This window comes from Camelus dromedarius, unplaced genomic scaffold (genome assembly GCF_036321535.1).
Source record: "Camelus dromedarius isolate mCamDro1 unplaced genomic scaffold, mCamDro1.pat HAP1_SCAFFOLD_85, whole genome shotgun sequence".
Lineage (NCBI taxonomy): Eukaryota > Metazoa > Chordata > Mammalia > Artiodactyla > Camelidae > Camelus > Camelus dromedarius.
In genome coordinates, this window is record NW_026989850.1 from 124,494 (window position 1) to 196,582 (window position 72,089).

At 34.7% G+C, this 72,089-nt stretch overlaps 4 protein-coding genes and 4 pseudogenes across 5 annotated transcripts; 4 read left to right on the forward strand and 4 right to left on the reverse strand.

Moving 5' to 3' along the window:
• Window positions 1-11,312: 11,312 nt before the first annotated feature.
• Window positions 11,313-12,242, reverse strand: LOC135320937 (olfactory receptor 4A47-like; annotated as a pseudogene).
• Window positions 12,243-16,609: 4,367 nt separating this feature from the next.
• On the reverse strand, window positions 16,610-17,533 carry LOC135320941 (olfactory receptor 4A47-like; annotated as a pseudogene).
• Window positions 17,534-23,338: 5,805 nt separating this feature from the next.
• LOC135320944 (olfactory receptor 4A47-like) lies at window positions 23,339-24,256 on the forward strand. Its single transcript, XM_064484186.1, has one exon. The coding sequence runs from the start codon at window positions 23,339-23,341 to the stop codon at window positions 24,254-24,256; it is 918 nt and encodes a 305-aa protein (XP_064340256.1).
• Window positions 24,257-32,589: 8,333 nt separating this feature from the next.
• On the forward strand, window positions 32,590-33,599 carry LOC135320946 (olfactory receptor 4C13-like; annotated as a pseudogene).
• Window positions 33,600-41,205: 7,606 nt separating this feature from the next.
• LOC135320945 (olfactory receptor 4C46-like) lies at window positions 41,206-42,183 on the forward strand. The gene is given in 2 exon segments (XM_064484187.1): window positions 41,206-41,839; window positions 41,842-42,183. Coding segments are annotated over 2 exon segments (924 nt in total). The 3' UTR covers window positions 42,132-42,183.
• Window positions 42,184-51,806: 9,623 nt separating this feature from the next.
• On the forward strand, window positions 51,807-52,733 carry LOC105103483 (olfactory receptor 4C6). The gene is given in 3 exon segments (XM_010997080.2): window positions 51,807-51,910; window positions 51,912-52,120; window positions 52,123-52,733. Coding segments are annotated over 3 exon segments (924 nt in total).
• Window positions 52,734-57,808: 5,075 nt separating this feature from the next.
• On the reverse strand, window positions 57,809-63,144 carry LOC135320948 (olfactory receptor 4A47-like). 2 transcript variants are annotated; one of them, XM_064484189.1, is made up of 3 exons: window positions 62,235-63,144; window positions 59,875-59,887; window positions 57,809-57,848 (listed from the first exon to the last, which is right to left on the reverse strand). In XM_064484189.1, exons 1-3 carry the CDS (start codon window positions 63,142-63,144, stop codon window positions 57,809-57,811), a joined length of 963 nt encoding a protein of 320 aa, XP_064340259.1. The 2 variants fall into 2 exon arrangements, with proteins under 2 accessions (XP_064340259.1, XP_064340260.1); XM_064484190.1 differs by lacking the exons at window positions 57,809-57,848; window positions 59,875-59,887 and having other exon boundaries at window positions 62,218-63,144.
• A 2,554-nt stretch (window positions 63,145-65,698) lies between these two features.
• LOC135320936 (olfactory receptor 4A47-like) lies at window positions 65,699-66,629 on the reverse strand (annotated as a pseudogene).
• Between the last annotated feature and the right edge of the window lie 5,460 nt (window positions 66,630-72,089).

Sequence of the window (72,089 nt, forward strand, 5' to 3'; positions counted from 1 at the left end):
CCCCAACAAACACAAACTAAAATGACACTTATCACAATGTTATTAGAGAAAATTGGACAGTATAAACCGAAGTGATTGATACTACATTGACATTTTTCCTACTTTCCAAATTGTTCAGAATCAATTGTTGCTAAGCATAGCTTAATTAAAAATGCCAAAATAAAATTTGAGACATAGTTGTGGTATAGGAGAAAGAATTCTATACCAAAATCAAGAAATATATTATTTGATTTGGCTCAGTCATCTTGGAAAAATCATGTCCCAATTCATTCTTACTGAAAAGGTGATTATCTTCCCAGATGTGTTTCTGAATTCTTTTCATAGAAGCCTTTATCTCAAACTGGATTCTAACACTTCCACTGGTAGACTCTCTTTATATTAATCAGGGTGAATTAGTGTGCATTAAAGGTTATTTGATTATTAAAATAATGAGTAAACTAGATTAGTTATTTTGTTCATATTGTAAGTTCTTGGTTATCTGAGTCTGTGTGGAACTTAGGACACTCATATTCACTTGAGGAAACTCAGTCGTCTATTGGGCATTTCTGATATGATCCAGGTCCAGTTTTACATGTAATGTGGATAATTTCATTTTGGCAGGACTATCTCAAATGTGCTCCATTCCAGTGTCTACATTTATAGACTGCCATTTGTGAAGGGCAGGGTTTTTTTCTATTCTTTGTGCCTCTCATGAACCAATTTGTACTCAGACATCAGCATGAGAATAAAAGTATAGAGGAGAGAAGTTAAGAGATGACAGAAGAAAGGCAGCTAGAAAATGTCAAAGACTATCAGCTGAATAAAATATGCTTTGAAATTTGTATGTGGTTTTGTTTAGAGGCATTGAGTGAGTTATTTAGAAGTAAAGGAATTTTGAATTTCCTGAGCTGTCAATCTGGAGGTGGATTGGAGTGTTAACTCAGCATCAGCACCAGGACTTGCCTCTCAGAACCTTTAGACTTCCAGAGTAAAGGAAAATGAGAAAATCAAAACCTGAACTTTCAGATGCATGAGTAGACAAAACCAGCTGCCTAAAGGAATTCCATCTTCTGAACTCCAGCATTTCATTGCATAATACATAATTCAGTGTCCCCGAGCACAATGAGGATGCTACATCCACATTTGTAACGGAAAATAAATACACTTCACAGGAGTTGTCTGAGGATTCAAGAGGTAACTTCTAATAGGAGAGTCTAAGTCCTTGACCTATGGAGCACTTACAACTCATGTGTCTCTAACTGTTTTTCCACTGTCACCGGTTGGGTCTATTGGGTCAATAACCATACCTTATCAATAATTGTATCTCTAGGATCTATGAATGTGCCTTATGCATTTTAAGTGATCAATAAATATTTGACTGTTAAAATGTTCTTATGAACATGATTACTATTCTAAACTGTTCAAAACTAATTAATTTGACTTAGAGTAATAAAAATTTCTATACTTTATCAATATTGCACTTTATTAAGACTAAATAGACCTGTCTCAAACATTTATGAGACTCTTCAAATTTCTTAACATATTCAATGGGAACAAATAAAATCTTTAAAGAATGCTCAAAAATCTAAGTCTATGATAACTATCCCACCAAGATAAATAAAATAAGGTAAACTAAGTAGGTCTACACTGTGTCAAATTCAGCAACATAAGATGGAAAACAAATGGTATGAAAGATATAAAATACTGGGAAAAAACTCAATTAGAAGGACATTGAAAATTACAGACCCTGAAATATTGTTTCAGTCTAGATCCATTTGAAACATATGATCACAATTCATGCCTAGATGTGTTCCTATTTAACTTTCTATATAGTTATTTCCCATGGGACCAATAGCTTTTTCTTAATGATTGAGCACTGTCTAAAAAATGATGTAGCAAAAATTTTGAGGTCCTATTAAACACCTAACCAGCTCATCATACTTTTTAAAAAGAAAAAAAAAATTTAAATGTGGGAGCCCATGATTGGGTTAACAAATTGTAACAGATCCCAGCCACTTATCTCCTTAAAGAAAATGTGCTTAGCAACTGCCTTGAGGTTTTAGAAATGACCCAGACCCCTGGCTATAAACAATGGGTGTGCCTGCTGTTAGTCTTCTATCCCCAAAACAGCCTTGGGCTGGAATGGAAAACAAGTTATAAAAAGCTGCAGACTCAGATGTGAGAAGGCTGGGTAGCCAATGCCAGGTAAGATCCCCTGAGGGGGCAACCTAAGACAGGCACAGCCACCTGAGTCCAAGTTGTCAAGCAGCTGATGATTCTCATACGTTCCACCCTGATAAGCTGAAAGGCTCAACGTGAACATGATTCACCAAAAAGTGTCTTCTGACCTTGAGCCAAACACCAACAATAAACAAAGCCTTTGTACTCATTGTGATCCCACCCTGTCCTTCCCTAAATTCCTGCTTTCCTCCTTTGTACTCAATAAATATTGCCCTCTCACTCTCTTGACTTTTCCAGAGTCTTGAGTAATTCATTCAGTCTCAGTGGCCCTTCTGCCGGCCAGAACCCACAACTGGTGATGAACCCACATTTAAATACCACATTTTCCAAATCAATTTCTTCATAATAAAGGAAAAATACTCTTTCTAAAACCTGAATGTGGCTGAAGAGACTTTGGGGACAAATGGAGAATAACAATTATCAGAGACAGCTCACTGCCTGTCTTATACATAGTCTTTGTTGGTTTTGTTTGGTTTTGTTTTATCACTTTGCAGGGGGGCCCTGGGTGACTGCAGTGTGCTTTATGAGAACTTGGGCTCTAAATTATGGTTTGGAATTTGAGCCTCAGAATCCGTACTCACTAACTGTGAGAGCTGGATAAAGTGATCAACATCATCTGTATAATGAGACTTAAAAAAGCATCTAACAGAATGGTTTGAAGGGTTCAATAAGATAATGCAAATAAAACTCTCCAAAAATTATTGGACAAATAATAAATGTTAAGTAAATTAAAATATGACTTAACTAGTATTTGTTTCCCCACGTAATTTCAGTGTCTCATCTCTACATTAGTTTTATGTAAGTTTTCCCCCAAATCCACTCTTTTGTCTAGTTATCCAAAGGATCATTCCCCAAGTGATGGATGGATTGACTGTGTCATTACTGTATGCAATTCTGGAAACTGTCTTCTTTTCATTGTTTACATTAATGTGTGGAAATTGCCCTGTCTGTCTTTCTCCAAATCACATTCTCTTTGAAATGTATCATTAAAACTAATCTTAATCTGAGGGATCTTTCCATAAATTAAGAGGTCAACTGAGTGCATAATGTGATGTGTTCTTTTTCATTTACAGTATTTTTAAGGCCCTCAAAATGAGAAAATATCCATATCATATACCCACGGACAAATAGATATTGGCATTTTATTTGAGTCTGTAAATCTTGTATCTAAAAATATACATGAATTCTGTTTCCACAGATACTAAAATTCATTTTCCAATAATGGATAAGTATAGGTCATAGGTCAATGAATCTAAAAAGTAACTAAATGTTTCTGAACTCGAGTTTTCACATTGTAAGTTTTGAGTTTCCCTTTGTAATGAGACTGTTAGTTTACATATTAAAAAATGTTATTGAGAGTTTATACACAAAAGAATAGGAAGTAGAGACTCTAACTGATATTTTTATAACAATGTTCATAGCAGAATTATTCACAATAGCCAAAAGGTGGAAACAACCCAAATGTCCAACAACTAATGAATGTATAAACAAATTGTGGTAGATGTCAGCCTTAAATAGAAATGAAATTCTGAGATATGCTACAACATGGATGAAGCTTGAAGAGGTTATTATAAGTGCAATAAGCCAGACAGAAAAAGACAAATATTTTATGATCTCCCTTTTCTGAGGTACCTAGAAGGGTCATGTTCTAAGATACAGAGAGTACAGCAGTGGTTCCCGGCGACTGGAGGGATGAGGAGATGGACAGTTACTGTCTAATGGGTACAGAGTTTCAGTTTGAGATGATGGTAAAGTTCTGGAGATGGAGAATGTGATGGGTACACAAAAATGTGTTATGTATAGTTTACCACATTAAAAATTATCAATAAATAAAATCTCTACAGAGAACCAGAACATTTAAAGATATCATGCATAAGGTAACAATTTATAAAGAGCTATATTGTTTCCATTATTTTAAATATATTAAAATATAAAATAGTTGTTGAAGTCTCTACACTGTATAATGAAATCTAAAATAAATTATTGTGAAGACTATATAAGTGGCAGGTTATGTTGTTATGTTGTCTTTTGCTCTGTGAATTCTGAAATGCATAGCTCAGTATGCATGTAAAGAACTCTAATACAAAACATTGGAGAAAATTATTATCATTGTTCTTATTCCAATAATATTTTACAAAACGGAGAAAATGCATGCATTATATTATTCCTGGAGCTTCTGGTATAAAATGTTTGAGGTCATATGATAAAACTTACTTCTTAAGAAATATACATCATTAATTTCAAGTAAGTCTCTTTTCCCCATTCTTATAGCAGGAAAGAGTTTTTGTAAATATGTTACCTGGGTTTTCTATTTCCTCTTCAGTCCCTTGTTCCAAATACAGACTTCCCCACTTCTGTCTTTGGTCCTTGAAGATGAAAGTTTAGTTCTATGAAGATAAGTCAGAATTTCCACCACATCAAACCTGGTATGACTGCAGAGAGATCAGGATACACTTAATCATTTTGTCACATAAGCATACATCTCTTGACCATGACCATGTTCTTCAACTTTGATAAACATTTTGCAGTTTAGATTATAGAATTATTCAGAGTTGGCTTCAGGAATATGCAATTGATATGGATGGTAAGTCATTGAATTTGAAAGCTGTCACTGGAAATATATTTCCAGATCAAATTTAAAAATTTATAATGATGTTTAACTGACCAAATTAATTGAATAAAGCTTTGAAAATAGTGTTAGTCTATTCTACAATTTTGAAATAGCACAGGGAAATATACACAAAATGTTATGATAACTCACAGAGAAAAAAATGTGACAATGAGTGTGTATATGTCCATGAATGACTGAAAAATTGTGCTGAACACTGGAATTTGACACAACATTGTAAAATGATTATAAATCAATAAAAAATGTTAAAAAATATATGTATGAAACTTAAAAAAAGAAAAAAGAAAATAGTGTTAGTCAATAATACAGAAAGCTGGATAATTTTTTAAAATGGGCTTTATTTTGGATTTTTCAAAAGCATTTATATGAATATTTTAATATGATTCTCATCTACTAAGATTATCTCTTTATTATCTACTAAGCTTCTCTCTTACATCTTGACAGTGACATAAATACCCAAGGAGAAATCTTCCCCCAGTTAATTGAAGATGTGTTTGGGAACTTAATCAACAATGAACAATAAATTACTTCAGAGTTGTCAAAACAGTTTGTCCCCAGGGCTGCTCATTCAACATTAAACTCACCAAGGAATCATGCTCTAGAGAACTGAGATCTTCCATAAGTGCCTTCCAATGCGTTGTATATTTTCAGAGGCTTCTCCTGCCAATCACATTAGGGGAATTAACTAGAAAAATATCATTCTAACACCAAAGAGTGAGTCACTTATTAATAGCAAATACATAAGCTTGCTTGAACAAGAATCCTTTATTTTCAGTTACTCAGTGAAATCTTCAAATCCAAGGTGTTACTGGAGTGAATTAAAAAGATGGTCTTTGTGTATAGCAGATGTACTTAGTGAGATTATCCATAAGTGATTTATTAAATGTTTCAATTTAACTCAGATAACATCCACATACAAAATTCCAACTCAGAACTTCTGTCCAAGAGAAAAGAATCTCTCTTAAAAAGAAATGCAAAAATAGATAAAGACTCATAATTTGAAAGAGACAATTATAAATTAATATAAGGAATACATAAACTAAATCCAGAGGTCTTTAACATAGCTATTGCAGCTCCTTAAATCTGAATCTCTGTACACATAGTCTAATACAACTTACAACAGGCACATAAGATCGCACATAACTCACACATGCAGCATAACAAAGAATACACAAGATTCAAAATAATCCTAAAGAAGCAAGATTTAAATTCCATTAGAGAGATCTCTGGAGCTTATGATCCAAGCCTGAGAGGAGAGTGAAGGAAACTGAAAAAAACTATAGAGAAAAAAAGAGAGAAGTAACAATTCCAAGGAAGATAGAGTACAGCCATAATCACATGAAAAAGAGTAAATCACACTAATTTTATTTTATTTATTTTATTTTATTTTATTTTTATTGAAGTATACTCAGTTTATAATATTGTGTAAATTTCTGGTGTACAGCATAATGTCTCAGTCATACATATATGTACACATAGTTGTATTCACATATTTTCTCATTCTTGGTTACTATAAGATATTGAGTATAGTTCCCTGTACTATACAGAAGAAACCTGTTTTTCATCTATTTTTATGTTCAGTAGTTAGTATCTGCAAATCTCGAACCCTCAATTTATTCCTTCCCACCCTCATTTCCCCTTTGTAACTATTAGTTTCTTTTCTATGTTTGAGATTCTGTTTCTCTTGTAAGTAAGTTCATTTGTGTCATTTTTTCTTTTAGATGACACATATGAATAATATAATATGTTATTTTTCTTTCTCTTTTGGGCTTACTTCACTTAGAATGACAATCACCAGTTCAATCCTTGTTGCTGCAAAATGGCATTATTTTACTTTTTTTTTTTTAAATCACTGAGTACTATTTCATTGTACAAATACACCACAACTTCTTTATCTAGTTTTCTGTTGATGGGCTTTTAGATTATTTCCATTCTTGGCTATTGTAAATACTGCTGCTATGAATACTGGGGTGTGTGTATCTTTTTCAATTAGAGCTCCCTCTGGATCTATGCTCAAGAGTGGGATTGATAGATCATATGACAAGCTGGTTTTTATTTTTTTTAGCAGTCTCCATATTGTTTACCATAATGGCTGCACCAAACTACACTCACAACAGCAGTATAGGAGGGTTCCCTTCTCCCCACACCCTCTCCAGCATTTATTGTTTGTGGGCTCTTTAATGATGACCATTCTGACTGATGTGAGATGATAACTCATTGTTTTGATTTGCATTTCTCTGATAATTAGCAATATTGAGCATTTTTTATATGCCTATTGGCCATTTGTATGTCTTAATTGGTGAATTGCTTGTTTAGATCTTCTCATGGTAGGATAGGCTTGTTTGTTTGTCATTTAGTCATATTAACTGTAATATATCCTGGAAATTAAACCTTTGTCAGTTGCATCACTGTAAATATTTTCTCCCATTCCATAGGTTTTTATATTGTTTTGCCTATGGTTTCCCCTGCTCTGAAAGATTATGAGTTTAATTAATTAGGCCCCATTTGTTTATTTTTGCTGGTCCTGGAATTTTATTTGCAGGGAGGTTTTTTTACCGCTGGTTCTATTTCACTTTTAGTGATTAGTCTGTTCAAATGATCTATTTCTTCTAGATTCAGTTTTGGTGGACTGTATGTTTCTAGAAACTTGCCCATTTCTCCTAGGTTTTCCAACTTGTTTCCATATACATTTTCATAGTATTCCCTTATTTTTTTATTTTTTATATTTCTGTGGTGTTGATTGTGATTTTCCATTTTCATTTTTTATTTTGTTTATTTGCACCCTTTCTCTTTTCTTCTTGGTGAGACTGGCCAGAGGTTTGTTTATTTTGTTTGCACTTTCAAAAAACCAATTCTTGATTTGATTGATTTTTTCTTTTTTTTAATCTCTTTTTTTATTTATTTCCTCCCTGATTTTTATTATTTCTTTCCTTCTGCTGACTTTAGGTTTTGTTTGTTCTTCTTTCTTTATTCTTTTAGGTGGAACAATCTTTTGAGAAAGGCCTCTAGCTCTATGAACTTCCTTCTTAGGAGTGCTTTTGTTGCATCCTATAGATTCTGTGTGATTGTGTTTTCATTGTCATTTGTCCTAAGGTATTTTTAAATTTATTCTTTGATTTTATCATTGACTCATTGGTTTTGTAGAAGCATGTTGTTTAGTCTCCATGCAGTCATTTTTTTTTTCTTTCTGTGGTTGATTTCTAATTTTATGTCATTGAAGTCCTCATAAAAAGGGAATGTTGATAAAGATGCAGAAAATTTAGAATGCTTGTACATTGTTAACAGGACTATGAATTGATGCTACTATTATGGAAAATAATACAGACATCCCTAACATAAATTTTAAAAAGAACTAACATATGATCCATCAATCCCCCTTCTGGGTACATGTAGAAAGGAAATAATATCAATATCTTGAAGAAATACTTACACTCCCACATAAATTGAAGCATTTTTCACAATAGCCAAGTTATGAAAACAACCTAAGTGTCTTTCAACAACTAAATGGACAAAAAAAAAAATGGGATATATATACAAATGGAATATTATTCAGTCACAAAAGGAAAGAAATTCTGCCTTTGGAAATATGAATGAACATGGAGGACATTAAGTGCAATAAACCAGATACAGAAAGATGAAAATTGTATTACCTCACTTACTTGTGCAATCTAAAACAGTCAAGCTCATGGAAGCAGATAGTAAGCAGAATGTGGATTCCCAGGGGCTGGAGGGTGGGATAACTGGGGATAAATTGCTCAAAACATACCAACTTACAGTTATAAGATAAATAAGTTCTGGGGAATCTAATATACAGCAAGGTGGTTACAGTTAATAATACATTATTGCCCACTTGAAATCTACTAAGAGAGTAGATTTTAAGGGGGTCTTACCAAAAGAAAAACTAACCCAAATATCAAAATGATAATTATGTGAGGTGATGGATGTGTTATTTAGGGTGATTGTGATTATCATTTCATGATCTATAAGTATATTAAATCATCACACTGTACATCTTAAATATATACAGTTTTATTTTGTCACCTATACATCAACAAAGCTGGGAGAAAGAAAGAATACATACTATGTGATTCAATTTATATGACCATCTGGAAAAGACAAAGCTATAGGAATAGAAATGGATTAGTGTTTGCCAGGACCTGGAGGTGAAGGGAGGAAGTGATTACAAAGGAACATGAGGAAATATTTTTTGTGATGAAATATTTTGCATAATAATTGTGATAGTGGTACACAACCATCTGCATTTTGTCAAAACTTATAAAGCAGACTAAAAAGGAAGAATGTTGTACTGTAAAGATTAAATATTATGTAAAAATGGAAAGCACAAGTACTTCCTACATTGAAACAGACACTTGGAAAGTATAAGACAAGATTCTATTTATAATAGCAGCAAAAAAAAAATCAAAATGACTAAAATTACAAAGAAACATACTAGATATACATGAACATAAAAGAAGACTTGTTAAGTGGAAAGACCTACCGAGTTTGTGAATAAAATTTCTGAATTCTCTAAAGATACAAGTTCTTTCTAAATAAAAACTTATTGCAAATACCAACTAACTAATTTTTTACAAGACTAGCTTATTTTGAAATATAATTATGCAAGAATAGACATAGTTCTGATAAGTAATTGTAATGAAGAAGTCCTTGGCTCATAAGGTATCAAAGTGTATTTTAAATCAAATACAGTTACATCCTGTGTTGAATGACACATGAATATAGAGATCAATGGAAGATAATAGAGGTCTGAATTGGATCCAGTCACATGTCATTTTTAGAATGAATACTTGGAATATCAAAATTATGGGGAAAGTATGCATCTATATAAATGACCATCTCAAAAAATAATTGAAATATGATCCCTAATGAACTCCTTACATCAAGATAATGTGTAGATTGTATAAAAATTTAAACATAAAATATGAAACAACAAAAAGACCTCAAAAGTTAAATGTTGGAAAATGTGGAAAAATAATTTGGTAACATTGAAATAGGAAAATTCTAAGTAAGCTATAAAATACAAAGGAAATGTTGATAGATTTAATTACGTAAAGGTAAAAATATTTCTATATGGACCAAAATATTCTGCACAGTACAAACCCTCTGAGGCAAATCACAAACTGACAAGTAATAATTTAATATGCATGGGAATGGGACAATTTCATCTGCATATGATTAAATCATTAAATCAGTATGAAAAGTATCAGCAGTCAAATAAAATGCAAAATTAATTACTTTGCAATTCATGAGAAAGTAATACAAATCACTTTAAACATGTGAATGGATGTCCAAATTCAATTATATTTATTTATAATTAAAGTATACAAGTGAAACAATATTTCTTCATTTAGATTTTCAAATACCATAAATGTTTACTAAACATTGGTTGTTTGATAATGCCACAAAACAGGTATTTTCCAGAAATAAAGGAGTAGTGAGTTTGCTACAAGCTTATGGATGGCATTTTGGCCACCAACATTAAAAATCATATAACAATTGACTCAACAATTTTACCTTTGTATCAACATTATAACTACATATACCAATTGACTTAATGATTTCATATCTAGGAGCTTATACTTACAAAATTTCAAAAATATTTCATTGCAGAACTATTTAACATAAAAAACTGGGAAAAAACAGAGAAAAACAGATATATCGACTTTTGTGTATCCTTTATACACTAAAGAATTTTGAAGAAACAGAGAATGATTTAAGTCTATATAAACTGGTATGTAAAGATTTTCAGAACACAGAGTAATAAGCTGCAAAATTTGTACACTTGAAACATAAACATACACATACATGGAAAAATACAAGAATAATGACTTGAAGAACCTTAAAATCAGAGTATAGTGAATATATCTGAAAAGACTAGGAGACACTGGCATGGGATATGTAGGAGGTTTATTCTACACTATTTTATTTTGCATACATCTTATTTCTAATACTTATTATTCTTCATCACACTTATGAACTTATTTTAAAAATTAAAATATTACACTAAAAATTTCTTATGTAAGGAAAATGAAATTGAATAAATGAGTCCGTGCAAAATTAAATATTTTGATTAGTACAAAAAGAGAAAAAAGATAAACAACTGAAAATAAAGCTAAGAATGAGAAACTACTAAAAGAAAATGCAGAAATTAAAAATCACTGTAACTCAATAAAAATTTTATTGACTAATAAATTATATATAACTTATTGGCTCCTTACTTGAAACGCATTCCAACATTTTAGGCAAAGTGACAAACCAGACATCATATAGTTTATATTCTAGCAAGGAATTTTTATTAATAGCACAAACATACAGTTCAATTTGAATTATAATTACCATTAATCCTTCAGGGAAAAAGAAAGTTTCATGCAGATTAATGAAGACTTTTACATCCTGGGAAATCAGCCCTAATGCTAAATTACTTCCTTTATGATGAATAAAGCAATTATTTAATACTTGATCTGCCTTTTTTCCTCCAGAGCTTCTTCATAGCATTAGTCATCTCTGAATTTCTTGGACTGTAGGTTAATGGATTCAGCATGGGGGTTATGACTGTATAAGACATGTTTAATGATTTGTCAAAGGGGAAGGTCTTAGCAGGTCTTGCCTATATGAAAATACAGGGAACAAAAAAGCAGATAACCACAGTGATGTGGGAACCAAAGGTCTGGAGGACTTTCCACCTCCCTTCCTGACTCAGGTTCTTTAGAGATTGCAAGATGACTCCATAGGAGATGAGTAAGAGCAGAAATACAATAGTGCAGATCAGTCCTCCACTAGCCACTACAAGAGGCCAATGACATATATGTCAGTGCAGACAAGTTTCAATAAGGGGTACACATCACAGATAAAGTGATCAATGACATTGGGGCTGCAGAATGGGAGCCTATAAATAGTGCTAACTTGAATAACTGAGTGCAGAAAACCTCCAACCCAAGACACCATCACCAGCACAACACACACCCTTTGCCTCATGATAACCAAATAATGCAAGTGTTTACAGATGGCCACAAAGTGGTCATAGGCCATCACCAACAGAAGGAAGAACTCTGACCCACCAAAAATGTGCTCTGTAAACAGCTGAGTCATGCAAGATTCAGAGGATATGGTATTTTCCCCCAAATAATAAGTCTGAAATCAATCTGGGGGTAAAAGAAGATGAATAAGTGGCATCCATAAATGATAGGCTAGCAAGAAAAAAGTACATTGGTGACTTCAGGGTCGTACTGACAGTTATAGTTACAATAATGAGCAGTTTGCACAACAAGGTCAAAATGTAGAAGAGCAAGAACATAACAAAAAGGACTTTCTGCTCCTTTGGATCCTGTGTGAGACCCAGGAGGATGAAATAAGTTACATTGTTCCTTGGTTCCATCTAGTCTGTACAGGAGGTGATTTCACATATCAGAAGCATTTTACCTACAAAACAAGGCAGATAAATTTTAAATGTATTCATTGCAGTTTTATATTTTATTTATCCATTCCGTTAAAACAGTATGTATGAAGTATTTATTTGTGCCCAATGTATCATAGATATTGTGATTACCAAGTTGGATAAGGCATAGTTCCCTCTCTGTGATATGATATATTATCAGGAATCAAACAGCTTCAGATCCACATAATGAATAGCATCATTAATATTTACAGAAAGCTAAGAGTCAAAGAGTAGGAATGTATTAGTCAAACTAAAGTTAAAGAAGGCTTCTCTAAAAATGTAATTCCTTAGCTAAGCTTCTAAGAGAAAGTGAAAGGACAAGAAAAGATGGGAAGGAAATTCCATGAAGGTATACCATTTGTAAGTCCCAAAAATGTAATACTTGACACCCACATAAGCTAATTTACACATCGCAGTGTAGGTAGATCAAAATATGAATAGATGGCCAGTGTCCTGAACTGTCTCAGAACTACCCAAACTTCTTTCTTACTGTCTTAGGTGGACATTCCCCCTTTTCCTGATGATTCATTGCTGAAGCCGTCCAGTTTTGTACCACCAGCCTCTGTCTCTACATGTATAAGCAGCATGTGCAATTTTGGTCATCTCCAGCTGGGTATCAATTTAATATATATAAAACATCATTTAAAATGTCCACAATAACCAATGTGTTTCCCACCTCATGAAATGGTACCACCTTCAAAGTAATTGTTCAGATAAAAAGTTCTCACAGTATCGTTTGATTCTTTGTTGCTTTCATATTAATTATTAATACTTTGAATACTTCCTGTTGTCCCTACTTTCAAAATACATCACAAATTGGGTCATTTCCTACCTCCCCCCACTTCTTTTTTTGCCCATTGTAATCACCTCTTGCCAAGTCTCTCCACTTTTATTCTGGCCTCTATGAATCTGTTCTCCTTAGGTAGTCCAAAGTTTGCTCCTTAAATTTTGTTCTGATTGTATCACCCAACTGCTCTAAACACTTCTAGTGGATTCCAGTCATGTACTCAGAATTTTATGTGTCACATTTAACGTTGAGTCATAAGAACTGTATTCACCTTTTTATAGCTGAAAAAAATGAGGCTCAGACCATCTCATTAATTTCCCCAAGGTCACACATTTTTACATGATAAAACTAGAATTGGAACCTAGGTTCAATTTATCTCAAAATGATTTATTTCTTACATAATGAAGTCACACAATTGTGAATCCTGGTTCCCACTATGTACTATTATTCTCACCTTGTGGAGGCTTGTTCCATAATCTAAAGGATGACTTTTTAAATTACTCATAACCTGGAATTCTGTTTTCATCTGATTTGACAGCAGAGGTCAAGAGACTGCATTATTACTTGAGGATATATCCTATTTCATTCTGCTATGTTTATTTATTGTATGGAGTCTCCTGAATATTCAGAAGATATTTTATTTTCACTGCAGATTCTTTAAAAGAAATACCATGGTGACTACAAAAAGCAAAGGTTTATCATGTTTGGATAATGTATCAAAAAGGTCAGCAAATCCTATATTTACATAGGAAGATTGTAACCAGCCATTTTCTGAGGGAAATATATCTCAAGTAACTTCATTTCCTAAACTTCAAAATAGAAAAATATCATTTAATTTTTTAATCCTTCTCATCTATCTTGTTAGTGTGGCCAGACTAGTTGATTTGAGAGTTTGAGATGCATTCTGTTTCTTTCTTTTTGTTGTGATTTGCTTGAAGCCTAAAAAAGATCTCCTGAAAAATTATATCAGTTCTTAAATGATAGTATCTCTGTTCCCACTCGGGGCTAGATCACTGGACATTTTATTCCTTCTAAACTCATTTGTTGTTAAGCCTTAGAATTGGGAAGTTTCCAAAACCGATTGTCACTTAATTAAATTCACTGGGATTTTCCACTACATTTTAAAAATTCATCAGTATGTAAAGAGGCTACCAAACCTCATCGCAGAATTAGGGTAAAAAAGATGTCACATAAAAAAAAAAGAAAAAAGAAAAACAGCTTTATAACTGCTTTCAAACTATTGCGAATCAAGAATAAAATAACAGCCAAATCATCTTGTTTCAGGGATGATTGATTCCTCAAGTGTTTCCCCACTTGCCATAGCAAGCTTATCATCCTTTTTATTTAATATTCGATTTGTGCTGACTTGACATTTATTAAATTCATGAAAATGTTATCACCATTTCAGATATGATATCTAATACTGTGTCTAATTATTATTTATTTTAATGCTGAAGACAACTATGTGATACAAGGAACTGTGTTATATTTGAGGAGACAGCAATCATTAAAAGAAGGGAAAAAAAATCAGATGAAAGTTTCTTCCAACATGGATCTTATATTCTTATAATAGAGTCAGACAACAAAAAAGGAGATGATTTAATATATTAGGAGGTTAGAGGACCATTCCAGCACTAAGAATGCTTACAAGGTCAGCCAGCTTTCATCATGTTCCTCTCTGCAGACACAGAGAAATTATGTATGAGGCTTCCTAGAGATAGATTAATTAATTATTATTTAATTAACATATTGATTTATAAATATACTTATAAAACTAACATGTATATTAACTTAATACTCTATGTGAGTTAAGGAGTTCTATTACAATTTAAAAGACTCTAATAATAAAGTGTTCACAATAATTAATATTTCTGAGCATTTAGTTATCTAAGAGTTTATATAGATTCTTTTATTTGATCTAGAAAATATCTCCACCATTTCCCATTTAACAAAACTTGAGGAAGTTGTGTTTTGCCAAAGTTTACATTAAAATGGGAAAGTTAAGATTTGATCCCAGAAGAATCTTCCTCAAAAAGACTATGCTCTTTAACATTATACCATAATTGAACTGGTCACCCAATGCTCAAAAATGTACGTGAAATTTGTAATAATGTAAAATCCCCACCAATAAAGCAAAACTGTGAAAATGAGTTCCTTAAAGTGAATAGCTAGTTAAGATAATAACAAAAATGAGTTTTTATTACTGAATCTAAGTTTATACTGCTCACCACAAAACAGGCCAACACACTGAGACACAAGTTGTTAGGGCAAGGAATAGTGACTTTATCTGGGGAGCCAGCAGACCAAAGATAGGGTGGACTAGTGTCCCAAAGAACCATCTTGCCTGGGTTTGGATGCTAGTTTCCTTACAGAACAGAAAGGGTAAGTGAGACAGTAAAATATAAAAAGTGAAAGGTGTTGAAAATATTTGCTGGTTCTGGCCAGACTCCAGAGGGTGTGTGTGTGAATGTCCTGTGGTCAGTCACAGGTGGGCCTGGTCGGGATGTTTCCTTGAGCTCAACAGAGCTATTTTAGGTTAATGCTAAGGCATGGGAGACCGGTTCTCAGAGAGGGGCCATTCATTATGTATACTTTAAGCTACAGGTGACCTCCCTTTGGTGATTAACTTGGAGCAAAAGCAATAGGGCACAAAGGTGAAAGTAAGAGAAGCAGACCCACTGTGAAGTCATAGCAGTTCCTCCCGATCACAGGTGCGTCCAGTTTAGTGTCTCTGTGTAACAAAGTGCAAGTGTGAGGAAACTGAGAATTAATCACTTCTATATAGATTCGTATGTAATAGCCTTCAGAAGGCTAAGTGGTGCAATGCAAACTCGCAACACAGACATAAACACATGCATGTGTGACAACATGCTGGTATTTGCAAACGTTATGAGTCAAGTCTCAGAACAGAGTGACTGCACCCGGAAGACTGAGAGACAATTGTTTGGGATGTGGAGGAGGTTTTATTCTACACTCTTTCATTTCCATGGATTCTATTTTTAATATTTATTATCGTCTATCATCCAAATTTTATTTTAAAACTAAAATATTACATTAAAATTTCACAAGTAAGGCAAATGAAGTAAAGACAATAGTCCATACAGCATTAAATATTTTAACTAATATAATAAATAGAATGATGATTAAACACAAGATTCTGACAAAAATGAAACTAAGAATGAGAATGTAATAAAACTAAATGCAGAAATTCATTAAAATTAGTGTAACTCTATAAAAATATCATTGACTAATTCATTACATATTATTTATTGATTCCCTATTTAATGCATTCCACCCCTCTCCACCCCGCTAGGTGCAGTAATCAACCAGATACTATAGGATGTACATTCTAACATGGAAACCATCATTGTTTTTGAACATATAATTCAATCTTTAATTTAATTATCAGAAATCCTTTAGAGAAAAAGAAAATTTGCATTAGATTTACGAAGACTTTTACCTTCCAAGGAGATTGGCCCTAATGCTAAATTAGTTTCTTTGTGATGGATAATTCCCTTATTCAATACTTGATCTGCCTTTTTTCCCTCCAGAGCTTCTTCATAGCATTAGTCATCTCAGAATTTCATAGACTATTGATTAAATGGTTCAGCATAGAGGTGATGACTGTTAAAAACTTGCTTAATGATTTATCAATGGGGAAAGTCTTAACAGGTCTCACATATATGAAAATACAGGGAACAAAGCAGCAGACAACCACAGTGATGTGGGAACCACAGGTCTGGAGGGCTTTCCACCTCCCTTCCTGACTCAGGTTCTTTTGAGAGTGCAAGATGACTCCATAAGAGATGAGTAAGAGCAGAAACACAGTAGTGCTGATCAGTCCTCCATTGGCCACCACTAAGATGCCAATGCCATAGGTGTCAGTGCAGATGAGTTTCAATAAGGGGTACATGTCACATGTAAAGTGATCAATGACATTATGACCACAGAACGGGAGCCAATAAATAGTGCCAAGTTCAATTACTGAGTGCAGAAAACCTCCACCCAGGACACCACTGGCAGCACAACACACACCTTTTGCCTCATGATAACCAAATAATGCAAGGGTTTACAGATGGCCACGTAGCGGTCATAGGCCATCACCAACAGAAGGGAGATCTCTGACCCACCAAAAAAGTGCTCAGTAAAAAGCTGAGTCATGCAAGATTCAAAGGATATGGTGTTTTCCCCAAAGAACAAGTCTGAAAGCAATCTGGAGGAAATAGAAGAGGAATAAGCCATGTCCATAAATGATAAGCTCACAAGAAAAATGTACATTGGTGAGTTCAGGGTCTTACTGACAGTTATTGTCATGACAATGAGCACGTTGCCCTTAATGTCAAAATGCAGAAGAGCAAGAAAATAGCAAAAAAGGACTCTGCTCCTTGAGACTGTGTGTGAGGCACAAGAGGATGAAATAAGTTACATTGTTCCTTGCTTCCATCTAGTCTGTACAGGAGCTGACTTCACAAATTAGAAGCATTTTATCTACAAATCAAGGCAGAAAACTTTTAAATGCATTACAAGTTTTATCTTTCATTTATCCATTCAATTAAAACAATGTGTATGAAGTATCTATTTGTGCCCAATGTGTTATAGTGCAGGGGTCTACAGATGGTCACATAGGGTCATAGGCCATGACCACAAGGAGGATGATCTCTGAAGTTCCCATGAAATGTTGAGTAAAGAGCTGTGTCATATAGCCACTGAGGAGACAGCTTTTGAATCAGAGAGCAAATTACCTAATGCTTTAGGGATTATGAAAGAGGAATAGCATGCATCTATCAAAGACAAGAAAGTCAGGATGAAATACATGAGAGGGTCCAAAGTTGAGCACAGATTATAGCAACCTCAGTGAGCAGGTTGCCCATGACAATGACAATTAGGTGATAACAACAAAAAAAGGATTTTCTGTATCTGAGGATTCCGCTAATTCCCATTAGAATGAATTCAGTCATATTCATCCTGTCTTCTTTCACTTCAATGCTGGACATGAATGCAGAGTTGGGGCATTAACGTGTAAAGACAATATTTTCAGTAGCAACGTGACTAAAACTTAATATATTGGGTTTTCAAGTAATCCAAAGCTGCTTGATAATACAAACTATTTTTTCCATAGTGTGCTAGAGGATAAGCAACATGACAAAAAAAGAGTGAACAACTGAGGCTGTTTAATTCAGCTTCTTACAAAGAAGCTTAAATCCTTCTTCAGTGCCTTCTGACAGCTTGTCCCTGGGCCTTTGCTGGAGGACCTTTAGGCACAGGGAGCTCACAATATAATAAATCTGACTGCTTCTCAGCCAATAAGAAATGCTAAAAACTCTTCCTTAACTACTAAAATGTTTGTACAACTATTGACTCTGGTTCTGCACACAGTTGATACACAAATTGAGTCTAATTCACCCACCCCTTCCATTTAAAAGCCACTTAAATAAGTCTAAGGAATATAGGCCTGTCTCCCCAGCACTTGGTTCAGTGTCTGACTCACACTGCTGTTCAATAAAATTAAGTGAATAAACAAGTTGGAAGATGTTCAATTCCCTCTGGTTTTTTTTTCTTTTTTTCAAGCTAACTCTAAAACATAGCATTTACTCTCTTACCTCCCCCAAAAACAAACAAATAAAATAACTGAATAAACAGTTAGAATGTTAAAAATGATCTTTCTTTCACCCACTGAGATCTCTCACTCTCTCCATCATGAGCAGCACTCTTTCCTGATCTACTTTAACCAGTGCCCTTTCCTTCTGGCCAAGGGGTAGTATGAGCTGAATATTTCAGGGAAGGTGAGAAGAAAAGAGGCATGTCATTGTATTTATTGTTCTGGTTCCCTGTAGTGGTTAGTCAATAGCTGGGTGCCTTCCACTGAGGAAGGGCTCCCTTGGATGGACCTTCTGGGTTCCTGTGATCTATCTCTGAAGCCCTATTGTGTTCATGTCTTCCTACTGTTACTAACCCTGGGGTCTTTATCATCCCCTGTTAGTTTCCCTCAACTCAACCCATACCTTGACAAGTAAATATAATCAACTCATTTTAATCTCTCATTTTGAGTATGCTATTTCTTGTTAAAACTCCAGGGGATGCTGAAATTTTGTGGTTATTCCTTTGTAAAAATGTAAATATGAAAATAGTTTTCTCTTTATGTACATTTATTTTGTTCATGAGGCATCTGTAATTCCTTTGATGTATAGATGATAAATAAATGAAATTTTGTTTGGAGAAAATATTGCAAAAGGCAGAAATGCAACACACTCACAGAAAAACACTGTGTGTTATCTATAGCATTCCTTTGGAGTCATGAGTCTATGGGATTTATACCTTTTACTGACTTTAAGCTGCTTGAGGTTGTAGAAAACTGACAATAATGCAAGTAGTTTTAGTCCATAGAAATAGAGTGAGAGAGACTGACGTTGACAGAGAGAGTTCTGGAGAACTAAAGGGGATCCCTTTCAGCTAAGCATTAGAGTACTGACCAGCGCATGCATTTCAAGAAACTCCCTGAGGCTGGGGAAAGTTTTAACCAGATGGACTACTGAGAACAGTGCTTGGTCCTCACACTGGACCCAGAATAATGCACATTCTTACCAGCTGGAAAAGCTCTTAGGGCCCCAGGCCAGGGCACTGAGTTGAACACTTAGGAAGATTTAGCATCAGTCTTGGGACATAATTACCCCTGGACTGAGTGAATCTCAAGGCCTCCTCAGAAACCACATAAGCAAGGAAAAATAAAAATAAAAAAAAAAAGCATCCAATAGAATGAAACTAAATACTAAATACTGTGTTCAGGGTTTTGTATCTTTGTTAATGTGAAGTATTAATCTAATTCTTTTCTTTGCCATACTTTGTTCATTCTAGTATAAGGGTTTTGCTGGGTGCATAAAATGCATTAGGAATTCTATTAATTCCTCCCATCTGTGAAAGTATTTATGTAGACTGGTGCTATTTCTTTATTAGTGGGTCTATAGAATTCATTGATTCAAACTATGTGGAAATGAAATTTTGTTTTGGGAATGATAGGATTCTAAAGAATTCATTTATTTAGGTATTAAGTTATTCTAGCTTTTAATTATTTTTCCTTGTGTGTTTAGAAACTTGTCTGTTTATAGCAGTGGTCCATTTTCCCTTAGTTGGTGAGTACACCATCATAAATCTGTTCATCATATCATTTTATTCTTTTTAAGATCTGCAGTATCTGCAGTGATGACCCTTCCTTCACTGTTAATTCTAATAATTTGTTCTTTTTTCTTAATCTGTTTTCTAGGATCTTATCAATTATATCAAATATTCAAAGAAACAAATTCCTGGTTTTAAATATTTTCTCTATTTTCACTTAATTTCTATTTATGATTTCTGTCTTCTATTTGCTATTTCCTTTCTACAATGTCCTCTGGGTTTCATTTTTCTTATCTTTTTCTAGCTTCTTGAGACAGAAGCTCAGTTCATTCCTTGTAACTTTTCTTGATTTCCAACACTTGCATTTAAGGTATACATTCCTCTCTAAGCACTCCTTTAGCTACACCCAGTGGATTTATATATAATAATATACATGACATATAGCCTTTTATACATATACATATACTTCATAAGTATGTTTCATATATCTTTTAGAGAAATTTGTATCATTATCCTTGTGTTGAAAATATGCCTTTCAGAATGTTCACAGTTAATTTAGATTTCTAATGCTTACTTTGTAATTAATTGAAAAATGATATATTTTAGTTATTGATTTCTAATTGAATTACATTATTGTAAAATATATATATATATATGTGTATATATATGTATATATATATGTGTATATATATACACATACACACTCTATATGATTTAAGTTATTTGAAAGGTATTATGATTGTGTCATGGCCTAGTGAATAGTCTCCTTTGGTGAATGCCCCATGAGCACTTGGAGATGAGTAGAATAGCCCCACAAATGTTTTCTTTCCCTATTTCCACACTAACATAGATTCTATCAACTTGCCTGTCTGAAAATATGTGACCAAGTATGTGATAAAATGTATCTGCATTTGAAATGAGTTTTAAGTGTCTTGTTCTGAAATTAGCACTCATAATATTTTGGAAATGAGTTCAGATGTCATCTTCAAAGACAAAGCTTAAACAGATTTTCCTATTTTTAAGGTCATGATTTAAACAGATTTTTACATATTCCATTGCTGCCTAGACTGAACTTTTCCCTTTTGGTGACATGACCTCAAGTTTGTTTTTGTTTGATTGTTGGTTTATCTTTTTATGCCCTTCCTTAGGGAGCATTGTCCTGTAAGTCCTGTTCTATGTGGTGATTATCCTGATGGCACCCCTGGAGAACAAAGAGTCTACCATCAAAATTATGATTAAGGTCCCAATGAATTTAATTAGACAAGAATCACCCTTGGAGATGCACCAGGTGAATGACTCCATAACATGTTCATGAGTTCAAATGTAGATAAAGGGTTTATGGACCTTTGTTCTTTCCTGCAGGAAAGACATTCATGAACTGAAATGATTGACCCCAAACATAATATAAGTATGTATACATAATCATTCTCCATCTTTCAGGAAACCCAGAGTTCAGCAATGCTGTGTCAAGGCAGGACAGTATAACTGATTGAGACTAAAAAGACTGCAAATGCTGTTTCACTATTTCACTTTTATTGGTATAAGTCACCAATAAAATTGTTTCTATGTAAAGAATTCATGACACAATTTACAGTTTTGTCACCAATCAAAATGTTGAATTAACATTAGTTGGTTATTCGGACAAATCCTGCCAACAATGACTATTTCAGTTCTGTGTTCAGACTCAAGATTCAGAGTTCTTTTGTAATGGGCCATTGATACTCATTTTGAAAATCCCAATTATCTGAAAAGGAATATTTTTCTGAATGACTGAGATGAGATAGATTTCCTGCCAGCACGGAATGAGTTGGTCACATGGAAACAGTTCAAGGTCCAGTGATGGTATATGTATCTTGCTTTCTGTGTTCTGAGAGATGACATCAGTGGGTGAAGGACAAAAGAGAAGGCAGAGAATCCAGAATGTGGATTGAATGGCTGTCTCCTTGTGTAGGTAATCCAGGGAGGGTGTTTATACACAAGATTCTGAACTAAGCTTTACATTTTGCCAGAGTACAATGGTGGTATGAGAGTTCGGTCTTTTAAAGGTTCTCCTTTGTGATTTTCATAATCAGCCATGTTATTAATCCTTTATGATCACTAAAGTGTATGGAGAGTGATTCTATTCTATAATACTCTTCCTGAATATTTTCATATTACCCTCTCTAACAGAAAGAGACCTTCTTTAACATAAAGTAGCCTTAGAAACTAATTTCAAGTGTAACTAATTTGGGATATTTTCATAAGGAGATATTTATAAATATGATGATAGTCTCAATCAATATGTTTTCTAAACATTGTTTGTTAATCTGTTAAAAATTAAAAGATGATGTAGCATCTGTAGACCTTGAGTGGCTTTCAAGGACACAAAGTAATACTGTAGTAAGTAAGCCATTACTTCAGTTCCCACTTTTCTGTTCCCAGCCTCAGTGAACTAACATGTTTGTGGGCCATTTAGATGTATTCTTCCTTTAACAGTTTGTTTGTATTTTTATTTATTTTATATTTTATTTTTATTTTATGCATAAGTTGTTTTGACATTTTTGTCTATTTTAGACATTAACTCTGTGTAGATCTTGTACAGTGTGAATCTTTCTCCAAACTGCCTTTGTCTATTTACATTGTAGTATCTTTTCCTAAGACCTTAAAAACTTTTTTGAAATTGTTAAATGTATCTCTTTGGGATTTAAATGATTGGTTAAGAAGTTTCTTCAAACCCTAGGTTAGAAAAGTTCACTTCCTTAATGCTGGAAATTAAAATAAAGTAAATCTTTCTTTTCTTTTCTATTAGAACTTCAATCAATTTTTATTTTTGTATAAAGTACTACCTATATATACAATTTAATTAGCTTCCAAATGGAAAGCTAATTGTGCCAACTCATTTACTGAATAATATGTTCTTGTCCCACATATATCTCTTAATTACTTGCTGCTCCATTAGACTAAAAGCTTTTTGAGGTTAGGGATAATGTTTTCATCAGCCTTTACTATAATCACTGAAAGTACTGGAACATAATAAACCATACTGTCTATTCCTTGATTGAATAAACAAAATATCTAAGACTTCAGGAAGCCCCTAGAAACAATTATATTAACAGAATTTTTTGCCCTGAACACTGAAATAAAACATACAGAAGACTCTATGGAACAAAGGAGGAATGTGACTGAGTTTGTCCTCTCGGGGTTCACTCGGAGCCCCCAGGGTCAGAAAATATTATTTGTTGTGTTCTTGCTTATGTACATTGTGACAATGGTGGGCAACCTACTCATTGTTGTGACTGTGGTGGTCAGTCCAACCCTGGGTTCCCCTAGGTACTTCTTTCTTGGCTACTTATCATTTATGGATGCTCTTTATTCTGCTACAGTCACCCCAAGTATGATTGTAGATTTACTCTGTGAGAACAAAACTATTTCATTCCAAGATTGCATGATCCAGCTTTTTACAGGGCACTTATTTGGTTGTGCTGAGATTTGTCTCCTGGTGGCCATGGCTTACGACCGCTACGTGGCCATCTGCAAAACTTTGCATTATTCAGCAATCATGAATAAGCAAGTGTTTGTACGGCTGCCACTGTTGACCTGTGTTGGTGGGTTTTTACATGCTGTAGCTCATCCTCTGTTTGTTTATAACCTTCCCTTCTGTGGTCCCAGTGTCATTGACCACTTTGGCTGTGACATGTACCCCTTGTTAAAACTTGCCTGCTCTGACACCTACATTATTGGCCTCACTGTGGTTGCCAGTGATGGGGCAATGTGTATGGTCATCTTTATGCTCTTACTCATCTCCTATGGGGTCATCCTGCACTCCCTGAAGAATCTTAGTCAGGAAGGGAGGTGCAAAGCCTTGTCCACCTGTGGCTCTCACATTACTGTGGTGGTCCTCTTCTTTGTCCCCTGTATCTTTATGTATGTGAGACCTCTTTCTACCTTACCCATCGATAAGTCCTTGACTGTGTTTTACACCATTATCACCCGTATGTTGAACCCTCTAATCTATACTCTGAGAAATGGAGAGATAAAACATGCCATGAAAAAGCTCTGGACCAGAAAAAGGAAATGAGACAGGAGGTAAATGTTATCACTTATTTTCAATGACAAATTGCTATTTTCAGGAAAGCCATGTGTGACTATTTACCTGTAGTAGGTGTTTCCTCAGGTTTAATAACTTGGACATGTTAAAAAACATTTATTACATGAATACTTCCAATGATCTAAATATACTTTTAAGATTTTCAGAATTTTCTAGTTCAAATATATATATGTGTATGTGTGTGTATATATATATAATTTGAAATACATTTTTAAGATTATCACCATTTCTTAGGGAAATATGTACAATTTTTGGATGTAAAGTATCTCTCTTGTGAATATAGATTTATATTCTATAGATGAGTTAACCTACAGTTTATATCACAAATTTATTTTAGTTAGGGGAAGATTTTCTCCTGTTTCTCTGTTAAATGATGTAATCTTTCTCAGAATTAATGATGCATTACAGTTTTAAAAAAATAATAGAAGACATATGACATAAACATTTCATTCACTCCTCCCCACACAAAGACAGCCCATGTTAATATTGAAAGCATGTAGTTGCAAGATACTTTAAATCAATTAATTAGCTTGTATTGCTTAGAATATTAACATCAAAGAGTATAGTTTCAGTGTTGTAATAGAAATCATAAGGAAGCTAAGTTTATAGAAATAATGTGAATTACCAAGATTTATATGCAGAAAAATAACCAACTTTTACTTCTTTTCCTAATTAGGTAATCATATTATCTCCTCAAGTGGAGCAGCTTTGTTTGGAGCCATATTTTCATAGATATGATTCATTAACCTTCCCAAATAGTTTAAAATATCTGATCATACCTCTGTTATTTTTCAATATCACCATCTCCTTTTTTGCTTATATGTTTCATAAACTCTGTAGAGATCCAGGTCTTCCTTTTTGTGTAAATTTAGCATTCACCATAATCCATGAGCTTAAAACATGCATTTTAGAACCTGACACCAGACATTTTGGATGATATCATTTTTAAGAAAGATGGTGACAATATATGCCCTTCTTATCTCTCATGCTAATGAAATACAATTTCCTAGGTAATAAAGAGGCCAGAATATATTGTTTTCTATGATAGACATCATTCATAAAATCCTCTCCATCTGTGAATGAAGCTTGAAGCAAAATATTACCTGCCTCTAAATCATCAGAAATATGTGGTCAACATGTCACCCAGTCCCAACTTGTTCTGCTCACCACATGACAGGCCAGTAAATTGGGAGGCCTGGTGTTGGCACCAGGATAACAATTGTTTTTGGAAATCCAGCAGGCTGAGTAGATGAAGAACTAAAGTCTTAGAGAATCATCTTACCGAAATCACAATTCAGGCTCCTTTTATACTAAGAAGGGGATAAAGGGGAGAGGGCGTGGCTGAGTGTTACAGACTTCTTGGTGTTGAAATACTTTGTTCTTGAAGCTGTCCAGGTAGATCAGTTATGATGTCTCTGTAAACCTCCAATGAGACAAATGTTATTCTCTATTCTGCAACAGATTATCTATATGGGAATGGAAAAGTGTTACATGCTTAAATGTCAGAGTCTTGAGAATACACTATCTTGTATATTTCAGGCTGTAGGCAACATTCATCTACAAAACATGCAGAACCAGCATGACTAGGCACATGATACAGAGCAAAAGTTTAAAGCAAAAGGAACAAATCTAGCATGGAGTCAGATTTGTTCTTCCCTATTACAAAAAAACTCTATTATTCTGCCTCCATTATTTAGTCTGGATTCATGATGGGCCAAGTCTTTAGAGCAATGGGTGTGTTTCACCAGTAAATGACACTGTATGAAAAAACCTCATATTCTGATATTATCCCTACTACAGAGAAAGTTCTTATATTATCTCAAAGTCTTCACAAATACAATACAATGCACAAAATACTACCAAGCATTTGAATTTGTCAGATCTTATATAATTTGTTCCTCCCCTTTTGGATGCTGCTATAGACTGAGGATTTGTGTCCCTCTTCAAAATTATAAATTAAATCCTTTATAATGTACTGGTATTTGGAGTAGGGCTCTTTGAGAAATGATTAGATCATTGAAGTGGGGTCCTCATGAATGGGATTAATGCCTTTATAAAGAGACCCCAAGAGCTTACATGACCTTTCTGCCATGTGAGGACTCAACAAATAAATGGCTGCCTATGAACTAGGGAGGGGACCTTCCAGATATGGAATCTGCCAGCACCTTAATCTTTGACTCCTGCACCTACAAACCTGTGAAAAATAAATGTTTAGTGTTTAAGATACCCAGTGTATGATATTCTGTATTAGCAGCTCAAATGGACCAAGACAGACATTTAGTTAATTTTCAAATTTGTGTAGTCATTTCAAGGGATGAGATAAGAGTGTTTGTTAATTTTCTCTGTTGGTCTAAATCTCCCAGAAGTCAAAGAAAGTTACTTACCTTTGTGCTCTCTGTTTCTTACACAACATATGGCACATGGAATTTACTCTATACTTTGTCCATAACTTCAATTCTTGATCTATTGGAGTGTGATTTTTTCTGATAAATTTTGATGAAATCTTTCTATGTTAAATTGTAAATATATGTATGTGTGTATATATAAATATATGTAAATGTATATATATGTTTATGTATGCTGCAAATATTCACTCTTCCTTGAAATTTCCTACAAATATTTTTATTTTAGAATTATGAGTGTCCCTATATACATGTGTTATTTAATATTCTTTTACTTTTGATTATTCTATCACTTGGAAAATCCACATACTTCCAAATGTTTTATTAATTTTAATCTTTATTTAAATGACAGCTTTTCAATTTTATTTTTTTTCCCACCTAAAATGCATTTTTGTTTATGATGGGGAAACATCTAAGCCCAAACAGGGAAAATAATCTGCCAACATAATTATTGATTTTGGTAATAATATGAAAATTTTCCATTTAGTACATCAGATTTTACACCATCAAGAAGATTCAAATTTGGGGCACTTTCTCCTTTTTCTCCCACTTTTTCCCTTCCTCACCTAAAATTTAGGGTAATTTTGAAATGTTTGAAATCTTCTCATAAAAATATATTTTGAATATCAGGACTCTATATATTTATTTTGAGGAAAATGACATGTTTTAATATTTTATTTTCCCATTCCAAGTAAGACATATATTGTTAAAGATTTATTGATGTCTAAGTAAAAATTTGTAATCATCACTGTAGAGTGTAAATAAATCTTACATTATGATTCTTTATTTAAAAAGAAGACTCTCCTATTTACATTTGATTCACATTTTCAATGAGCTAATCAGAAGGGGCTTAATGATTTTTCCTGTCCTGAACTACAGGACAATTCTCAAAGCCAAGGACATATTGTTAGTGGATACAAAGGCCCTCAAGTTGGTAAGCCCACCAGGTTGAGAAAGAATTCTCAGCAGAGGCAAAGGGTCAAAGTGAAAAGCTGCTTCATTGCTCAGAGAGGAAAGGGAGAAAAAAAAAACCAATCAAGTCAGGAGCAGTCATCCAGGTAGACTGTTGAGACTTCATCCCCCAAACGGGTCACAGGGTCTTTTTATGAAAGGCTTCGCCATCATAATCTTCATTCCAGTGGTGCCAATCTGCTTCTATTATAGACTCTTTCCTCCCATGGACCTCAGCCCTGAAGCAGAAACTTCAGTGGAAAAAGAGAACAAAGAAAGAGATACCAGGATGTGTCCTTGGGACTGACACAGCAGTTGTGGGACATGAGTGTCTTGTTGTGTGGCTGTGTGCTTGAGATCAAGGAGTCAGCTGTGGGATAAGAGAAAAAGTCCTGTTTTGCAACAGCCTGGCACTTCCTTCCCCTTGCTGATAGCCAGCTAGTGTCAGTAAGCCTGTCTATTTACCTCTCTCAAAATGTCTATATTCAAACATTCATAGGCCTCTATCCAAATCTACACAAGCATGTATCCCACCACACACTCATATCTGACCCAAACTCATGTAAATCCCTATGACCACATGTATGTCTACATTCAATGAAATTCAGGTCTACATCCAACTGCACATATGTGCCTCTGTGTGAACACACTGGGTTGGTATAGGATGGCACATGGGTCAATATTTGATTAGCAACATGAACGCATTTGTATATGTACATGCCTATGTATTTGATGTGATCACACACAGGACTGCATCTGTCTACACACAGGGCTGTTTCTTGCCATATACAGGTGTATGTTTGATGACACACAGGCTTATATCTGTCAACACACAGCGCTATCTTGCCATCTGCTTATCTGTATCTGACTGCAGATGAATTTGGTTAGGATTTGACTGAACAATTCTTTTGCTCCTTGTGGCATGTGCTTAGGTCACACTCTGGTATTCATCTTTTGCCTGACACTTAAGGAAGGTCCAAGATTATTTCAACTGTATGAATGGTCCCTTGGCAGGGATGACTACAAGACTAGACTGTATTGAGTCTCTTTCTTATACATGTAGATGTAGGGTAATATAGACAATATCTGCCCAGTGAGGTAGTCAGACATGTAAAATGGCATCTTAGGGCTCCCAGAGAAAGGAGGTAAAGTTGATCAGCTCAGTTAAGCCAATCCCATCATAACATCAGCTTGAAGTCCAGGATATCAAGTTTTAAATTCAGATTAATATTTATATTCAAGGGAACAATGAAGGAACAAAAAGGTAACTTAGTGATTGAGAGAAATTCATATGTCTCATAATGAGTTAATATCTAAAATATATAAGGAATTTCTACAACAAAATTGTGACAACAAAAAAAATGATTTAAAATTGAGCAAAGCACCTGAATAGATATTTTTCCATACAAGAATACAAAAGGCCAATAAGAATATGAGAATAATATGCTCAACATCACTAATCAACAGGAAAATGGAAGTCAGAGCCATTCTGACACGTTACCTCACACTTGTCAGGATGGCTCTATTTGACATGGAGCAGATATTTTGGTGAGGATATACAGAGAATGGAACTCTACTGTTCTTTGGTGGGAATATAAATTTGTTCAGACACCATGAAGAACATTATGGAGATTTCTCAAAATATTAACGATAAATCTAATGTATGATTCAGCAATCCTATGTGTATGTGCATATCCTATGTATATTTCATAGCCAGGATATGAAACCAGGAATCTGAAGAGATAGCTGTACTCTCATTTTCATTGCAACATTAATTATAAAATGAAACAATGACAGAAATAAATGTATTTCTACCACCTCTGAATATAATTAAAGAGTGAAATTATTTTCATCATTATCTTGTTAATCTAATTCCAGAATTCACACAAGATACAACCATTTTGAAAAAGTACCATAAACTTTACCTGATGTGAAGTGTCAATATTATAATAGGGTTAATAATTATCACTTAATGTACTTCAGAAAATAATAGTTAAAATTTCTGATTTGCCTAACAGGTAGATTGATAATAAAATCATATAATAAAAAACTTTAAATCAGAGAGTTACCCACCTACATGAGTAATTTATATAATAGCAAATATTCAGACATAATATTAAGCTCATTTGTTTCAAATACCTAAATTCATAAATGGTCAACCTATTATTTTTCTGTCATAATATTTTGTCTTCATGTAGATTTAAGAAGAGTTCAAAATAAAAATGAATGCTATAATTTTCCCTCTGAAGTTCAGTTCAGTTTCATGAAATAGTTGGGTTGTTGGAAGATCTAACTGAGGTGAAACACCCCTGGGGTTCAATCAGCCACAGCTAACAAACTTCTTCAGATTGACCTACAAACAGGAAACATGGTAGCACGTCTGAAATTAAAGAGAAAGACCTTATCCAAATGTACTATTTATAAGTCAGCAAAGACAATTATTGTAGCTGAGCTATTCGGCAACTTTAATCTTACAACTTCAGTGCTTTCTTGGAGGACTAACAGCTGCCTTTTGCCATGGCCATGGAGCTCTATGTCAGACAAGGTCATAGGTAAGATTCCCCGCCCCCTCCCAGGAAATCACATCATCATAGACTGTCAGGGTTAAAAGGCCCTTACAAATTGTAGAGTCAGCCCTCATCCTCCCCAGTCTAAGATTCCAGTCCCTCTTCAGCAGGCAAAACTTCAAGAAAGATCGACTCAACTACAACATCGTCAACTTAGAAGTGAAAATATTTGGGGCCTTTTTTGTTATTGATATATATTTCAATTAGAAGAATAAGATAATTAGTTAGAATCAAATGAGATCAACTATATAACAAATTTTCATACAAAATGTTCCCCACTTAGTAATAATCAGACTTTTCTAATGATACTGCATCATTTTTAAAAACACTGTTAAAAACCACACATGAATCAAAGAGATGCACTATGTTTTAATGATCAATTTCCCCAATGTGGAACATTTCATGTAGTTTCTAAATTTTCCACAACTCTTAATAATTGTGTTGAACATATTTGTAAATAAAGACTTTTAGCTTTTAAAAATAGTTTTTTAGAGTTTAATCCTAGAATGAGTACTGTGGAGCTAATGAAAAAAGAAAAAGTAATTTTTATTTCTTTATAGTTATTTCTAAAACACTTTTTAAATATAATTTTTAAATATAATTCTTACCTTATGTACAATCTTCTCTTTTCTGGTCTGTTGGGAGTCAACCACAGAACAGAGGAATGCAATGAAGCTGCCGCACTTTGTTTTCACATATGTGAAGTTTTTCATATTGCATAATTAAAAAATAATGCTTTTTATTCATTTATCTTTGAAAGGAAAAGACTTTTTTTGCACAATACATTGTATTATATTTATGTTTTTTATTTTCTTTGGGAAATTTCTGTCCCCAAATTTCCCCATTCTATTCGAAATGCAGTGTCCTATAACCAGGAATGATGGATGATGGATACTATGGGAAGATGGGAGAAGAAGGCATGAGAATGCCTGTGGCAGAAACATAAAGGGGTGGGAAGGTCACTCACATCATGGAGGGATGGATTGCTGTTGTTTGGTAATAAAATGTCAGGGAAGGTATTACTAAAGGCATTTCACTGAGACAATTTTAAACAATATTCTGTGAACACACACATACATTAATATACACAGTCAGTGTCCATAAATATGTGTTGAATGACTGAACTTGTAAAGGTACTTATAGTAACAGATTTTTGTGTTTGTGTTTTGTGTGTTAATATATATTTATGTCTATAGTACATTACCTCTCTATCTTATTTAGCAAATTATTTCTCTTTATTCTCCATATAAAATTTTTGATTTTAGAACTTTGACAATAAGATTTTCATTTGCTTGATAGGTCCTAGTGTACTGAACACTTATACAGAATTTTTTTTTAATCCGGGTCTACTGAAGCTATAAGTTTATTGAACATGACTCTGATAAATTGTCTGTGATACAGAATTTTGAAGAATAGAAAATATCAATTAACAATCATATATTTTGAAAGCAAAGTGGCCCAATAATACATTCATTCTTAGAGACACTTAATATTTTCATATTACCCCATAATCTGTGCCAGAAAGTATTAACCTAGAAGGCAACTTCCTTTCAAATATTTATTAATGTTTTTTGATAAGCAAGAGAGAGATGGTAAACAGAGCAGAAGGATGAGAACATTTGAATTCCTGGTTCATTTATGGCCTGGGGAAGCAGGTGTATTCTCATCCATGGAGAATGGCAATTCACCAAGCACTTACCCATCACCTAACAGGTTTCAGGCAGTGCAAACATTATGCCAGGCACTGTGGTAGGTGCACTGAGGAAACACACCTGAGTAGCTTATGTGTTCTGGTAGATACCAGGGACAGCGTGTTGACAACTACTTATATGCATTTCCCTAAACTGCCTGCTTATGGGAGATATGCATTCATGGTGTCTTTCTTTCCACAGTTAGAGCTGAGGGTTCAGATGTGAATTCTTATGTAAAAGGGAATAACCCTTACCTGTGTGCAGCACCTCTCAGCTTACAAGATCTACCTGAGAATAACAGTCTGTAACCTCACAGACACAGAGTAGGGCTCAGAACCATGGGACAGAGAGATGATTTAGAAGAGTCACATGGAGTTAGATCAGAAGGAGAATTCAGATCTCACATAGGTGGTCCAGTGTTCTCTCAGTAAATTAACCTTTAAATGTTACCCTATAGATGTTTTACAAGTGACAGGTACTAGATGTCTGAAGAGATGGAAACATCAAGGAGAAAGTAAGAGAGAAGTGAAACAAGCACCAAGGCAGTAGTGTCAGGGACACGTTCCACTGGTACAGTGACTGCTCTGTTTTTTTGTTTAGAGATATACAGGCCATGATCCTTTCATGATTGATGGGTAATATTTCATAACTTTTGTAGGTAATTCAGGTCCCAGGAAGGTGTTACTTGTTGAATGGACCTCCTCAAATCTCCCAACAATGTGATTGAATTTGTTCTCCGGGGATGCACGCAGGACCCACACTTGCAAAAAATACTCTTCATTGTCTTTTTGGTCATTTTCCTATTTACCGTGTTGGCCAGTCTGCTCATGGTCATCACCATCTCCCTCAGCCCTGTAGTTTCAGCTCCCATGTACTTCTTTCTCCCCTACTTGTCCTGCATTGATGTCCTCTTCAGCTCTGTCACAACTCCTAAAATGCTTATTGACCTACTGTACCAGAGGGGAGCCATCTCCTGGGGTGGCTTCATGACTTAGCTCTTTTTGGAGCATTTCCTGGGAGCATCAGAAGTCATAGCCCTCATTGTCATGGCTTATGACCACTATGTGGCCATCTGCAAGCCTCTGCACTACACGACTATCATGCGACAGGGGCTCTGCCAGTTCCTGGTGGTGGTGGCCTGGCTTGGGGGGATCCTACACGCTACTGTGCAGACTGTTTGTGCATTTGACTTGACCTTCTGTGGCCCCAATGTCATTGACCACTTCAGGTGTGATTTCTTCTCACTGTTAAAACTTGCCTGCAGTGACTCCTACAGGCTTGGAGTGGTGGTGGCAGCCAACAGTGGGGGCATGTGCTTACTGATTTTTTTCATGCTACTCATCTCCTACATAGTCATCCTGAGCTCCCTGAAATCCCACGGCTCTGAAGGACGGCACAAGGCACTCTCTACTTGCAGCTCCCACTTTACAGTAGTGGTGCTCTCTTTTGTCTCTTGTATATTCACCTACAAATGTCCTGTGGCCACTTATCCTGTGGACAAGTTTATGGGCATATTCTATGCAATATTCACTGCCATGTTAAATCCTATCATTTACACAGTGGGAAACATTGAGGTGAAAATGTCATGAGGAGTTTGTTGAAGAGGAGAGTAACTTAGGCTGTTCATGATGACAAGAAATTGATGATTTATATACACGTGAGGGTTATACATGTTGTAAATTGTGCAGTAAAGCGAAGAAATTTTGCAGATCATTGACAGAAAAAAAAGGTCTATAAACTAGTGTTTGTCAATTTTTTAACATTGGCTAGTCATTTTTAAGATGTTTTGATAATTTGTAATATACTTTACCAAGGCTTCAATGTTCAGAATTAAAGCTTCAGAATAGCCAATGAAGAGAATAACCATCAACCCCTAGTATGATGAATATAGAGTATGTTTTTCTCTAGAGTCTTCATTCTACTTTACAAAATTCTTCAGGTATATTACTTGGATGGAGTTCGCCTTTCCTCAGGAATTTAATCTCAGAAATCTTTCTATTTTTGCTTAGCCTGTGGTGACCAATTAAGGGATAGAAATTCTTATTCTCATTCTTAGATATGTGATGAAAGGACATTTGCATGAAGGAATCACTGCTTATTTTGTATGTGTGTGTATGCTATGAATTTGCCAAAAGTAAAAAGGGAGATACTTTCAAAAGAAGGAAAAGATAATTCACAATCTATCCCCAATTCTTTTTTGGCAAAAAAAAAAAAAACAAGCCAGAAATTTTGAAATTACTTTTAGTTTGCTCCTTTTTTCTTAAATATCCTGTGGCACCCAGTTTTCATGAATATAAAGGAAATGTTTTATTTTTACATAGCAAGACTAGAGGAACCAATTGAAACATAGATAATCATTTTTTTTACCAAAATTCAACAGAATAGCCTATGGTTAGGTTCCAAAAGTAATGAACTATGAGTCTGATACACATATCATACTGCTTTATTTCTTTCTTGGAAGGCATTAAATTAACACTTTATGACTCTATCAGGCAGAGTCACATCCACAAACTCAACTAGTCATTCCATAATCAGCATCTCCATTTTACAGGGAAGTAAATTGAACCCAAGAGAGGTTTACTAATTTACTTGCCTCACATCATGCATGGCTACCCCATATAGTGTGTCAGGGTCTGTTACACTGAAATGCATCTTTCTTTCACAAATGTCAGCTATGAAATTCCAACACAGGTCTTTAAAACTCAATCTTACTCTCTTTCAACTGGAACACAACTGTCTGTGGTATGTTTAGGTCTACAGATTAAAAAATTATATGGAATCTTAATAAAACAACTTTGTCCTTCAAGAAGATGGTGTCAGATTTGCTGTAGCCTTGTCTCATGTGTAGCTGTCCATTTCAGCACTACACATTTCTTTTCCTCTTTTTGTAAGTTTGAGCTATGGCATTTCACTTTTACAAAAGACCAACATTAGTATGGCGACAGATTTCTTCTATTAAAGAAGAATCACCTTCAGATTTATTTTGTGTATTGAAAACAAGTACTAAAGTACTTATGTTGGTCTTTATAAAAAAAAAGTGCCTAAAGTGAACTTTCAGAAAGTGGGGTAACTGCACTTCTCTATGTGCGTGGAGAATACCAGCCCATTCTGTTTTATTACACAACTCTTTATAAAACAAAGCTTCTCTGACTGCACCACTCTTGCACATGGAGTTCTCACAGATGTCCCTTTCTCAAACTCAATGGTCAAATGGAGCTATTTCTTCCATAATTTGACCATAAAGTAAATCCAGAGCATGGTACTGGGGTGATTGTGTTTACTAAGGTGGGCATGACTGTCTCCAATTCATAAGAAACAGAACCTTTTCCGAGCACCTTGTCTATTTAAATGGTCATATTTGCAATTGCTGGTGAGTATTAAATATTTCAGCATAATCTAAACTAAATGATGTGTGGTACACTTTGTCTTATGATTATTAGATAGAAGATGAGAGTAATCCAAGGCTACGGATAGAAAAAGTATTGATTAAATGTTATTTCTATTCTAAGGCCAAATGGAGGATTTGAAGGGGAAACTAAGGCCAGTGACTGTGTCTTAGGGGCTATCCCAAGGGCTCAGTGGAGGGGTGAGAGGATGAATTAGGCACAAATTATAAACTGTCAGCAGCAAACTGGGAAGGTGCAAGAACTGGAGGAGGAAATATAAGGCAGTCTGGTGGTCTCAGTGGATAAAGTCTCACTGGTTAGTGAGTAAGGTTAATGCTTGTTAAGATATTCCTTTGCACTCGTCATCAGTAGTCTCTCTTGAGGACAGAGTATCACCTGATTATTTCTGATATTTAAAATAACATATAAAGGATATATTAATGATGTAAATTAATGACATAAATAATGTTTGGCTCTGGTGTGTAAAAAATATGTTGGTTTTATCTGGATTTTTAATTCAGTGAAATTATTAAGAAATTAGCACGGGAAATGAGATAACTGTTGTTAAAGGCCAACCATGAAGCATAGATTTTGAGAAGTTCTTTATATATTTTAACTTTCTTAATGTAGCAACATGTATTATTAGAGAGGATTTTACTCCATTTCATAAAAGAAGAAAATGAGACTCAATAGCCTTAAGCCATAATATGTTGTCTTTAGACTCTGCCTATCTATTCTTCCTACTCCATTCTCCTTGTTTTAATGATGTGAAAATACCAAAACATAGATCTGAACATTGGCCACATTGTGGAGACTGTCATTGAGGCATTCTTATTTTTTGGGTGGTGGAGTGACTTCTTCTCTTTAGGTCTTTGCCAATTGCCTTTTCCTAAGTTACTCATTTAGCAAGCATATTATGGTTATGAAAACATGATGGAGAGTAAGAACACCATCTTCAGCATCAAGAGATATGGGTTTTATTACACATTATGCCATCTTTTTTTTTTTCGATAACCTTAAACAGCCTCCCCTATTTGTACAAGTAGTTTGGGTAAGTTGGAAGGTGTTTCCACGTTCTGTGATTTTGCCTGAACCAATATGTTTATTGCCATAAATATAGTTATTTTTGTTTCTACTTCAATTGGAGGTAAAATTGGAAGAGTTATGAGACCACAGTCCACCTCCCAAAACTTTTCTGTTTCTGGTAAACAACTTCAGAGATGTTCTTCTGTGATAAAATTGTCTCTGGATTGGACTAACACAGCATGAACTCTGCTCTTGTGTGCTTTGTTATATTGAGAACATGTTCCTCTACTTAGTGAAATGTCATCAAAACACTTTGGCAGATATCTTGTTTTTGTGAAATTAGTCCCTGAACCTATCAACGTTAATCCATTCCTCACCTAATTTCTGATCAACTGTGGTAAAATCTATATAAACTTTCTTCTGCTTTCTTTCTGATTTACTCTTCAAGTTTGAGAATCTGTGATGCTGTCTCTTCAGAGTTTACAACACTCTGGCCTTGGATTTGTATTCTGGGTACAGACTTTCCTGGTTTAGCTCCAGGAACTCCTTTTTTGAAAAATTATTTTCCTGGACAGTGTTCACTGCTTTAAACCTATCTCTGTTCTCCTTCCAAGCCTTGCTTCTCTAGGGCTTGGGGAGATACACTAGACAGGGGTTGGGTTTCTAAAGCAATCTCTCTGCCCAAAACTGTAGCTATTTAAGTAGAGGATGGAAAGACACTTAATGGGCCATTGCAAATGGATGTCAAGCTTTTATGAGGTTGGAATGATGATTGTCTGTACCTGCTAATTCTTTAATCTGACTCTGGCTTTCATTCCAGAGTTGAAAGAAAAATTCAAGTTGAAAGACATTCTCATGATGACACTTCAGGAAAATCCATACTCCCCATAGTTTTATAGATGGTTTCAGACCCTCATTCATACAATCTTCAGCATCTAACATTACAAATATTATTTTTGGCACTATAATATTAAAGTGTCTAGTCAAACCAGGTTTACTAATGTGGTTTCAGTTTTCTTAAACTCTTCCCCTTGGTGACACATGCTGCTCACAGTGACCACATTCTTTGGAGCCAATCCAGAGTTATGTACAATTTTTTTTCTTATTATTAATTCAAGCATATTGGAACATGGTGATTTAGTGTGGTTCTGTATAGGAATATCCGTAAGTTGAATTGGACTGAATCTATTTTTAAAATAATTTCAAATATCAATTTTGTTTATTTTAGTAGATAATTGTAATAGGCCTTACATTTGGTGGCAGCATAAGAGTATCAGGACACTTGAGTCACAAAACTATAAATGAAACATAAGAATCCTGGCCCAGAATTTAGTGGCCTGGCTTCTTATTTCCCCACCACAAATGGTGCTCATTTTCCTGTAAACTTGCTGTAAATTGTGAGTATTGATGCTTATTTTTTTCTATTCCATAGGAATATTATGAGAATAAATTTAAATAATTGAAATAAATGCATTCCACCATCTCTGAATGTAATTGAAGGATGCAATTATTTTCATCATTGTCATTACCATATCATCTCAATTGCAGAATGAGACAAGATCCAACTACTTTGAAAATTGCTGTGAACTTTATTAGGCGTAAAGTGCTAATATTATAATAAGGTTCATAATTGTCACTTAATGTACATCTGAAAACACTATTTAAAGCTGTGATTAGCATTAATTGTAGATCAGTTGAAATATATAATACATTCATGAAAATGTTTAAATCAGATAGTTAACCACCCAAATTTTTAATTCATACAATAGGCAATAGTCAACCTCCATATTATACACATTTGTTATCAAATACTTAAACTCAGAAATGGTAAACTTATTTTTTTATCATAGTGTTTTGTCTTCATGTAGACTTAATGAGGAGTTCAAAATTAAAGACAAATGCTACAATAATTCTATTGTGAAGTTCTCATGTTGCTGACAAGACCTCCTAATGATGGTGAAAGACCCCTGAGGTCCAATCAGCCACAGCTAAGAAACTTCACCAAACTGGCCTGCAAACAGGATATGTGGTAGCACTTTTAAGGCTCAAGAGAAATAATTTATCTAAAGGTAAATCAGCAAAGACTGATTGTAACTGAGCTAGTTGGCATTTTTCATCTTACTACTTTATTTCTTTCTTGGTGAACTAACGGCTACCTGGGACCCTGGCCATGGAGCTATGTCAGACAACTTCATAGGTAAGATCTCCTTTTCCCCAAGAAACCACATAATCATAGATTTTCAAGTTTAAATGAATCTTACAAATTATATAATCACTGTCATCCTCATCAATCTGAGATTTTAACCCCTCTTCAACTTGCAAAACATCAAGAAAGATCGACCCATCTACAATACCACCAACTTTGAACAAAAAATACTTGGATTTATTTTCTCAGTGATATGTATTTAAATTAGTTATAGGAATAATATAGTTAGAATTAAATTAGTTATAATAATTATATACTGCAAATTTGCATCATTTTTTCCTACTTAATAATACAATGTAAGTATATCCTATGATACTACACAATTTTTAAAACACTTCTGTTAAAAACTACACATCAATCAAAGAGATGCACTATATTTTAATATCCATCTTTCCAATGTTGAACAGTCCATGTAGTTTCTAAATTTTCCACAGGTCTTAATAATTGTGTTGAATACACTTATAAATAATTATTTTTATGTTTTAAGAATATTTTTGTTTAGGGTTTATTTCTAGAAAGCGTATTGTGGAGCCAAAGATAAAAGAAAAAATTAATTTTTATTTCTTTAGTTATTTCTAAACTGATTTTATTAATTATGTCTAATTCTTACTATATGTATAATATACTCTCTTCTGACCTATAGGGTAAGTCAACCAGAGAATAAGGGAATGCAATGAAGCTGATGCACTTTGTTTTCACATATGGATACATTTTCCAGCTTGGGAAATTAAAAAATAAAGCTCTTTTAAAAAGGCAAATGAACTCATATATAAAACAGAAACTGACTCACAGACACAGAATACAGACTTGTGGTTGCCGAGGGAGGGGTGGGAAGGGATAAACTAAGAGTTTGAGATTCACAGATACTGACTGGCATATACAAAATAGATAAACAACTTTATACTGTATAGTGCAGGGAAATATATTCAATATCTTGTAGTAGGTCATGGTGAATAAGAATATGAAAATGAATACATGTTTATTCATGTATGACTGAAGAATTTTGCTATACACCAGAAATTGACACAACATTGTAAACTAGCTATAACTCAATTAAAAAAATAAATTGAAAATTAAATATCTTTGTAATGAAAAGACATATTTTAGGCAGAATACATCTTATTTTGTTTATGTTTCCTCTATTCTTTGGGAAATTTATGTCCCTAAATGTCCTCATTCTATTAGTAATGCAGTGTCCTGTAACCAGGATTGATGGAAGATGGATGCTGTGGAAAGATGGGAGAAGTAGGCATGAGAATGCCTGTAGCAGAAACATAAAGGGGTGGGAAGGTCACTCACATCATGGAGGGATGGGTTGCTGCTGTTTGGTAATGAAATTTCAGTCACTAAGGACATTTAACAAGGACACTTCTCATGACTGTGTAAAAAAACATACATTAATATATATAGTAAGTATCCAATAAATATTTTTTGAATGAGTGAATTTGACATAGGCATTTAAAGTAATGGATTGTGCATGTGTCAGGATTATGTGTGTATGTGTGTAAATATCTAGTGTATTACCTACCTCTCCACCTTATCTAGCAGATTATTTCTTTTTGTTCTCCACATTAAATTTTTATTTTTAGAATTTTGAAAATAGGGATTTTTTTCCTTGATAGATCCTTGTGTGTTGAACACCTATGCAAGAGTTTTTCTTTTTAAATCAAAAATATGAAAGCTCAAAATTTACCAAATATGACTATGTTAAATTATATGTGGAACAAATTTTGAAGAATAAAAACTATTGATTTGCAAACACTTTAATTACCTAGAAAGTAAAATGATCCACTAATATATTCTTTCTTAGAGGCAATTAATATTTCATATTTACCCTATAAGTGTATTTGAAAATGTTAAACTGGAATACAGATTACTTTCAAATGTTTATTTATGTTTCTCATAAAGTAGAGAGTGTGATAAACAGAGCAGGAGGACGAGAACACTTGAATTCATTGTAGGTTTATGGTCTGGGGAAGCAGGTGTATTATTACCCATGGAGAGTGACAATTCACCAAGCTTCACTCATAACCTAGTGAGTTTCAGGCAGTGCAGACATTATTCCAGGCACTGTGGTAGGTGCAGTGAATACCTTATATGTTCTGGTAGGTACCAAGGAGAGTGAGTTGCCAATGACACAATACATTTCCCAAAAGTACCTGCTTATGGTAGATATTTATTGATGATATCTTTCTTTCCACAGTTAAAGTGAGGATTCAAATATAAATTCTCATGGAAGAGGAAATACCTCTTACGTGTGTGCAGCAGCTTTCAGGTTACAATATACACCAGAGAATTACAATTTGCAAGCCCACAGACACAGAGGAGGAATCAAAACCATGGAACACAGAGATGACTTAGCAGAGTCACATGGAGCTGGAACAAGAAAGAGAATCCAGATATTGTGTAGACAGCCTAGGATTTTCTCAGTAAATTACTGACCAAATGTTGCCCTATAGATGTTTTACAGGTGAAAGGTATGAGGTGTCTGAAGAGATGGGAACATCATGGAGGACGTAAGAGGGAACTGAAACAAGCACTGAGGCAGGAGTGTCAGGGACATGATCCACAGGTACAGTGACTGCTTTTTCTTTTACCAAAAATTTCAGATCACAATTCTTTCATGATTAATAAGTATCATTCCCTATTCTTTTAGATAATTGAGTCCCCAGGAAGGTGTAACTTGATGAATGGATCTCCTCATGCCTTCCAACAAAGTGACTGAGTTTGTTCTCTTGGGAATCACGCAGAATCCACACTTGCAGAAAATACTGTTTATTGTCTTTTTGCTCATTTTCTTATTTACCGTGTTGGCCAATCTGCCCATGGTCATCACCATCTCCCTCAGCCCTGTACTTTCAGCTCCCATGTACTTCTTTCTCCCCTACTTGTCCTGCATTGATGCCCTCTTCAGCTCTGTCACAACTCCTAAAATGCTCATTGACCTACTGTACCAGAGGGGAACCATCTCCTGGGGTGGCTGCATGACTCAGCTTTTTGTGGAACATTTCCTAGGAGGATCAGAGATCATCATCCTGGTTGTCATGGCCTATGACCACTACATGGCCATCTGCAAGCCTCTTCAGTACATGACCATCATGCAACAGTGGCTCTGCCAGTTCCTGGTGGTGGTGGCCTGGCTTGGGGGGATCCTACATGCTACTGTGCAGTTTGTTTTTGCATTTGACTTGACCTTCTGTGGTCCCAATGTCATTGACCACTTCAGGTGTGATTTCTTCTCACTGTTGAAACTTGCCTGCAGCGACACCTACAGGCTTGGGGTGGTAGTGACTGCTAACAGTGGGGGCATGTTCTTACTCATTTTTTTATGCTACTCATCTCCTACATAGTCATCCTGAGCTCCCTGAAATCCCACGGCTCTGAAGGATGGCACAAGGCCCTCTCAACATGTGGCTCCCAATTTACAGTTATGATACTCTTTTTTGTCCCTTGTATATTCACCTATGCACGTCCTGTGGCCACCTATCCTGTGGACAAGTTGGTAACTATGTTCTTTGCAATATTCACTCCTATGTTAAATGCTATCATTTACACAGTGAGAAACATTGAGGTGAAAAATGCCATGAGGAGTTTGTTGAAGAGGAGAGTAACTTAGGCTGTTCATGATGCCAAGAAACTCATGATTTATATACATGGGAGGGTTATACATGTTGTAAATTGTGAAAAAAAATAAGAAATTTTGCAGTCACTGACAGAAAAAAATGGCTCAGAGACTAAATTTTGTTGAGTATTTTATTTTGACGAGACATTCATTAGGCATTTTGATGACTTGTAATGCACTTTACCAAAGTTTTAATGTTCATGTTCATAGCTTCAGAATAACCAATGGTAAAAACAACAATAAACTGCTAGTTTGATTGTAGAATATGTTTTACTCCAGAGTCTTACTGCTACTTTGCCAAATTTTTCATATATGTTTGTTGGATGAAATTGGCTTTTCCATAAAACCTTCATCTCAGAACTCTTGTTTTTGGTTATTCTTGGCAAAGTGAGTAAGGGATAGAAATTCTTAGATAGGTACGTGGGGAAAAGACAGTTGTTTGAAGGAGTCACTGCTGATTTTTTCCCCTTGCACTTTGCATTTACCAAAAGCAAAAAGGGAGACCTCACAAAAGGAGGAAAGAATAATTCAAAATCTCTCTCTCCTTTCTATCTTTTCATAGCACAACAAATAAACCAGAAATTACAGATTCCTATTAATTTGGTTTTAAATTCTTAAGCATCCCTATGGCTCACAATTTTTCTTGACTATAAAGAAAATGTTTACTTTTGTGATATTAAGACTTCAGGAGCCATGTGAAACAAAAAGTGTAAACTTACTTTCATTCAATTAAACAAAAAGGTATATATTTTGGTTTCAAAGCTATTAGTCTATAGGTCTGATACATACTTTTACACTAAATGAACACCTTATTATCTATCAGACATCTTCACTTCAGTTGATTCATCCATGCACTAAACTGGTAATTCCATTATTAGGGTCCCGTTTTACAGAGAAGCAAATTGAAGCCAAGAGAATTTTACTAATTACTTGCATCACATCACACATGCTTACCCTATAAATTGTGCCAGAAATTATTACACTGAAATGCACCTTCCTTTCAAAGGTTTTAGCTACAAAATTCCAGTTAGGTCTTTAAAACTCAGTCTTACTTTCAATGAATCACAATTGTATCTGGTATGTTTCTGTTTATAGATAAGAAAAGTTATATATATATTAAAAGTCTTAATGATTCACTTTGACCTTCCAGAAAATGTTGTCAAACTTGTTGTAGCCTTGTCTCATCTGTAGGTATTCATTTCAGCACTACAAGTTTTTCCTCTTTTTGAAATTTTGACTTATGTCACTTCACTTTTACAAAAGATCAACATTAATATGGTAACAAAAAGTTTTAAAGCAAACAACCCCTACTGATTTCTTTCAGTCAGTGGAAACAAGTCCTAATGTTGGCCTTCATTAAAGCAAAGTGGCTCAAGTGAACTTTTGGAAGGTGAGGGATACCTGCAACTCTCCTCTATACATGTGGAGAATATTAGATCATTCCGTATTATTACATAACTCTTTATAAATTAGACTTTCTCTGATTGCAACACTCCAACTCATGTTATTTCTCACAAATGTACCTTCACAAACTTGCTGGTCAAATGGAGCTACTTCTTTCCATAATTTGACAATACAATAAAGCCAGAGCATGGTACTGGGGCAACTGTGTTTACTAAAATGTGCATGGCTGTCTCAAATTCATAAGAAACAGAACATTTTCTCCAAAATCTAAGCCTGGAAGATGATATAGTCATCATTTCATCTATAAAATGATCAAGTTTACAATTGCTGGTGGGAACTAACCATTTCAACAGAATCTAGACTAAATGACATGTAGTTCATTTTGTCTTATGACTCTTAGGTAGGAGATGAGAGTAATCCAGGTGTAAGGATAGGTAAAGTATTGAGTAACAGTCATTTTTATTCTAGGACCAAACAGAGGAATTGAAGAGGGAAACTAAGGCCAATGATTGTGTCTTAGAGGCTATAACAAGGGCTCACTGAAGGGGAGCAAGGGGGCTGAGATTACTGAGGCAAAATTATACATTGTCAAAAGCAAACTTGGAAGATACAAGAACTGAAGGACAAAATGTAAGACTTTCTGGAGTTCTCAGTTGTTTAAGTCTTGCTAATTTGTGAGTAAGTTTAAGCCCTGTTAAGATGTTTCTTTACACTCACCATCAAAAATCTCTCCTGAGGACAAACTGCTATCTGATTATTTCCAATTCTTTAAAGAAAAAACCTAGAAGGAAGTAAGTATGTTTCTTCTGAAATTAATGAGATGAGTATTGTTTGGATATGTTGTCCCATTCTGTTAGCATTTATTACTGGGAAAATGGCTCCATGGCCAGTTCAGCTTAGGAAATTTTGACTTATTGAACCAAAAAAGACTGTTCAGTGCCTATAATGGAAGAGAATTGTAGGAGCTGGGTATACAAGGTAAAATTATACAAACAGGGTTGTATTTTGTGTGGAAAGTAAATTCCAGTAGGGAGTAGATGGGTAATAATCAGGTAAACAAAAAAAGAAAAAACAAAAATATAATTTTGCTAGTAATGGATTTGATAAATGAGAAGCCTTGGGTATAGATTTGTGTAGTTGAAGCACCACAGAATTTCAGCTGGGTCAAAATTTAAATAAGCACATTAAACCCCTTCTATTTTTTTAAATGTTTGTTTTTTAAAACGTGCATTTGACGGGAGTGCTATTTCTCCCAAGTAGGTAAAAATTGTTTGGGGGGGTATGAATATTTTTTACTGTGTATGTATTTATATATAATACACAGATATAAATAAATCATAAAAATAAGTTGTACATTTGTAGCATTACTATTTTAGAGGGTGAAGTGACTAAGGGTCTAAATGCCAAAAAAAAGCACCTTTGTGGGGCAATAGTGGAAAAACAGTTGAGGAATATTGCCTTGAACCTTGTCTGAATAATTACATTAGCATATGGGGTAACTAAGAATCTTAGTAAGGGCAATCTAAACAAAGAGGTTGGCCAGTCACCTGTGAGGATCATATTCAGTAAAACTGGAAGAGTCTTCCTTCGCCAGGGACTTCCCAGAGTGTACGGTCAAATATATTAATGACCCAGTTGTAATCTATGAAAGGTATTATTAAGTGTACGGTATTGGTACTTTTACTTTTAAAGGTAGAAATGAATGAAGGCTATAACCCCAAATATTTCTAAGTTGAAAACAAACCATTTGATAATACTAATTCTTTTGCAGTGAGAAAAGATTTAGTTATTTTTCTGGCTAAGAAACATTTTAAAATCCTTTATTATGGCAACTGTCCTGCAGTTAGATGTGACACAATTTTAATAATAGCCTTGAGAGATGTAGACAGCACCAGATTGGGTGACAGAAAAATTCAGTTCTGGTACCAGCTAGGTGGCCAAAAACAAGTCCTACTGACATTTTCATTTGTTAATACAGGGAGATGGATCATCGTGTGGCCATTCTTCTATTGAAAAAGAGAGTTTAGTTGTGGAAAAAATAAGTGAACTTTTAATACCTTGATCTGGCTTTGAGCTGGTAGAGCATTGGGTTGGCATGTCTCCAGTGAAGCTCTGCCCCTGGGAGAAGTGGATCATCACAGGGACAGATGGACATTCACTGGTATGATGATTAGTGCCTCGGTCAGCAGAGACACAGCCTCAGAGGGATGCAGGTGAAATGATGCAAGTCTGCACATGTTGAAATCCTGTGTCATTTGAAAATTCTTCAAAAATAGTAGAAATCCTGGTTCTGTCAAAATAACTTCCCACTAAGTATTTAGATGATTTGTTTCCAGTGTAAGTCCCGATTTACTCACTTCAGTGTTAGGAATTGCTAAGTTGAAATGCTAATGTATTATGAGTCCTACCTTTTTTGTACATAAAACTTTGTATGAGTACATCCTTGATGAGGTGAGGCCTTTGGTTACCCTGACTTGATTCTAGAAAATTTACTTTTACAATCTCTGCCTCACACTTACAGGGACCATGAGGTGGCTGGTTTTAGAGGTCACAGAGACCACATTAGACTGAGTTGTGGAGGTGATTTTAGAAATGTTTTGAGTATTAAACATGATATTATTAATTTGAAGTACTATTTTGAAATCACTGAAATAATTGAATCACTTCTATACATGCACAACTATATTTTAAATGTGCTACTAGATCACCTGTTTTTTCTGTATAAACAAATTTTAGCCTCAAGATGGAGAGCTTTGAGCTATCGACAGTCTTTAGCTTAATTTACATTCCTCTTGGTTGGCATTATGGAAATTTAAGTGTTTACCTTTTGGACTCTATCCAGATTATGAGATTAGTAAATAAGTGTTTGTTTATGTTTCAGAGATGATATGTTAGGAAAAGGAGGAACAGGAGTAGCCGGAATGTATAGGACACTTCAAGACAGATTTTATGTTTCCCACTTTTTCAGCAATTTTCTCTGTATATGTATTATATAAGTAATATATATAATAATAATATATGTAGTATATATTTCTGTGTTCCTCTGGTACCAACTTCCTTTAACTTTATTCTTTCACTAATCAGTTTTGGAAAGACTTTCTGTTTTGGTAAGTATATATTTATTATAATTATTTAATGAAACTAATACATTGAACTAAATATATATGTGTATGCATATATGTATATACATGTAAGTCAGTGCTATGGGTGATGCATTAGGTTGCTCCGGAATTAAGCTTGTTCCCTTTGGAAGCATTCCAAGACAGAATTAATTTTTATATCTACAAATGCATATTAATTTTTTTCCAGGGAAAGTTCTACTGTAGATAATTCCATGTCTATTCATCTTTCAAGGAAATCACAGTGAGTTAGGAAGACTAACTGACTGAAATAAGCCTGCAAAGCCCTGCACTAGAGACAGTCTTAGTGATGCACATGCTCAGTGCACAGGCCTTGTGAGCAGCAAAAGGCCCTACTGCTCCTTAAAAATGACAACACAGGGACACTCCCTAAATACACTGCTGTCACCCTCCTGCTATCCAGGATGTTACTGAATAAATCATCTAGCTCCATAAGAAATTTAGACACAAGAAACACAATCAACTCTAAAGTTGTCTCCTTGGATTCAAATCCAGTATTTATTACTTGCTAACTGTATATTCTTAAGCACATTAATTATTTTGCTTCATCTCAGCCATACTGTATGTCTCATCATAGCTAATTGTGAAGATGAAGTGAGAAAACATGTATAAAATATTAGAAAAATTTCTAATACATAAGATATACTAAATAATATATTATTGTTGTTAGTTTGAGTTAGACACTTAGATATGTGTATAGATTATATATCTCTATATAGATATTTCATTGCATTTAATTTAGCTTTATCTGGAGGCCAACATTCATTTTTTATCTCACAGTGAAATTCTGTGAATGAATGATTAAATGAATGTAAATTAAAATGATTTAAATTTTTACCTCATTTTTAAAAAAAGTATATATTCAATGTTGATAATATTTAGTGTCTGTAAGGCTGTGGGGAAAATTACTCTTTAATACACAATTTATGGGAATGAAAGATGCTTCAGGATGTTGAGAGCAGTGTTACAGGATCTACCAAATTTAAATCTATGCATATTTGTTTTGTTTGGTGATGACATAGATTTCTCCAACAGAAATATTCAAACAAGCAAGTAGTGATTTCTGTAAGTTATGTTCATTGTAACCCTGTGTATAAGGCAAACTATTAGAATAAATTTTGAGCAAACATGGACTTATTAAAGGAATCATGTGGTAACCATAAAATGGAATGATATGTAGCAATTAAAACGAAGGAAAAATCATAAGTACTGACAAATAGTGCCCGTACAAAGTGCAACTAGAATTTCAAATGCATTAGTATATACTTATGTACTTTGACATAGAGTAAAACACATACATGACTGCGTATATACCTACATACAAATGCATCTCTAAGGAGCATTTACTAAGTTGTTAATAAAGGGTTGAATGAGAATGAGCACTTATGGTTGGGAGAGGTTCTTGGACTTTAAATTTCTGTCACTCTATCTACCTATATAAACTATGTTCCTTGGGTCCATTTTAAATTTACTTTAAATTTTTATAAAAGTATATTATTTTTATTTGAACTATTCTACTTTTTGTTAAAATTGTGTTTTAGAGAACAAGTTTGGAAGAATTTTCTCTTAAAGTCAGTTTAAAAACCTATATGTTGCCAAGTGTGGAGGAGTCATTGGACTGATATCCTGCTGGCCATGGAGCATTTAATGCAAACATATGTAAACACATGGTCCATAGGCAAGGGACCTGTTTTAAAATAGTTTGTGGTCTGTATCATCCTCCTCTTGCTGGGAAAAGAAATAAGGAAGCTGGTCTAAGCATTTTATGTTTAGAAAATCACTTATTCTTTACAACAAAATTGCACAATAGGTGTCTTTTTTTTTTAATTTTACAGAGAATAAAAGTGAGGCACAGAGAGGTTGTCTGACTTATTATAAGTACTCAGAACACAGAAGTAACTCTAATGTGAAAATTCAAAAATTTACACAGATTTCTTTAGGATTATAGCTCTTACTACCCATCCCTAACTGAACTCCAGTCTGGCTGGGTGCATCTACTCAAGACACTTCATACCCGGGATTAATGGGGGGGGGGGTGGGAATGGGACTAAGTTTTATGAGAAACACAAAACGTGCCAGGCCATTATACTACTTAATAAACATTTAAATGAATATAAGTTCACATTCTTATTACATTTTACTGTTTATAAGGTTGAATATTAAAATTTAAGCTATAATTCTAGGAACTTAATGTTTAATACCACAACTCTGAAAAGCAACTGAGATTTAGGGGAATAAATAACTTCTGGTTAATTATATCCCTGGAAGGTCCATAATGAAACCCAGGTTTTCTGATGTCAAAAGTCCCTGAATTTTGACTCTACACCGTGTTTCCCCTTCTTTCTTCATGCCTTTTTTGTATGGTTGTCCTTCTTGTTCAGTTTCTAAATTTACAAATTTCTAATATTCTCAATGCTTGTGTCAAGGATTAGCTCACTTCATCTTTTTTGAAGTTTGTAGATCATACTGATATTTTCCCTTCTGGAACTTATTTTGTACGTGCATTGTTTCAGGAGTGCTCATGCAATCTTGTCTCCCTCTTTATGGAGAAGGCATTGCCTTGAATCTTTTGCATTAATATACATGCTATGAAACAGAAATATATACAGTCTAGGTAATAATTAGACAATTGATGAAATGTAATTCCTCACTTCTTTATATGAGCACTCTTTTGAGCAATGGCATTTCACAGGAACACTGGAAGGAAACAGACAACATCACAAAGAGGATTTGAAGGCAGTGATTCAACATTCAACTGGGAGTCCAGGTATGGTCCAGCTCTTGGTTTTGGCTAAAACATGTCTAGGGATAAAAATGGTAAAGATGGAAGATGCAAAATGGGATTCTGAGCCTCACTGTCAGAGGAATGGCAGCCAGGCTCTGAGAACCGTACTCGGTTCTGGAGACATAGGCTAGCACCAGTTTGCTTGGGTGCCATGGCTCAGTGAAATTTTCTTTAAATGAATTAAATTTCATGGATTTATATAAATTTAATTAAATAATTGGTATGCACACAGCACACCATTCAAAATTTTGTGGATAGAGAATCAATTATCTATCCCTAAACATCCACATAAGGAGTTAAAACTGATATGAAAATTGTCCTTGAAAATACCCTGATTTTTTGAGAATATGTCCTTTTTTTTCCCATAGGGCTATTAACTTTTTTTCTTTTGTTTTAATTTCTTGGCCTGGATATGGGAGAGGTTGGAGTTAATCTAAACTGCAGATTTGCAAAGTGTCCTGGAAAATATATCCTTTGTTTAATAAGAGAAATGAGTCTAAGAATGGGTCTTTGAGTGTTGAGAAGTTTCTTAGAGAACCTGTAGTTTACATCCCCATTTAAAGCAATGATCTCAACTACATTCTCATCAAGGGACAGACAACCTCTGCTTAAGTATCCCAAGCAAAGAGAAATTTGCTACTGAACCAGTTCTTTTACCACATCATTTGACTTTAATATCACTTGTATTTAGCCAGTTGAGACTATTGTTCACTATTCATTGGTGTAGTGTAACACTTAGAATTTGTGATTCAAAATGAGATTACCTGGATTTGTAATCTCCACATATTTCAGAAGAGAAGCATAATGTGTCTGAGCTTTATTGTCCTCATCCTCAAGGTAAAATTTGTGACAGTACCCATCCCATGTGTGATAAAAAGATGTAATAATGCAAATAGCAGACCAAGCAACTTGCTGGTACATAGGGAGTACAAAATAGATGAGTCATGTTTTATTGCTTTTTTCACTATTATTTAGAATCCTTTGTTTCATCTGGGTGTGGCTCTACACACACACACAAAAAAATGGAATAAATGATTGACACTGATTCAAGCTTATCTGCAAGGATGGTGTTGGACAAGTTGGATCTGGGTCTTCCTGGAGCAGAGAAAGAGATTTAAGGTATTTTTTTTCAATTTTGCATATCTGGAAAATAATTAGAATCTTGAAAACTTAGTTAAAGGTTATAACTTGTAGTTTCAGGATTGGATTATATTTATAAATAAAACATGGTCTTTATTGTAGAATTATCATTGGATTTCTCACTGAATTTTATTATATAACTATTGAATGAAATAAGCACAGGAAGCATATATTTATCTCAGTGGAATGTTGTGATATTGAAGTTATTAAATGATCAGTATCTATTCCACACCAAGCACTCATCATAAAAGAAGCAATATCACTTGTTATTGGTGTTGATTTTGATTCAGGAAAAGCTGGACTTGAACTTGGCTTCAATATTTACTACCTGTGGGTATGTGGTTTCATTTTTTTCATGACTTTTTGACTCAGTGTCATCTCTAAAATGAAGAAACTGTCTCACAGAATATTCCATTGCTTGGTACAGAGTAGGGATTTATTGAATATTCACAGTAATAATAATATTCCAATTTGAGGGGAAGAAATATAGATGGAAAGAGTACAGTTCTTAATAAGTGAAGAGTCCTTGGGCTACAACCTATCTGTCTTGTAAGATCTTCAATGAGCATATTTTAGGTGATTGATAATTATATGAAATACATAAATGAAATAAGATGAATTTTTCCAAGTTCTTGGTTATTAGGTGTGTCTAGTGATAATTAAGGTCAGATCGTTAGCTTGGGGTTCTTGAAAGACAGTGTCTGAGAGAAGGGCTTGAGTGTAGGTGGTTCATTTTGGAAAACAGAAGGGAGGTAGTGAATGGGGGAGAGTGAAACAGGGAAGGAAAGATAGTGAATCTAAGATTGTAGTAAGTTGCTTACCATTTATCCACTGGCTCCTCCTACTAAAGATCTAGGATTTCCTTGAGATATATTAATTATTCATATTATCAGGTATGTGTTTGCACCAGAGTGATGAAGAATGGTCTTCTAAATGTCTCAAGCAACAAGTGTCAGGAAGGATAGCTAGATATACACTGGAGATAGAAGATTTTGGATGGATTAGTAGGATCAAGCTGGTCTCAGGATATAATTTTTATCAGCTGGTTGCTGAATTGGTGTCCAGGTAAAAAGATAGGACATGAGGGTATGAGACAGAGTGCAAAAGAATGTCCAAAACTTTCAGTTATACCTAATTAAAAATAACATTCTTTGTAGATTTTCCAGCTCAGACTGATAAGTTTACGTCAGTCCACAGTAAATGGAGAATCCCAACAACGTGACTGAATTCATCCTTTTGGGCATTACAAAGAATCCAGAGCTGAGGAAAATACTCTCTTCTGTGTTTCTAATCATGTATGTGTCCCATCTTGGGAAACCTCCTCATTGTGGTAACCGTGGTCACAGATCAGAGTCTGAGATCACCTATGTATTTTTTCCTTTCCTCCTTGTTCCTCATGGATGCCACCTAATCTTCTGTCATTGCCCCCAAGATGATTGTGGACTCCCTCTCTGAGAGCGCTGTCATCTCCCTCAAAGGCTGCATGACCCAGCTCTTTGCAGAGTACTTCTTTGGTGGAGTGGGATCATCCTTCTCATTGCCATGGCCTATGACCACTACGTGGCCATCTGTAAGCTGCTGCACTACATGATCATCATGAGGCCTCGGGTGTGCTGCCTGTTGCTGGGAGGGGCCTTGCTGGTGGGATTTTTCCACGCAGTTATACAGCTTCTCTTCATGTATCAAATCCCCTTCTGTGGCCCGAATGTCATAGACAACTTTATGTGTGATTTGTTTCCATTGTTGAAACTGGCCTGCATGGACACCCACATCCTGGGCCTCTTAGTCATCCTCAAAAATGGGGTGATGTGTGTGTCCATCTTTCTTATCCTCATCACCTCCTATGTGGTCACCCTTTGCTCCCTAAAGACCTGCAGCTCTGAAGGACGGCGTAAAGCTCTCTCCACCTGTGGCTCCCACCTCACGGTGGTCGTCTTGTTCTTTGTGCCATGCATTTTCTTGTACATGAGACCTGTGGTCACCTACCCCGTAGACAAGGCAATGGCTGTGTCCTTTACCATTGTTGCACCTACGTTAAATCCCTTGATCTACACCTTGAGGAACACAGAGGTGAAAAATGCCATGAGGAAACTGTGGATGAAGGAAGGGACCTTGTGTAGTCATTAACTTATAAGCTAGAACCAATCTTTTCTGAAGGACAATGAGATGTTACCCTCCCCATCCCAATTTATTCCAATCCTTTGAGGAGACAGCAGCCAATGGCAGGTTTTAATCATGCGAGTCAGGTTAAGATCATGTTACTGCCCACATCTCCAGTACATTTCTCTGTCTCTGTCTCTCTCCTTTTTTAACCTGCTTTTTCAATAATTCAAGCATTTCTCAGTTCTAGATTTTGTTTTTCTTATGCAGCTTACTGCTGGAGTGCTCTTTTCCAGAGTTTTCACTTGCCTGTCCAAATCTCATTTTTTCCACTTTCAGTTGAACTTCGACCTTCTTAGATGAATCTTTCCTGATGACTTTCTCTAGCTCCCCTCAGCAATTCTCTTCATCTGGTTTTATCCTGAATATCAACAATCACAAACTAACCTAAGTTATTTGCTGCTTTCATTTTCTCTGTTTTCCCCACAAGGTGGTAATCCCTGTGAGGTCAGGGGTTATGTTTATTTGTTCATGCTAGGGTAGAATATTGCTGTTCTCCTAGTAGGTGCTTAATAAATAGTATTGAATGGATATAAATTTAAAAGTAGCTTAGCTTAGGGAGTAGACAAGATAGCAGAGCAGAATGATGCTCTTAGCTAACCTTCTCTCATGAATACTCCAAGAGAGACATCCAGGGACCCAACCATTTACTCAGAACACCTGCTGAACTTTGACAGAACATCACCTATTTCAAAAGACAAAATTTGTCACAAGTCTGGCAGGATAAAAAAAGAAGAACCAGGAAATTAGTGCACAACCTGTACCATGAGGAGGAAGAAGCAAAGGAGAAAAAGCACTCTTATGCTGGGACTCCCCATCTCCAATGGAGAGGTCAGCAGGGACACAGGGGTAACCTCTGAGGCTTGAATCTGTGCACAGCAGCCCTAAGTGAAACTGGAACAAAGGGCCCCTGTGACCCCCAACCCTCGATGCCAGCTGGCAGGTGTGGGCTGGGACAGGCTGCCTGAGACAGAGGAGTGGGGCTGACTGCACAGAGGCAGCCTGTGCAGAGGCAACCTCAGGTGCTGTGGCCTGGAGGGTATACAGAACAGAATAGTGTGTGTCACCCATTAAAAAAAAAAGAAGAAACAAAGCAAGTAACACTACTGGTGTACATTTTGGGGAGAAGCCGGGTGCGATGCAGCTGGGTCATAGCTTTGTCTCCGCAGACCTGCAGCAGCATTGCTGGCACGTTCTTGGGAGAAGAGATGCAGGGCTCATCCCAGGCCAGTGTATCCACTGGTGTGCGGCTCCCAGGCTGAGGTGGGATTGAAACTTGAATCTGTACCCAGGGGCTCCTCAGCTTCATAGACAGGAATGAGATTTGTTTACAACCCCAGGCAGAGGGGACCCCTTTGCTCTGCAGGTGCTTTTGTGGACCTGAGCCTCTAAGACAAATGAGTGAAGAATGGAGTTCTGGCATGCCGTTGGGGAAAAGGCTGGTGTGGCCATTTACTGTGAGCCCACCTACATCTGCAGATGTGGCACTTGGGACAGCATTGACCTAGTGGCCCAACCTGAGGATCGCTGGAATGAGAGAGCAGGGGCTGTGCATTGGGGTGAGTGTAGGGGTGATGTTTGGTGCCGGGGGCAGCACTGACACAGTAGCACTAACATGTAGTCACTGAGGGCTGGGGGCACTACCAGTGCAGGACTCTAAGACTAGCAAGGTGCTGGAGCTGGTGCTGACCTGACAGAGCACCATGATCCAGGTGTGCCACCCAGAAGTCAGCAAAACTGCACTTGTAGCACTGAGAGCAGAGAACCTGGGGGACACTAGAGCAGAGCACTGACATTCCCGTGGCCAAAGCAGGGACAAAGGCAGAGTCAACAAAGAGTACTTAAAGCACTCAAACCCCACCAGCTATGCACCACAGCTCAGAAACAGGTCTGGAAGCCTCCATTCCACCAAAAGGGGGAAAGATCTGGCCCCTGTCAGAGCCATGAGAACCACAGAACAAAAAGGAGGCCCCACTCAATAAGCAGGGAAGGTTCTGGTCACCACAACACTGCCCACATCTACAATCAAGGGAATAACAGCCAACACACATGGAAGAAAGACATGGCAACCATCCATAGTAAAAACAAACCTCATTACAAAATTATTAGGTGTGCAGGCTACACAAGAATGCATCCTCCTTTAAAAAAACATTCTTTCATACACAAATCAATCAATGTGGTACACTATATCCACAAAAGAAAAGACAAAAGCCACATGATCATCTCATCTCAATAGATGCAGAAAAAGCATTTGATAAAATTCAACACCCATTTATGATTAAAAAAAGAAAAAAACTTACCAAAGTGGGTATAGAGGGACCATATTTCAACATAATAAAAGCTGTTTATAACAAACCTACAGCCAGCATACTTAATGGTGAAAAACTGAAAGCCTTCTCACTAAAATCTGAAACAAGACAAGGATGCCCACTCTCACCACTTCTATTCAACATAGTCTTGGAAGTCCTAGTCACAGTAATCAGGCAAGAAAAATAAATAAAAGGAATTCAAATTATAAGAGAAGAGATAAAATTGTCACTATATGTGGATGATATGATACTATATGTAGAAAACTCTAAAGGCTCCACAAAAAAACTATGAGACCTGATAAAATAATTTGGCAATACAGCAGGATGCAAGATTAACACACAATAATGAATTGTATTTCTTCACACAAACAATGAATTAGCAGGAAAAGAAAGTAAAGAAACAATTCCTTTTAAAATTGCATTCAATCAATAAAATATTTAGGAATAAATATGACCAAGGAGGTGAAAGACTTATAAGAGGAGAAATAGAAAACATAGATTAAGGAAATTAAAGTTGACTTAAAAAAATGGAAAGATATCCCATGCTCTTGGATTGGAAAATCAATATCATTAAAATGGCCATACTGTCCAAGGCAATCTACAGATTTAATGCAATACCTATCAAGTTACCCAGGGCATTTTTCACAGAACTGGAACAAACAATCCTAAAATTTATATGGAATCACAAAAGACCCAGAATTGACAAAGCAACATTGAAGAGAAAGAATGAAGCTGGAATAACTCTACCAGACTCCAGACAATACTACAGAGCCACAGTAACCAAAACAGCATGATATTGTCAGAAAAAATGACCTATGGATCAATGGAACAGAATAGAGAGTCCAGAAATAAACCCACAGACCTATGGTCAATTAATATTTGACAAAGGAGACAAGAATATACAATGGAGAAGACAGTCTCTTTAGCAAGTTGTGTTGGGAAAACTAGATAGCAGCATGTAAATCAATGAAGTTAGAACACTCCCTCACACCATACACAAAACTAAAATCAAAATGGCTTAAAGACTTAAATATAAGACAAGACACGATAAATTTCCTAAAAGAAAACATAGGCAAAACATACTCTGACATAAATCTTAGCAATGTTCTCCTAGGCCAGTCTACCCAGGCAATAGAAATAAGAGCAAAAATAAACAAAAGGGACTTATACATTTATAAGCTTTTGCACAGCAAAAGAAACCATGAGCAAAACAAAATGACAACCTATGGAATGAGAGAAAATATTTGCAAATTATGCGACTGTCAAAGGCTTAATTTTCAGAATATGTAAATAGCTCATACCACTTAATAAAAAAAAAAAATTCAAAAAAGGGCAGAAGACGTAAACAAGCAGTTCTCCAGTGAAGAAGTACAAATGTCTGAGAGGCACATGGAACATGCTCACTATCGCTACTTATCAGAGAAATGCAAATCAAAACTGCAACAAACTATCACCTCACACCAGTCAGGATGGCCTTCTGAAGCATCACAAAGTAACTGAAAGTCAAAAGAACTTTAATTAGATTTTGACACAAAGTTTGTCAACAACATCTGAAAGTTTCAAAACACTTAGTCAAATAGGGTCGTAGGTCACTGTGAATATGCATTCACTTAACGAATTGACAAAAGATTTCAAAAGCAAACGCAGACCACTCAGAGGCAAGGAAGTTCACACAATCTGTTATTCAAAAGCAGGATTTAAGTCAATTTAATCTGTCGACAGAGAGGAACCAAATCTAGCACCTGTACCAGCCTACTTTTAATTTAATAATCCAATCACCTAATTGAATTTAATCTAATTTCAGCCTGAAGAGGCACAAAATTCCTTTTTCAAATCTCCCTTTCTACAAACATTTCATAAATATCTATAGCCATTGTTAGTGTCTCCCTTATGTCTCCATCCAGAAAAACAAAACAAAACAAAACAAAACAAAAAACTAGTTTTTGAATTAAGGTATACTTTTTTTGACAAAAATGGATGTACATGTGTGTGTGTGTGTGTGTGTGTGTGTATGTGTATATATATATGTGTGTGTGTGTATATATATATATATATGTATATATATATAAAGGTATATATAGTGTTTTCTTTATCCATTCATTAGTGGACATTTTGGTTGTTTCCATGTCTTACTCATTATAAATAATGCTGCCGTAAACTTGAGAGTAGAGATAACATGGCAGATCCCTGTTTTCATATTGTTGGGTATATTTACAGACATGAGACTGTTGAACCATATGGTATTTTTATTTTTAATGTTTTTGAAAAGCTCCATTTTGTTCTGCATAGTTGCTGAACAAATTTATATTCACACAGAAGTATAGTAGGGTTCCATTTTCACTACACCCTCACCAAAATGTATTGTCTGCTATGTATCTCATATAGACATCCTAATGAGTGTAAGATGATACCTCAGTTTAATTTTGATTTTCATTTCCCTGTTGATGAGTGATGTTGAGCAACTTCTCATGTCCATATTGGCCATTTGTATGAAAAGTACCTATTTGTTTAAAAAATATCTATTCAAATTCTTTGCCCACTTTTATTATTTATTTTTGATGTTATTTAGTTGTAGTTCTTTATATATTTTAAATATTAACTTACTATGAAACATATGATTTGCAAATATTTTCTCCCATCCCATAGGTTACTTTTTCATCTTGTTGACTGTTTTCTTCAATGTGTAGAAACAGTGAGGATTTAGAGCTTGAGATCCCGGACTTCAATCTGATGTTATGATGGGATGAGACTTAAGATACCTGACAGCTTTTTCCTCTTCCCTCTTGGAGCCCTAAGCTGCCCTTTTACAAGTCTGACAACCACACTGGACAGACATTGTACATTGTCTTATATCACATGGAGAAGGAAAAAGACCCAGAAGAACCCAGTCTTGTAGCAATCCCTGCCAAGGAACCATTCATATAAGTGAAATCATCTTTGACCCTTCTTACAAGCCCAGCAATCAGCTGAATGCCAGAGAGTGACCTCAGTCCATGCCACATGGGACAGAAGAATTGTTTAGTCAAGTTCTGCCTAAATTCATATACTGTCAGATACAGACCAGTGAAAGGCAAAATAGCTCTATGTGTGGACAGGGACAGATGCAGGCCTGTGTGTGAGCACATCAAATACATATACTTGTACATAAACAAATGCTTTCAGATAGGTAGTCAGATACTGATCTATGTGCCATCATATACACACCTATGTGTCTTCACATTTAGACACACACACACAATTGTATAAAGACCTACATATTATTGAAAATCTATGTACAAGTGTCCATAGAGATTCTCATGAGGTCTGATATAGATCTGAGCTGTGGTGTAATACATACCTGTGTATTTGTTGATACAGGCCTAAGATTGTTTCAAAATAGACACATGCCTGAGACTTTGAGAACTGTGCTGTATTTCATGCTAGAAAAAGACACAAAGACCTTTCTGGCCAGATCATTGAAAATATGAATCAAATGTAAATAAGAGGGGCCTCTTTTTAAATAAGAAAAACATACAGCAGGATTCATGTATACTCTGTGAAGATGATTATAAATTTTTATTGAGACATCAATCAATCATTCACAATGTGTGTTTTTTTTTTTCCTCCTGGATAGAAACACAAAATAGTAAATTGTAGTTCTTAAAGTAAACATGTAGTGTTATGATATTCTAAATACATTTTATGGGGAGCCTTCAAACTTCACAAAATGACCCTAAAGTTTTGGAGAAGGTGGAGAAGATGAGGAGAATGACCCCCCAAGATGAGTACTTTTTTTTATTGAGTTATAGTCATTTTACAATGTTGTGTCAAATTCCAGTGTAGAGCACAATTTTTCAGTTATATATGAACATTGTCACATTTCATTGTCACTTTTTTTTGCTGTGAGCCACCACAAGATCTTGTATATAATTCCTTGTGCTATACAGTATAATCTTATTTATCTATTCTATATATGCCTGTCAATATCTACAAATTTTGAAATCCCAGTCTGTTCCTTCACACCCCCCACCCCCTTGGTAACCACAAGTTTGTATTATATGTCTATGAGTCTGTTTCTGTTTAGTATTTATGTTATTATTATTTTTAATTCCACATATGAGTGATCTCATATGGTATTTTTCTTTCTCTTTCTGGCTTACTTCACTTAGAATGACTTTCTCCAGGAACACCCATGTTGCTGCAAATGGCATTATGTTGTCAGTTTTTATGGCTGAATAGTATTCCATTGTATAAATATACCACATCTTCTTTATCCAGTCATCTGTTGATGGACGTTTAGGCTGTTTCCATGTCTTGGCTATTGGAAATAGGGCTGCTATGAACATTTGGGAAGGCTTGATCTCCAGAATATATAAGCATCTCATACGACTTATAAGAAAGAAACAAACAACCCAATTCAAAAATGGGCAGAAGACCTAAACAAGCAATTCTCCAAGGAAGACATACAAATGATCAATAGGCACAAGAAAAAAATGTTCTATATCACTAATTATCAGAGAAATGCAAATCAAAACTACTATGAGGTATCACCTCACACCAGCCAGAATGGCCATCATTCCAAAATTCATAAATGACAAATGCTGGAGAGGCTGTGGAGAAAAGGGAACCCTCCTACACTGCTGGTGGAAATGCAGTTTGGTGCTGCCACTGTAGAAAACAGTATGGAGATTCCAAAAAAGACTAGGAATAGAATTACCATATAACCCAGGAATCCTGCTCCTGGATGTATATCCAGAAGGAACCTTACTTCAAAATGAGTACCCTTGACAGTGTAAAACTTGATGTACTAAATAGAAAACTTTAAAATTGATACTGAAATGAATAATTATGATGGAAGATTATTATGCCATTTTAACTTAATTATTTCCTTATCACAAACAAAAATATATTATAGGTGGGTTAAAAAATAAAATATTTTCAAAGGTTGTATATATTTTTGAAAAAAGATTAAAATTGATAAAATCATTAGGTTATGAAATTTACTAAGAATGATGTGATAGAAAAAAATCAAAAAGTAAAAGAATGTTAAAATAATATCTTTATATAGAACATTCATAAATATAGCATAAAAGACACAATAATTATAAATATTTGTAGTAAATGTCAAAGAAGAGTAAATATTTGTAGCAATATTTTATATATATATATCTTTAATGTAGAGTGTGTTAATCAAAATTTATCTGAAAAAATTACTCACTTCACTAGATCAAGGTTTCAACTAATTGACAAAGTCTATAGACTAGATTCTGGGTCCCCTGTATTGTTCAAGAAACAGAGAACACAAAGACAATTAAGAAAATTTACCTGAGTTCAGGGAAATTATAGACCAATGAACAGACACAATTAATAAAGACTTCTATCTCATCAATTGAAATAACTACAAACATTTGAAAATTAACTAAATGTCTGACTTAGTCCATTTGGTTACTAACAAAGAAAACTTTAGACTGGGTGGTTTAAACAATAAACAGTTATTTTTCACAGGTTTAGGGATTCAAAAGTCCAAGATTAAGGTGCCAGAAGATTGCATATCTGGTTAGGTCCCTTCCCTGTTGATAGACAGTGGCCGTTTTGCAGTGTCTTCACATGGAAGAAGGGTCAAGTGAGTTCTTGGGATCTCTTTAAAAGGAAATTTATCTCAATGATGAGGACTCCATCTTCATGACCTAATCAATTCCTAATGGTCCCATCTCTAAATATCACCACATTATAAAGTATTTAACTTCTGATTTTGGAGAGGGACACAATTCTCACTCCATAGCAACATCTAAAAGTGAAAGAATGAATTACATAAAATCTGATCAACTCAAATGTTTGAAATTTTTGGAGGATAGTATTGTAGCTGAAAAAACTTTGAGATGATATACAAAATCTCCACTTAACAAGTATAAAAGTCAGGATATAAGATTTCTCATACATTGTGACTTACTAATAAAAACCATCCATTGCCCCAAAGACTTAGCCCCTCATAAATCAAGACTAAAAATTGGAAGCAGAATAGCAAGCTTTCTTGACCACATTCTATTGACCATTTAGAGGCAGATAATATTTTATTTCAACACTGATTCAGAGAGAGAGACTATTTTATGAATATGTCTTCAAAAAACCCAATATATTTTGGCCTCTTTATTACCTAGTAAGCAGTATTTCATTAATAAGAGAGATAAGACAGTATATATAGTCAACATCTTCCTTAACAATAGCACCCATAATATCTGGTATCAAGTTCTGTAGTTCGTGCTTGGAGCACATGGATCATGGTTTATACTAAATTTACAGATGAAAGGAAGAGTTTGCATCTCTATAGATGGCTATGAAACACTGTAAGCAAAAGAGCAGTTGGGGAGATTGAAAAGGAGCAGATGTGTTCCCAGACATTCTAAACTATCTGGGAAGATTAATGATTGATCTTAATGAAAATATACATCCGGACAAATCTGCTCCACTTGAAGAGAAAATATGATTATACAATTGGGAAAAGAAGTAAGATTTGTTTATTTTTCTGCATATACACCTTGTTCATTCAGATAATTTTTATTAACATAGCCACCTTATGAGTAGTATTACAACCAAAACATCATGTTTCTTCAATATTAACTTGCTAAGAAATATAAGCAAAATAATACATGCAAAGTGTCCTGCAGACTCAAAAATAATACACGTACCTCAATATTAACATAAGTTGTCTTTAGGGAAATAGAGTGAATAAATTTTTATGTTGTATCGCTATTCTTTTTTGAAAGCTATAATGAGTCCTATGAATTATGAGAAAGATTACATTATCTAAGAGTAACAAGAGAAAATCTTCCACTAACTAAAATAAATTTATAGTATTAAATATAGCTTAACATCATATAGTACATAAATCTATGTTCTCAATGGAGACATTTACACCCAAATGTATACATAGTTTCCTAAGAAACTGAAAATCTTAAAAAATGTATTTCAAACTATATACACATATGTATTGAACTATCAAATCATGCAAATCTTAAGAGTATATTTTGATCATTGGAAGTATTCACAAAATAAATGTTTTTCATCACGTCCAAGTTACTAAACCTGAGAAGTTTACTGCAGTTCAGTAATTACATATGTTTCCTGGAAAGAAAAAGTCTTTGAAAATAGATGATATATATATCTTTGCTGCTTCATGTACTTTTTCTGGTCCAGAGCTTTTTCATGGCACTTTTCATCTCTCCATTTCTCAGAGTATAGATTAGAGGGTTCAACATAGGGGTGATAATGGTGTAAAACACAGTCAAGGATTTATCAATGGGTAAGGTAGAAGGAGGTCTCACATACAGAAAGATACAAGGGACAAAGAAGAGGACCACCACAGTAATGTGGGAGCCACAGGTGGACAAGGCTTTGTGCCTCCCTTCTGCACTAACATTCTTTAGGGAGTGCAGGATGACCCCATAGGAGATGAGTAAGAGCATAAAGATGACCGTACACATTGCCCCATTATTGGCAACCACAGTGAGGCCAATAATGTAGGTGTCAGTGCAGGCAAGTTTTAACAAGGGGTACATGTCACAGCCAAAGTGGTCAATGACATTGGGACCACAGAAGGGAAGGTTGTAAACAAAGAGAAGTTGAACTACAGCATGTAAAAACCCACCAACACAGGCCAACAGCAGCAGCAGTACACACACTCGCTGATTCATGATTGTGGAATAATGCAAAGGTTTGCAGATGGCCACATAGCGGTCATAAGCCATGATCACCAGGAGTAAAATCTCAGCACCACCAAATAAGTGTTCCATAAAAAGCTGAGCCATGCAGGCTTGGAATGAAATGGTTTTCTTCTTACTGAGTAAGTGAATAATCATATTTGGGGTGATTGTGTTAGAATAAAGAACATCCATATATGATAAATAGCCAAGAAAGAAATACATAGGGGAATCCAGGGTTGGACTGACCACCACAGTCACAACAATGAGTAGGTTGCCCACCATTGTCACAATGTACATTAGCAAAAACACAACAAATAATATTTTCTGACCCTGAGGGCTCCGAGTGAGCCCCAAGAGGACAAACTCAGTCACATTTCTCCTTTGTTCCATAGAGTCTTCTGTATGTCTTATTTCAGAGTTCAGAACAAAACTACCTACAAATATAATTCTTACTAGTGACTTTCTGAAGTCTTAAGATAATTTGTTTATTCTTTCCACATATAAGCAGTATGGTTTATGTTCCATACTTTCAAGTATTATCATGTAAGGCTGATTAAAACCTCATCACTAACCTGAAAAATCTTTCAGACTAATGGAGAGGCAAGTAATTAAGAGACATATGGGGGAAAGAACACATTATTAATAACTGATTTGTCATAATTTGCTTTCTATTTGGAGGGTAATATAGTTGTATATATAGCTAATGCCTTATACAAAAAATTTAAATGGGTTAAATTTTAATAAAAGATTAAAGCAAGGTTTACTTTGTTTTACTCTTCACATATTAAGGAGATAACTCTTTCATTTCTATGGGTGGGAGAGTCTTCTTTACCAATCATTGAAATTCCTAAGAGGTATATTTAACAATTTCAAAAAAAATAAGTATTTAGTAAATTTAGATAGCACAATATAAATACATGAAAGCAGTCTGGAGAAAGATTTACATTGTAGAAGATTTACATAGAGGTAATATCTAAAATAGACAAAGATCTCTAAGCAATTAACAAATGAAAATATAAATTAAATATAAAAGAAATTTAAAATATATTTTAAAAATTAAGGGAAGAGTGTATCTCAATGGCCAACAAACATATGTTAGTACACTGAAGCTCAACTGGGAACAGAAAAGTGAGAATTGAAGGAAAAGCTTGCTTGCTACAGTATCACTTCATGTTCTTGAAAGCCATTCAATCAAGGTCTACAGATGCTACATCATCTTTTAATTTTTAACAGATTAATAAGCAATGTGTAGAGAACATATTAACTCAGAATATCAGCAGATTTACAAATATCTGCCCATGAAAATATCTCCAATTAATTACAGTTGAAATTATTCCTTAAGGCTAGTTTATGTTAGAGAAGGTCAGTTTATCCCAGATCATTGTAACTCAAAAATATCCAAAAAGAGCATGACAGGATAGACTCAACCTCCACATATCTTTGTAAATCAGAGGAACACTAGCATGGCTGATTGTGAGAATGACAAAAGAGAGCTTCTGAAAGAGTGAATTCTCACACCACCAATGTACTCTTCCAAAATGTAAAGCCTAGTTCAGAATCTTGTGTATAAATACCTGTCCTGGGTTATCTGCACAAGAAGACAGCGTTTCAACTCACATTCTGTGCTCTTCTGTCTTCTCCCTTGCTCTTCACTCACTGACGCCATCTCTAAGAACACAACGAACAAGATACATGCAGCATTAGTAAGCAATTCATAGAGAAAGAACAAAGTCATTTTAAACATGTAAATAGGTGCCCAAATAGATGGCATTTTTGCAATAAATATGAACATCAACATTTTAAATACATATAACAATTGAGTTAATTTCACTTCTAGGAACTCATACTAAAAAATTTCAAAACATTGCTTTTGTAGAATTACCTAACATCAAAAAAGACTGGGGAAAATATAAAGAGGACCAGATACATCAATTTCAGTGCTGCTTTATGAAGAATTTAATCAGTATGAAGAAACTAGGATGAGTTTCATCTGTATAAACTGGCACATAAAGACCTACAGGGGGTTGAGTGAAAAAAATAAAATTTATACACTGAAACATAAATATACACACATATATGAAAAATGGTTAATTTGAAAATATTATTTCTTCAAGAATCTTAGAAAAAAATTATAGTGATTGTATCTGAAAGGACTGGAAGAAACTGGTTTGGGATAGGTTGGAGGTTTATTCAACACTATTCCATTTTGCATAAATTTTATTATTAAAACATAATTCTCCATCATAGTTATAATTTTCATTTAAAAACAAAATATTACACTAAAAATTTCATGTATAAGGCAAATAAAATGGAATAAAGATAGTCTATGCAACAGTAAATATTTAATATAATATATAGAATGAAGATTATAAAAATAAGAATCTGACTAAAAATAAAATGAACTAATAGATACTAGTAAGAGTAAATGCAGAAATTAATTAACAATTGCTATATATAAAATAGATAAGAAGAAATGTTCCACTATATAACACAGGAAACTATATTCAAAACTTTGCAATTGCTTATAATAAAAAAAATGAAAAGGAATATCTATATGTACAACTGAATCATTATGCTGTACACCAGAAATTGACACAGCATTGTAAATAAACTATGCATCAATACAAAAATTTAATTTTTAAAAAGGTAAAAAAATTAACAATTGGTGTAACTCGATAAAAATTTCATTAATTCATTAAAAATTACTTATTGATGCCTTACTATAATTGCATCCTACTTTTCTAGATACAGTGATGAAACATTATACAGTTTACATTCTATTAAGGAATTGTTATTAATAGCATGAACATACAATTTATTCTTCAAGAATAATTATCCTAAATCATTTGAAAAAATAAATTTTGCATCAGATTTATGAAGTTTTTTACATTCCAAACAGATAGGACCTAATGCTAAATTACCAACTTCATGACGGATACAGCAATTATTTAATACTTGATCTGCCTGCATTTTTCCACCAAAGCTTCTTCATAGCATTAGTCATCTCAGAATTTCTTGGACTGTAGGTTAATGGGTTCAGCATGGAGGTGATGACTGTATAAAACACTCTTAATGATTTGTCAATTGGGAAGGTCTTAGCAGGTCTTGCATACATGAAAATACAAGGGACAAAGAAGCAGACAACCACAGTGATGTGGGAAACACAGGTCTGGAGGGCTTTCTGCCTCCCTTCCTGACTCAGGTTCTTTAGAGAGTGCAAGATGACTCCATAGGAGATGAGTAAGAGCAGAAACACAATAGTGCAGATCAGTCCTCCATTGGCCACCACTAAGATGCCAATGACATAGGTGTCACTGCTGACCAGTTTCAATAAGTGGTACATATCACATGAAAAGTGATCAATGACATTGGGGCCACAGAATGGGAGCCCATAAATAGTGCCAAGTTGAATGACCGAGTGCAGAAATCCTCCAACCCAGGACACCAGCAGCAGCACAACACACACCCTTTGCCTCATGATAACCAAATAATGCAGGGGCTTACAGATGGCCACATAGCGATCATAGGCCATCACCAACAGAAAGAAGACCTCTGATCCACTGAAAATATGCTCTATAAGTGGATAAGTCATGCAAGATTCAAAGGGTATGGCATTTTCCTCAAAGAACAAGTCTGAAAGCAATCGGGGAAACAGAAGAGGAATAAGCCATGTCCACAAATGATAAGCTAGCAAGAAAAAAGTACATCGGTGTGTTCAGGGTTTTGCTTACTGTTATTGTCACAAAAATGAGCAGGTTTCCCAACAAGGTCAAAATGTAGAAGAGCAAGAACATAACAAAAAGGACTTTCTGCTCCTTTGGATTCTGTGTGAGGCCAAGGAGGATGAAATAAGTTACATTGTTCCTTGGTTCCATCTAGTCTATATAGGTGCTGAGGTCACATTATTAGAAGCAATTTACCTACAAAACATGTGGAAAACCTTTAAATGCATTATACAATTAATCTATTTTACCCATTCAATTAAAACTACATGTATGGAGTATCTATTCATGTCCAATGTGTCATAGACATTGTAATTACCAAGTTCAATGAGGCAACATTTGCAATCCTCAGTGATGTAATATATGACAAGGGATCAGACACTTCCAGACTCATGTAATAAGTGTCACTGTAAGGATATTCACACACAGCTAAGGGTCATGGAGTGGGAATGTGTCAGTCAAACTAGAATCAGAGAAGGCTTCCCAGAGGAGGCAATGTTTATCTGAGTTTTAAAGAAATAGTGAAAGAACAAGAAAAGAGGGGAAGAGGATTTCATGAACAGGTCCATAATTTATAAAGTCACAAAGTGTAATATTGAGACCCACTTAAACTAATTTACATATACAGGGCGAGGAACTCAAACTATGAACAGAAGTTCACTGTCCTAGATTGGCTCAGAACTCACTGAGGCCTATCTCATGTGGCCTTTAGTTGGCTATTTCTCCTTTTCCTGAACAATAAATGCTGAAGCAGTCAAATTTGGGTCTCCAGCCTTTACTTTTACACTAGCTTTCCAATTTTTACATGTGGTGTCTCCGATTTTGGACATGCACAGTTGGATATCAATTTAGTAAATATAACACAAAATTTAAAATTTTCCACAACACTAAAGGTGTTCCCCATTTCATGAAATGGTACCACGTTCAATGTAATTGCTCAGACAGAAAATCTCACAGTATTATTCACTCCCTTATTGCTCTCATACGACAAATTGATAACTTAAAAAAAATGCTACTGTCTTTACTTGGAAAGTGTATCACAAATTTGATTATTCCCTTTCCCCCATTTCCTTCTTGGCTCACTGCAATAGCCTCCTGCCAAGTCGCTACACTTTTATCTGGACTTCAATAATTTGTTCTCCTAAAGAAGCCCAAATGATTTTCTTTAAATCTTGTTCTGATTATATCACTCAAGTGCTCAAAACTCCCACAGTGGATTGAAATCTTTCACTTACATTTTAATATATCACATTTAATATTCACATTAATGAGAAGAGTAATTCCCATTTTTATTTGAAGAAGTAAGTCTCAGAACATCTCATTAATTTCCCCAATGTCACACATTGTTCAGTGATTAAACTAGAATTGGATTCTAAGTTTGACTTATTTCAAAAATATTTAATTTTTACATGATAAAGACAGTGATATAATGGTGAGCCTGGTGGCCAATACTGGTAGTCTTACCTTGTGGAGGCTTGTTCACAGTCTGGAGGATGACTTAAGTTACTCTCAAAGACTTGGAATTCCTCTTTCATTCAATACAGCCACAGAGGGGAGATAATTAGAGAGCTGTATATATTTTCCTTCATTCAGCTGTCTGTTCATTTCCTATATAGTCTCCTCTGGTTATTCAGAAACTACTATTATTTGAACTGTAGATAATTTTAAAGAAATTCCACAGTGTGCATAAAGAAACAAATATTCACCATGTTGGGATAATTTATTAAAAAGACAAGTAAGTTCATGTTTACATAAGAAGATAGCAACTAGCCATTTCCCAGGGAAATTTATGTCGAGGAACTTCTTTCTCTACTAAATTCAAAATAGAAAAACACCATTCAGTTGTTTAGTCCTACTCATTCGATCATGTCAGTGTGGCCAGATTAGTCAGTTTGAGATTTCTAGACATTGTGGGGCTGCTTTTATTTTATTTTTTGCATTGCTTTAAGTCTAACCAAGGTCATCCTGAAATATATATATCAGTTATTAAAAGGATGTCACCTCTTTTCCCCCTTGGGGTCAAATCACTGGACTTTTTCTCCCATGTAGCTGCATTTATCATTGTCTTAGAACTGGAATGTGTCCAGGACTGATTCTTGCTTAATTAAATTCACTGGGATTTCCCACTACATTTCAAAAGTACATCTGTGTGTAAAGATACTGCTAAACCACATCACACAATTAGGATCAAAAAGATGGAAAATGAAGAAAATAATCCACTAGAGAATCATGTTGAGACTAATGCAAGTAAAAACAAAATATCAGCCCAATCATTTTGATTCAATGAAGATTAATTTATCATATATTTTCACAATAGCCACAGCAAGTTTTTCTTTCTTTTTATTTAGTACTCGATCTATTCTGCCTTATTGTTTGGTTAAATGTATAAAAACTTTAATCATCAAATCAGATATAGTTACTAATTATTTATACAATTTTTTAAATAAAATATTTAGGGTACTTATTTTCATACACAAGCTGTGCTATGGGTGAGAACACAAAATTAATAACACAGGAAAATAAACTTATATAAAAGTTCCTATCTACCTGGATTTTATATTCTTATTCTGTAGCCAGACAATAATGAAAGAGAAAATTTAATAATATATTTGTAGTCCAATGCCATTCTTATAAGACAGCAAATTAAGCGTTTTTTTTTTTTTTTTTTTTTTTTGGTTTGTTTGTTTTAAATTAAGCATTGTTATAGAGAAAAAAGGAAGAAACTTACTGTGGCAAATGTAATCAGAAAATACCTTTCTTAAAAAGTGATGTTTAAGCTGAGATGAAAAGAACAGGAAGTGACTACCAGTGGAAGCACTCTTACAGACAGTAATATTAAATAAAGATTAAACAAAATTATCTCATTTCAGAGATGACCGGCTCTACACATAGAAAACACTAAAATTTTAATAGGAATTTTTATTGCAATACTATGTTGCAAAGGAGCAATGAGAGTCTTGTCTTGCTCCTGATCTTAATGTAGACACTTTCAAACTTGAATGTTGAGTGTGATGTGTGGTGTGGTTCTGTCATGTATGACACTAGTTGTGTTGAGGTACTTTCCTTCTATACCCAATTTAATGAGACTTTTTATCATGAAATGATGTTGAATTTTTATATTATCAAGAAACAACATGAAGAGAAAATTAAAAAAACAATTCCATTTGCAACAGTATTAATAAGAATAAAATTCCTGAGTAAATGTAAGCAAGGCGATGAAAGTCTTGAACACTGAAAGATGCAAAATGTTGCTGAAAGACAATAAAGAAGACACATGTAAATAGAAAGACATTTATGGGCTAGAATTTTAATATTGTTAAGATGTCAATGCTACCTAAATTGATTTACAGATTCAGTGCAACCTTTATCAAAATACCGAAAAATTTCTTTGCAGAAAAAGAAAAATCCATCCTAAAATTCATTTTTTTTTTCTATTTTGGTTGCTATAGCTAGGACAACTTATACTATGCTGAATAGAAGTGGTGAGAGTGGGCATCCTTGTCTTGTTCCAGATATTAGTGGGAAGGCTTTCAAATTTTTACCAATGAGTATTATGCTGGCTGTGGGTTTGTCATGAACAGTTTTTATTATATTGAAATGTGTTCCCTCTCTGCCACTTTAGCAGGATTATTTTTATCATAAATGAGTACTGAATATATCAAAAGCATTTTTCTGCAACTATTGAGAAAATTATTTATTTTTGTCCATTCACCTGTCTATGTGGTCTTCCACACTGATTGATTTGCATATGTTGAGCCATCTTGTGTCCCTGGGATGAATCTAATTTGATCATAGTGTGCAATTTTTTTTATGTGTTGTTGGATTCTGTTTGCTAATATTTAGATGAGAATTTTTGCATCTATATTTATCAAAGAGAGTGGCCTGTAATTTTCATTATTGGCAGTGTCTTTGTCTGGCTTTGATATCAGAGTGATGATGGTGTCATAGATTGGCTTTGGGTGTGTCCCCTGCTTTTCAGCCCTTTGGAAGAGTTTGGAAAGGTTCAGTATAAGTCCCTCTTCCTATGCTTGGTAGATTTCCTCAGTGAAGCCATCTGGTCCTGGACTTTTATTTGCAGGGAACTTTTTTATTTTTAATTCTATATCACTTCTACTGGTTGGTCTGTTCACATTATCTATTTTTACATTTGTTTATTTTATTTTTTATTTGAAGTACCATTAGTTACAATGTGTCAGTTTCTATGAGTGTTCAAATAAAGACATATTATCTGTGACTTTTGGGACTATGCTATAACTCAGAATGTCAGCAAAAGACACTAAACTTTTCTTGAAATCACTAAAAATGTTAACCAAATCTACATCAGAGGGTCCTCTGTTTAAATTAAAAAAAAGGCAAATTTTACTTACGCTCTATGGAAATGATTACAAATTTTTTGAAACATCAATCAATTCTTCACAATATATGTCTGAATGCAGAATGAAAATGAGATATTAAAATATCATTTTCCTCTAAACAAAAATGTAGAGTTATGACATTCTAAATATATTTTATGGGAAGTTTTCAAACTTTGAAAAATAACCGAAAAATTTATCATAAAATGCAAAAATTTAGAAATGGTAAGAACCTTCTGAAGAAGTATTTAGGGGAGTAATATCCTTAATAGGTATAAATGCACATTAAAATTCCTTGACCGCTGAAGTATGTTAGTGGTGATATTTCAAATGGAGCCTTTGGGAAATGATTAGATAATGGGAGCAGAGCCCTAGTGAGTGAAAGTAATATCCTTATAAAAAAGCAATGTTGGTAAAGATTTAGAAACTTTGGACCCTTGTACACTCTTGGTTGGAATATAAATTAATGCAACAACTATGGAAAATAGTATAGTCATTGAAATAGGAAAATTCTTTCTAAGCAAGACAAAATCCAAAGAAAATATTGAAAGATTTAATTATGTAAATGCAAAATTATTTCTACTTGTTCAAAAACATTCTGCACAGTATAAATATATCAAAAACTAATCACAAGCTGGAAAAACAATAACTCCACATATATAGTAAATGGGATAAATTCCTTAGTGTTTAATTAAATCATAAAATCAGTATGGGAAATATTAGCAATCTAATAAAACAAATGAAATTCATTAATAAGTAATTGATGAAAAAGAAATACATATCACCTTAAACACATCAATGTATGTCCAAATTCTAATTATATTTATTTATTTATAATTAAAGTATACAAGTGAAATACAGTTTCTTTAATGAGATTGTCAAATACCACAAAGTTTACCAAGCACTGGTTTCTGAGAATCTCATCAAATGTGGAATTTCCAGAATGAAAGGAATAGTGAGTTTAGCACAGGATTGTGGATGGTATTTTGACAATAACTATGAACACCAACATTATAAATACATAAACCAGTTGACTCAAAAATTTCCCTTCCAGGACTCATACTTCAAAAATTTCAAAAACACTGCATTGTACAATTATTTATCCTAGAAAAAGATGGGAAAAACCTGAAGAGGACTGGGCATTTAAATTTGAGTGTATCTTTATAAGGAAGTTAAATAGTATGACGGAAGTTAAATAGTATGAGTTAGATCTATATAAGACCAGTCACAAAGATCTTCAGGAGCAGTAGTAGTAAAATGC

Bases quoted from the DNA above. Each gene is read 5' to 3' on its own strand.
- LOC135320944 (XM_064484186.1), top strand. From the start codon at position 23,339: ATGGAACAAAGGAGGAATGTGACTGAGTTTGTCCTCTCGGGGTTCACT.
- LOC135320948 (XM_064484189.1), bottom strand. From the start codon at position 63,144: ATGGAACAAAGGAGAAATGTGACTGAGTTTGTCCTCTTGGGGCTCACT.